General features: G+C 32.2%; 2 protein-coding genes and 1 pseudogene across 3 annotated transcripts in view; all 3 read right to left on the bottom strand.

The window, feature by feature from the left end:
• Window positions 1-29165: 29165 nt before the first annotated feature.
• LOC113855661 lies at window positions 29166-35010 on the bottom strand (annotated as a pseudogene).
• Window positions 35011-45546: 10536 nt separating this feature from the next.
• LOC113854816 lies at window positions 45547-52347 on the bottom strand. The gene is made up of 4 exons (XM_027486059.1): window positions 52251-52347; window positions 47064-47840; window positions 46848-46964; window positions 45547-46761 (listed from the first exon to the last, which is right to left on the bottom strand). The coding sequence occupies exons 2-4, from the start codon at window positions 47826-47828 to the stop codon at window positions 45964-45966; spliced, it is 1680 nt and encodes a 559-aa protein (XP_027341860.1). The 5' UTR covers window positions 47829-47840; window positions 52251-52347; the 3' UTR covers window positions 45547-45963.
• Window positions 52348-61514: 9167 nt separating this feature from the next.
• Window positions 61515-72089, bottom strand: part of LOC113856076 (50S ribosomal protein L18) — a 10898-nt gene continuing 323 nt past the window's right edge. Inside the window, exons 2-5 of one of the 2 annotated variants that reach the window (XM_027487712.1) lie at window positions 70413-70517; window positions 70225-70290; window positions 68982-69196; window positions 61515-62157 (exon numbers count right to left, since the gene is read on the bottom strand). In XM_027487712.1, coding sequence (XP_027343513.1) covers window positions 61705-62157; window positions 68982-69092 — 564 coding nt within the window. In that variant the 5' untranslated portion in view covers window positions 69093-69196; window positions 70225-70290; window positions 70413-70517 and the 3' untranslated portion in view covers window positions 61515-61704. The remainder of the gene's footprint in view (window positions 62158-68981; window positions 69197-70224; window positions 70291-70412; window positions 70518-72089) is intronic. The other variant, XM_027487713.1, reaches the window with a different exon arrangement.

Raw genomic sequence — 72089 nt, 5'->3', positions numbered from 1 at the left:
TAAAATTGTTTGTCTGATGTTACTTGAAGTACTTATTTGATAATATAAAATTTTTAATACATGGCAAATAAATTTTAAATTAATACTTTTCTCTATTATAATCTTTGTCTAATAAAAAATTAGTGGTTAGTCAGATACAATATACCAATATTTAATAGATTAGTAATAAAATTGTTAGTATAATATATTACATTTAATATCTAGATTTATAATATCTATACTTTTAATTTGACTTTGATAAGAAAAATACTTATTCTAACTTGAATCTTTAAATAAAAATTTTGATCTTGAACTCATCTGTGGCCTAATTAATTATTTTATTAGTTATGACTTTGGGAGGCATCTCATTGGCTGAAATGTGAATGAGAAAACTTGTTCACCCACGACAAGTTTAACACCAAATCAAATCCTCATCAATCTCATCAGCCGCTGACTTTTATATAATATTATTTCAAATTATTCATAAATTTAGAAATCATAATGAAAAATGCATAAAATGGAAGTGGCGTACAAATCCCCATCAAGCTTGGTAAACACCTGATTTCGTGTTTGCACAATTTGCGTTTTGACACCCTGTGAGTGCCTTTCAGACTAGGACAATTTTTATTTTTTAAAATTAAGCCCGTGAAGCATTCTATATAATAAAACTTTATTTATATAATTTCTTTGATTTTAAATTATTAAATTCAATACATCAATATTATTAATGTTATAATTTTTTTTATTAAAAGTTATTATTTGTTAATCGTAGATTTAACACAAAGAGAGCTACAGTTGTTGTCTAGAAGAAAACAACGCACAAAAGATGTATATTTGATATAATAAATTATTTTTGCTGAGGAATAATTTCAAGAAATTAACATGAATGAGATGGCACTAAAAATAAATAAATATTATATATGATTGTTTTAAAACTTACAAGTCTATATAGATTAGAAACGTCATATGCTAATAAACAATATTAGTCACTAATTTTACTGTTTTTCTATAATATTTATGTAATGAAATTTTACTGTAATTAATTTAGTAGCTCATTCGGTACATAAATATTTTATTTTATAATAAATATATATAAAATTTAATAATCAAATAATGTTTTATTGTTTTTTGTCATTATTTTAAAAATTATTTTTAGTGCTCTTTACAAGAGCTAGTCATCAAATTTATATACTTAAGGCAAAAATGTATAGATTATTTATCATTTTTTACTGTAGTTTGATGTAATTGTAATCTTTTAGGTGCTTTTTTGTGTGTATTGTTTTATTACTTTGTGATATTTAATTATTTCTAATTTGATTTAATAATTGATTGATAAATATAATGTGCATTTGCTTTGAAACACTGAAGTATTAAGCTCTGTATTTAAGATACTATTCTATTTGCATTGTTTTTTAATAATATATAGTTTATCAGGTATGTTAAAATTTGAAATAATGTCAATTTTAATAAAAATATGACAAAATTTTTCTAAACTTAAGAGAGCGGTTCACAAAAAATCACTTTTACAAGTTGATTTTAGGGAACAATTCATAAATAACTGCTATCAGAAGTAAAACGTTGATGTAGAACTACCCTTAGAAGGATGAGATTGAAGAACGGTTAATGTGGAACTGCTCTCAGATGAGATTGGATAGCAGTTCAAAATAAATATTTCATGTATGATATATAAACTTAAATTATAGTTATAAATGCATTGAAAGACTGTGTTTGAATTGATATTTTAAGTCTGGAGTTAGTTTCTGTAATATCCTTATTTTATTTAATATGATAAGAAAATAATTTCAGAGTTTAGAAAAGAATATTTAGATTAAACTCATTGCAAGTTAAATACAATGTGTGAAAATTTTGAAACATTTAGTAATACTTTAATCAACTCATAAAAATTTAAATGGCATGAAATAAGAATAGATAAATTAAAAAGGAAACGTGAAATAACATTAACACATATATATATATATATATATATATATATATATATATATATATATATATATATATATATATGTAACACTAAAATTTTGATTTAATTTTTTTTTAAATAAAAATAAAAATGAAAAAATAAAAAATAAAAAAATATGAATTTTAATATTACAAAAGAAGAATGGAATCAAAAGGTTTTTTTTTAAAAAAAAAACAAAACAAAAATTTGTCTTAATAAAATAGGAAAATTTCAGAATTAATTTTTAAAAGGAAAATAGAATATGACAAATAATTAAATTCTTGAACAATGTTATTTTATATATAAAAAAGAAAAAATTCAGATTTTGGGCCTTTTGTGAAAATCCTAACAATAAAAGGAAAAGAGGACCATGGAGCAGGGAGACATCAGAGGAGGCTAAAATTTTTTGAGAGGAGGCATTCTAAAACGGGGAGAGAAAAAGAGAAAATAGAGAGAAAGAAAGATTAGTGGAAAGGAGGAAGAACAAGAGGCAAGCAAAAATTTTCAAGAACATCAAGTAAGCTTCATCATACATTTTACACATTTTTCTTCTTCATACATATTTATATTTTGAATAAACATTTCCTATATCAAATCAATCTCAAATGATAAAAAAATATTTTAAACCACCATTTCAAATATCCATGTCTCACCACCTCTCCACCCATTCCTCCATCTATCATCATCCACAAACACAAAACTCATCATAAAAAAAACTCTTTCCCTACCTTGTCTCATTCCTCTTCCTTTTACTCTCAATAACCTTCACCACTCAAAACCATGGCCTCCATTAACCTCACCTCCACCCTTTCATAACCTTTTTTTTGTTTTTCTTGGAGAAAAGCACACCCCTAACCCTAAAGTCCTTCCCTCTCAAATCTGAAAATTTAAAATTTGAGACCATTTTATCCTTTTTTTTATTTTTTTGTCTGAATTTTATTTTATTTTATTTTTGTCATTATTTAGTTCAACATATAATTTATTGTTTTAGTTTTATTTATTTATTCATCATCATTATTATTTGTTATTATGATAATTATTAATTTATTTAATGAATGAGTTTTTATTATTTATTTTAATTTTTTTATGTTAACTTTGTTTAAATTATTTTATTTTATTTTATTTATTTAAAATCTCTTGATACCGTTTACTTTACAATATCATATCTGAGTTGATTTTTTTTAAATTATTTCCTTTTTTATATTTCATTATTTATAGCTTCTTTTTTAGGATCGTTATCTTTTATTTTATTTATTGTATATTTGTATCATATTAATGCGATTTAATTTTATATTTATGATTATTTTATTTTATATTGTGAATACTAAATTACTTATTTTTTTATAATTAATTAATAAATAATAATATAATTGTATCAATTTATAATACTAACGTATAGCTTCTCTATCGTCATGTATTATAAATTGATAAAGTCTATGTGTACCTACGTTACCAAGACTTTATGCAATATTAACTTATCACATATTGTCATTAATTAATTAGTTAATCACTTTAATAATAATGCAAGATGTATTTCTCTTCTAAATACTAATTTACAAATCAATCAACTAATTTAAATCTAAATTATTTTATTAAGAAATAATTTATAATGCTAATGTGTAGCGACTCTACCTTTATGCGTTATAAATTGTCAAAATCTATGTGTACCAACGTTACCTTAGGTTTTATATAATATAAATCTATCAAATAAAATTTTTAATGTTTTTTATTAAATGAGTATCTTCTTTAATCAATTCAAATAAGTTTTTTTTTTATTTTCTTAAGTCATGTTTCAAATTTCGATAAATTAAATTACTATAATTTATTCATTTTATAAATTTTTATAATATCGATGTGTAATTTACATTGCCTTCGATAGTCTAATAAATTATAAGAAGTTTATGTATAGCTTACGCTATCTTAAATTTCTTTCAGTATTAATCATAATCAAAATTAAAATTCAAATACTCCATTTACGAATAAAATATTTCTTAATGATTTGCAGTATAGTTGTGTGATCTTTCTTCACTTCCTGTATTGTTTTCTCGTAGGGTACATGTATAACTGCATTATCTTGTATCCTAAACATTATAATTTTTACGAAAAATGATTTTAATTCTAAAATAAATTTTTCTTTTACTAAACTTAATTATAATCAACTAATTTCATAATTTTTAGATAGAACTACGTGACTTTGAGTTCCCCATTGCATCTGGGGATATGTAGGAGCGGGAACCGTACCCGTCAAGTCAAAATATTTTTTAAAATAACCCGAATAATATTTCAATAAATAATATTTCTTCTTCTAAAATAAAATAATTAATGTTTAGGGGTTAAATAAATATTTTTCAAAATTAGAATAATTTTGTACAATTAATTTTAGGTAACCTTTTTTTAAACGGACGTTGTAAGGTGCTAATACCTTCCCTACACGTAAATGACTCCCGAACTCATTTTTTTGGTTTCAAAGATCGTATTATATTTAAGTTTTTCCAAGGTTTTTCTTAAAAATAAACTTTGGTGGCGACTCCTCTGATATTTTGGAACAAGTTTGTCATCCGTCGTACCGTTGCGATCGCCCGGTTGCGACAATATATATATATATATATATTCTAAAGAGTTTACAAGAGGTTAATGTCAGCAAAATATGCATCAAAATACATTAGAACTCATTTGCAACATTTACAAAATACAAAATATGACAAAATATTATATATAAACTTAAATTATAGTTATAAATGCACTGAAAGACCGTGTTTGAATTGATATTTCAAGTTTGGAGAGCAATTAAAGTTTGAACAGCTCTCTGTGTTAAAGCTTCTAAGAATGGTTCCATATAGAACTTTTCTCTAATATTCACTTTGCAGTGCGGTTAAAGTTGAAATCACTTTCTGTGCTAAACTTTTGAGAGTTATTTCATGTGAAACCGCTCTCTAAATATAACTTTTGAGAGCGGTTTTACATGAAATTGTTTTCTAATATAAACATTTAAGAGCATTTATTTAACCATTTTTTTAAATGCAAAACATTGGATAACAAAGAATTTTAGAATAATTCTAAACGATCTATAAATTAAAAGGAAACCACTCTCACATTTTCATTTTAGCAAAATGTATCTTGTAACATTTTCAATTTTGTTGCCCATGTATTAAAAAATAGAAATTTTAGATGCAGGGTTTCTTGCTGTAGTCAGAATTCTCTCGCTGTAGCGAGAATACCGCAAGCTAAAGGGTATTTAAGGGCTTTCAACCTAGAAAGCTTATATTACAATCCAAAGTTTCAACCACTCCTTTGTTCTCTCCAATTTCTCACCCTCTCTTTTCATAAATCCTCATCTAAACTTCAATCTTCCTTCGAATCCAGGCTTGAAAGTTTAACCATTCAGATACAAGTAAGTTTCTTGGAGCTTGGTTTTCTAACTTCATTCTTGTTTCTTAGTTTTATCTACTCTAAAGTTTTACTTTGTGATACTTAAGGAAACCTCAACTTTCAAGGCAATATCCTCTCTCGGGATGTTGTGCCTCTCCCTTAGATCTCTAGGAAAACTCAATTTGAGAGACCTATTTCCAAGTAAGGGGAGTGGATCTCAAACTCTAACTCCTTTTGGTATTTTGGTTTGAAAATACTAAAATTTTCTATTAGAACCCTAGAATACTAATGTTTTCTTAAATCTCAAGTGTAGGAATAGCAATTTTTAACATGAAAATCCATGATTATTTTCGGAACTAGCTAAATACAAATTGTAGCAAAAGCTCTGAAAAGAACCATTTTGAGAAATATTAGGATTTTATTAGTGAATACTGTTTAGAGATAGTTAAGATTACTATTTGACACTGAGAAATATTAGATGATACCAAAACTTTAGGATAGATGACTATATTGATATTGAGAAAGCATGTGTATGACCTTTGGCACATTATATTGATCTGTGTGGTTTGAAATTGTTTGAGAACCTTCTGTGTTAGATGGATATAATACTATAAATATGAATGTTTGTTGATGACTGATGTATGTTGAAATGAGTGAAATTATGTTATTGAAGAAAGAGTTTTATGTATAAAAGCAAATAATATGACATGATGAATGAATTATGAGAGATGTGATTATAATACGTGAGCCAGATAGATTAATGGATGTTATTATGATATAAGTATTGTGGTACATCAAAATGTTTGTTCATAATATATGTATTGTAATACATTAAGTTATATGATTAAGATTCACGTATTATGACACGTTGATCTATGAGAAGAATATGAAAAAAAATGAGAATGATAAGAGAAATGTTGAGAATAAGTATAGATAGTCATAGAGATACACTGAGTGTGGAAGACAGGGGCAATTGTAAAGATCTAAGAGAATGAGGGTGATGGATGCTTTTCCATGATTGCGCAAAATTAATAAAAATAGAGCAAAAATACACCCTAGACTTAACACTCATTTCCTAACCTAAACTCATGATCATACCTTTTTCAAAAGGGACCGGGTTGATACACGTGTGTATCCGTGTTATTGTTGCTAACTAGCAACTATCTATGCTATAATATTTTTAGCATCACACACACACACACACACACACACACACACACATATATATATATATATATATATATATATATATATATCTCCTTCTGCTATTGATTAAAAGATTCAATGGGGCGGGAGATATTCACCGCTACTATTACTTTCAGAAAGATGAAGTTAAAGAGAATAAAAGAAAGATTAGTCTGTTCTATGATCATAATCCAGTGGTATTAGAAGAAAGACTGCTTTATAGAGACTAGAATAATTTGAGAAATTGTAATATTTTATGTTAATCACATTTTTGTTGACCAAGTTCTATAAATATTTTTAAATGTCAGATTTTAAAACTTATAATACTTTGAAAAATTTTATTATAATGAATATTTCAGAAATATTCTTAATGGTATTCTAAACTTATATGTATGCATACAAGCCAAATAATTTATTAAATATAAATTAAAATTTTATTCATCACTTTAAAAATTTCAAAAGTATTCCGTTGAAAGTTCTAAATATTTTTGAATCTTATAAATTTTTTTTATGAGAAATATAAGTTTTGTTTTTATTCATTTCTCAAACCTATAAATAAAATAAAATTCTGTTTTTTTTTTGTTATAAAAAAAATTATTTACTTTTAAAGGAGAATTTGAGGATGTTATGTATTTTAAGTTTCATATGTGAATACGAGAACATAATACCCTTTTATAATTTCACCCATTGCTAACCTAACTAGATCTGTTCCTACTGCTTCGTACATATAAAGACACGGGAAAAAGCCAAAAATGAATGGTTGTTAAAATATTCTGTGTTTAGATAAGAGAATATGCATTTCATACATTCATAAAATAAAATATATAGTGGAAACAGGGTATTGTAAATATAATCATGCAACTTGCTTTAAATAAATCGGCTTATTGAAAAAGTATTGCTTCACTTGCAACACTATAGACTATATAGTCTATAGTTAGGTGTTGTACGAGGTCATGCTAATATATTATTAATTATTAATTATTAATTAATACGTTGCTGATTTATTAACTTAGTACAAAATTTACTGGAGTTAAAGAAAAAACTACTCATAAGAGTATGTTTAGATGAAATATTTTAAGTGAGTAATTTATTTTTTAAAATTTATAATTTTATGGGTTTAAATTTGTTGTTTGAATAATGAATTTTTATTAAAAAAATTTAAAATTTTATAAATTTTAGTGCAAATTATTAAAAGGCTAACATTAAAGAATTCTAAATCCTAACAAAAGAGTAAGAATTTGGATTGATTTTTTTCATTTATTTTATGTTCCATTCATAATTTTATTTAATTATAATTAATTTAATAATTTAAATTTTATATTTTTAATTATTTTTGTGAAATATAATAACGATTTTTTATAATAACTTGTCTATAAATATTATAAGAAAAATATAAATATGATAAATTGGTCTCTAACATGTCTGTGTTTGCATGTGGATTTGTCAATATTTCAGAATTATTCTTGCACTGGAATGCTAACCTGTTTGATGTTAATTTCTCTCTTTATTTAGAGAGAATTTTCCTAATTCTCTTAAAAGGTTATAGTTACAGTAAGTTTTTATGTATGATTTTATTAAATCTTGAATGTAGATCGAATATACATATTGAGTATACATTGATTATACATGAATATATACACGAACATACATATAGTTTTCTTTGTTTTATTTCACTGGTTTTATAATATTTTAGCTTTCCTTGAAGCTTATATTATGACCAAGAGGTAACTTTAATTTACGCATTATATTCGTTTTCGATATTCAATTGTAGTGTCCAAAGCAAACTGGAGACACAGAATATAAATATTATCTCTTAAGACATATGCTCAATTTTGTCTCCACAATTATTATTGATTCATGAGTGAAAATATTTGATTTTTCAACACTAAGAATACTATGTTTTTCTTGAGTTGATAAGTTAATTACTTTTATATAATTTCAAATTTTAGAAATTAAAAAATTACATTGATTCTACCAACAGAAAATTGAAAATGTTAGAACTCTTCAGATAAAATTTATTTGAGTGAAATGTATTTAAGTTATAAATATAGTCGTATATGTTATATTTAAGTTATGAATTTTATAAATCTCTGAGTTGAGAATAAACAGTTAATAATAATAAAATTTTATTAAAAAGTATTTATTTTATTTGTTAATACTTAAATTTAGTCTTTAAGTTCTAAGAGTCGAAGATAAAACTCTTAAGTTATAAATGTATTTTAAAGATTGATAAGTGAGTTATTTTTCAGCTAAATATTTATTTTATAAATGTATTTTAAATATTTTCAGCTAAAAAGAAAAAAGAATTTTATATTCTTCCTTTACAGAAAGAAGGATTTGAAAAACCTATTATTAATTGCAATTTTTTCTGAACCCGTGAAGTTTACTACGTCTGTATATTCTTTTTCCTCTAATCAGCAACTTGAAACTGTGGCCTAATTATTTTATTAATTATGACATGACTCTCGGAGGCATTTCATTGACACAAATGTGAATGAGAAAACTTGTTCTTCACCCATGACAAGTTCAACCCCAAATCAAATCAAATCAAATCCCTCATCAAACTCATCTGGCGCTGACTCTTTAATAATTTCATTGCAAATTATCCATCAATGAAATTAAAGGGAGCATTCATGATGAAGAAACATAAAACAGAAGCGTCTTATAAATTACTATTAATTTTTATTAGGTCAACTCTAAAGTTAACACCACTACCTTAATGAACACTTGATTTCGTCACTTCGTGTGAGCAGTGAGGAAGTTCTCCCATTTACGTTTGACTCATTGTGAGTGCCTTCAGACTAACATATCAATAAAATAGTTAAATAGAAATGGAGCTGAGATTGGTGTTTAAATTTAAAATTTAAAATTGTGTGCAATTTAAATTTAAAATTTTTAAATTATGCAATGTGGCATTTTTATATCAGTTTTTTTCATTAATAATTTTGTATATTAACATAAATGAATAGTATTTTTAGCAAAAATTAATACTTAGAAGAAGACTATATTAATAGGAGTAAGTCTTATCATTAACATTTCTTTTCCATATAAAACATATATATTTTATTTTTAATAGGGAAAATAATGACACATGCATGAATGTAAGTAAGTCTAACTATAAATATTTTTGTTTAATATGTGAATGAGAACATAATAACCTTCCAAAATTTTACCCATTGCCTACCCCAGATAGATCCTACTGCTACATAAAGACAAACACGAGAAAAGCCAAAAATGAATGGTTGTTAAAACTTTAAGCATCTACATCAATATAATATGCAATTTATGTAATCATAAAGGATATGCACGGTATAAAAAATATAACTATGTGAGTTGCTAAACTTAAATTGGATTATTGAGAAAGTTTCTCATAACTTGCTACACCATAGGTGTTGTACTTCCATGCCAATAGAGTATAAACGATTAATCTTTAATTAAAACATGTTGCTAATTTATTATGCTAGTACACGATTCACTGGTGTGAAAGTGGAAAAAGGAAAATTCAGTATCATTAAAAGTATTTTCACCTTACATTTATCAGTCTTTATCTTATACTACTTTATTGAGTACGTTTAAACCGACGTGATCGAATCAATTCATTTTATCTACTAATAGGCTATTGATATATATAAAAGTATCTTATAAAAAATTTAACACTCAATCTAAAAATAATCTGTTTATCATAAAAAAATTATTGTTTTAAACTTCACTTTAATTGTCCTTTCATTTAAATTACTTCTAACAGTTAATAAAATAATAAATTATAATCTGTTAAGTTAAATAAAAGACTTAAATTGAGTGTAAAATTTTTTAAACTTATACTAGTGTTAGAATTTTACCGGTATATATATAACCCGAAGTGGATCAAGGAAGAATAAAGACTGAAAAGAAAGTAGGCAGTAGCAGGATTACTGAATGAAATGCAAAATGTAGAGATGTAAATTTAAAACATAGAAACTAGAACGGCGGTAGAACCAACACATATCTAGTGAAAAAAGATGAGAAGAAAGTCGGACGATGGTAGTCCAAACAGAACCGGCTAAGAGGGAGAAGAGAGAAAATAAAGTTGAAACAACAAAATTTTATTAAAAGACCTCAAAGAGAAAGGCCTACAAGGGAAAATTTCACTCGGAGCTTCTCTCTCTAAAAACTCTCTTATGTTGCTAAATGAAAGGGTACCTTACATCATGGTCGAGGACTCCTTTTAAAGGAAAAATAAATATTGTTTCTACAGTTCTGGTTGATTACTGGAACTATTTTCTACAGTACAAGTTAAAGCTCTTGGATATCAATACCGAAGCAGTCGTCTTCATTTTGATACATATCTTCTGTATTGGCATCTTGTTTTGTAGATGACTCACCTTCATCTTGACTTTGTAAGAGAAGAGGAACATCTTGTAAATTTTTCTTCATTTTTTCTTTTGAATCACAACTTGATAAAAAAGTTGCAATCTTCGATTTTTGATTCAGAAATTGGAATCTTACAGGGTATGCCAAATTTAATAATTTTGGATTTTTTTCAAAATATTCAGCAACACCTGAAGGACCGGCATGGTCAGCATTGAATTGGTTCCACCATTTCACAAAGGAGTATCTGTGAAGCAGAGGAAGAGTTTCTTCATTCTCTGTTTTACCATATCTATATTGCCACGAGAATACCCATGCTAAGGCAAAATCAGAAAAATACTTGAGACCCGCAGGAATTCTTGATTCTTGTAGATACCCGCCTTTATAGATTCTATATCCCTCTTTAACAGGTGTAAGAAGGATATCTTCAATTGGCCCAAAATAGTCCCACCATTGGAGAAACCAATTTGAAAAATCATAGTTCTAATTCTTCTTAAAATATATTAACTAAGAATGTCGGTTAAGTTTATTTTGGATCCAGAATTTTCTTGTCCATGCATCGATATAATCTCAGTAATTATATCTTACTGGGTCAAATGGTTGAGAAAACTTCTTATAAGCACTTAAGTTTTTACCAAAGGTCTTTGGGGTTAAGACTTTTAAGATCTGGATTGTGGAATGAGTTATGATAGAAGGATCTTTTTGATCCTTATAGTGTTTGATGGAAACAGAGTCTGAATCTACTAAAATGAACTTATAAAACTGCCTGGTTTTATTTGCCGTATATGGTCTAAAATGAAATCCAGGTGGGAAGACTTTAGTAATGGCTTTATAGGGATTTTTATCCCAAAATTCAGGTTCCATTTGTATGACTGAAGAAAATTTTCCTTTTGCCATATAATGGTTAGGATTTGAAGATTTCTGTTTTTCCTTCTAGAGGTTAAGGGTACTTTCTGTTTTATTTAGATTGCTAATTATTTTCTGGGATTGATTAAAAGACTGGATTATAGTGTTTAGGCTTGCTAAATCTATTTCCATGTCTTCTTCAAAGGCGATATCTGCCCAGGATTTCTTTGGTAGGCTACTTAAGCTTCTTTGTTGGACAGCTAAGAGTGTGCTAATTGGCAAGACATAATCTGCTTTGGTTTGTTTGGTGGTTTTGACAAAAGAATCAGTCTTTTTTGGAAGATCCTTTTGGAGTTCCAGATTGCTGGGTTGATGACTTAACAATTTGGATTCTTTTTGAGTCGATGACTCAATGGGGGTAGATGACCCAGAAGATTCAGATTTTGAACCTGTCAAAGCAGATTGTGGTTTTGATTTATTTAGAGTAAGGGCAAGCCTTACTTTTCCTCCTCGAGAAGTCCCACCCCTAGATGGGGTTGTTGCCTTTCTAGGCATCTTTCTTATCCTGTAAATATTCACGGGTAAGATAGTCAGGGAGAGAATTGGAAGTGCCTTTGAGATATTCTATGTCAAAATCAAAAACACTTAAGATTGCTTGCCATCTTGCAAAAATTTATTTTGAGGCAAGATTTTTAACATCTTTTTGTAAAATTTCTTTAGCAGACTTGCAGTCTACTCTAATAAGAAATTTTTGATTTAGTAAATCAGATTGAAATTTTGATACGCATAAAACAATTGCTAAAACTTCTTTTTTGACAGTTGAATAATTCTGCTGAGTATAATTCTAATGTTTTGAAGTATATGCAATAATATGCTCATGCGACTCTACTCTTTGTTTGAGAATGTCACCATAACCTATGTCAGAGGCATCAGTTTCGACAATTTTGAATGCTTGGGGAATAGGGAGATAAAGACAATTTATCTTCCTGACTCTATTTTTGATTTCTTTGACGACATTGGTATGAACATCAGTCCAAGAAGGAGGATTCTTTTTAAGCCTGTCATGTAAAGGTTTAATAATATTGTTGAGGTGTGGAATAAAATCACCTACATAATTAAGACATCCTAAAAATCTTTGTAGCTGGGTTTTATCTAGGATTCTATCAGGAAATTTGTCGGCAAATTCAATAGATCTGCTGATAGGAATGATGGTTCCTTGATGAATATTGTGACCAAGGAATCTAATATTGGTTTGAAAAAGATTAATTTTAGACATGGAAACAACAAGTCCGTTATGTTTGATAACATTGATAAAAACATTTGTGTTTGAAATGTTGATCAATAGAATGGGAAAAAATTAAGACATCATCAATATAGAGAATGAAAAATTTTGAATAAGGATTGAATATGTCATTCATAATTTTTTGAAACTCTGAAGGGGCATTTTTTAAGCCAAAGTGCATAGCATTCCATTCGTAATGCTCAAAGGGGACAGTGAAGGCAGTCTTATACCTGTCACTTTCACAAATTTGGATTTTCCAAAATCCAGATTTTATATCGAATTTTAAAAAGATCTTAGCAGAATTTAATCTGTTAAGAAGATCTTTTTTGTTGGGAATAGGATGCCTAATCCATTGGAGAGCTTGGTTGAGGGGTTTGTAGTTGATAACTAGCCTGGGAGTACCTCTCTTTATTTCTGCAGGTTTATTGACATAAAAAGCAGAACATGACCAAGGGCTCTTACTTTTTCTGATGAGGTTTTTGTCTAAGAGATCTTTGATCTCTTTCTGACAGTATTGAAGGAGCTCTTCATTCATTTGGATAGACCTAACCTTGGTGGGAATTTGGCTATCCTTAAAACTTGACTCATAAGGAAGACTAACAATATGCTTCTTCCTATTCCAGAATGCGCTAGACAAGTCAGAACAAATAGAAGATTGAATATTTTCTAAAAGAAATTAGATTTTCTTCTAGAGTGAAGGATTTTTTAATTGTTTTTCTATGTTGGCAAAAGAAACTTCTTCTTTTAGAAAATTAATTTGATTGATTTTATTTTGAATAGAATTAATGTTTTTAGTAAAGGGTTTACTAGAAAACTTGAAAGTTATTTGTTTACCTAAATGATAAGTGGAAATTCTATCTTTCGAAATCTGTAATGGGAAGAGGGCTTTAATAAAAGGTGTTCCTAAAATAACTTCATTTTTTAGATTTTTTACAAGGAGAAAGTTTATTTCTATCTTAAATCCTTAATTTTCTATCACAGCTTTGGATAACTTATAATTGATTTTGAGCTTCGAACCACTAGTAGTGCTGAGTTTTTCAAATGTTTTTTCAAAATATTTTGTAGGGACTAATCCTTCTAAAATACAATTTGAATAAGCACCTGTATCAAAGAGAGCTAAAGTATCAAGAACAAAATCATCAATAACAATTCTAATGTTGATGTAAAATTTTTGAATTTTGACCTTATTGATCAAACACATAAAGGTTTCTTCCAAATTACCAGAATCGACCTTTTCAGAATCATTATCTTCAGGAAGTTCTACTTTCTCAATATCAGATTCATCATCTAATTAAGAAAGAATAACTTGATGAATTTGTTGTTGCTCTTTAATATATCTAATCTTTTTCTTGAGATTGTTTATCTCAATTTGGAGATCTTGAATAGTGGTTGGTTTGATATTAGAATTCTTTTCTAATCTTTTGAAAATATTCGTTATATCAAATTTATTTGTAGTAAAATACTCTTTGGGTTTAGGTTTTGATTCTAAAACCTCTTTGAATTTGTTTAAAAATTCATTTCTTTCTTGAAGATCAGAAATATAACTTATTGCTTCAAAAAGAAGATCTTGTTCTTTTGTTAAAACATTGATTTCTGGAGTATCATCACTATCAGAAGAAGAGATTTGATCATCATCTTGGATTTGGTTGACATCCTCATCAAATTCTTTGACAGAATCTTCCTCAGAAGATTCAATAAGGAGATTGTTGATTTGATCTTCAATAGAGGGATCAAGGTTAAGGTTGCTAATTTTCTTTTTCAGCCTACATTATTTACTGATATGGCCGAGTTTACCACATGTGTAACAAGTTACTCCTATTCTAGGTATTTTGGGAATATTGTTGGGAATGACATTTTCCCCTTGTTTTTTGGAAGGAGGTTTCCTATTATACTTTCTTTTGTAAGGCTTCTTATAGGTTTCAACAGCCTCTTTTTTGGAAGTTTGTTTTTTCTTTTTGGTGGAGCAAGATGGAAGACCAAATTGCTCGTAGAAAGATCCTAATTCTTTCTTGTTCAGGGCTCTTTCTTTGGCAAGCTGTTTTTGAAGTTTATCTTTTTGACAAACTTTGATGCCATTATGGATAATAATGGCAGTAAGTTGACCATAGTCATAACTGTCATAATTAATTTCTCCATTGGAAGAATGACTTCGGAGTTTGCTTCTAATAAAGTCTCTGAAAGATTTTGGAAACCCATCAAGATATTTCTCCTTTCAATAGGCTTGGTTACAGTCTTCTCTGGTTAAAACCCTAGACATAAAAGTATCTTTATAGCATTTAAAATTTTCTAAGGATTTACATCTAAGGTTGGAAAGAAGCTCACCAGACCGTTCTCTCCATAAAGAAGGGTCTCCAAGGAAATGTTGGGATATAGTATATAATAAAGTATATACAGCATCAGGGAGCTGTTCATTATCACTGACAATGGTTTTACCTTTGTCATTAATTTTTACTGCAGAGAGAATATTTTCTTTATCAGCCTCAGTGAGATAATTATCCCACCATCCTTTGAGTTGACCAATAAATCCTGCAACTAGAATATAAACAATAGTGTTTTCAGGCATATTTTGATTAGTAAAATAGCCCCATAGCAACAACAGACATGTTTTGGAGTTTGGTAATGATATTATATTTAGATAATCCATCAATATTCCAAATATAAATATCATTAGAATCAAAACTTTAGATAAAATCATGTTTATCTTCTAATATAAGATCATAAGCAGTGGCCCTATTATAATAGAGTTTGGAAGAATTTTTTCAGTTATTTACTGGATTGATGGCTAAAACAGAGTCTGTTTTAGAATTTTGTTCTGAATCAGTTTTAGAGATGACATTAACTGTTTTGGCAAAGGATCTAGTCCTAGGTTTGGCGCTAGATTCTTCCGAGGCTTGAGGAGTATTAGGGACAGTAGTGAGCAAACTAGTGATTTTACTAAGTAGCTCATTCTGGTTGTCATCTATGGCTTTAGCCTTTTCTTTTTGTCTAAGCTCAAAATTTTTTTGCTTGGCTTTGGTGCTAATCTTAAAAGGTTGAAATAGAGGTTTTTCTAATTGAGATTGGGAAGAAGAGGAAGCTATTTCTTCAGCTTTAGGCTTAATATGATTAATAGAGATTTTTTCTCCTAAAACCTGAAGGTATTTGTTGGTGTAATTAGCCTGTTCCATGAGGCCTTGAATATCATTGGGGGTAATAGTTTCATCGAGGTTCTTGGTTTTGAAAGGAGTAGCAGTAACATAATTACCGCTTTTATCTTTTAGGTTTGGTAACTGGTATTGAGTTGTGGGTGACAGTTCACTTTGAACAATTTGTCCATCTTTGATCTGCTAAGATATAACATTAGCAGAGGAAGTACTAATAACATCCTCTTGCCAAGGATAATCAATATTATTATGAATGGTATAAGCATGATACCAATCAAAGAATGAGATGTTTTGCTTGACCTTTTCGAGAAATTGATAGAATTCCTCTTGGATATCGGACCTGTTTTTTCTCCTATAATTTTGAAAGAACCACTCTCTTTGAGGTTTCTATTCCTCAGAGTAGAAATCTTTCCTAAGGGTTTCTTTGTCTATAATGAATTTATGAGATAACATCATAAGACTCATTAAGGGAAGAGTAAGTTGGAGATTGGATACTCTGGTTTTCTTCTTCTTTTTTAGAGGTTTGATAGACATTTCTAGGGATTCCAGAAGAGTTATCTAAACCTTGTAGGTTTATGGATGGATCATGGTTAATAGATCTAGGGATTTTAGATCTAGAAGCTTGAGATCTGTAAGAGAATGACCTCCTAGCAGAAGTAAAACTAGAACGACTGCTATAAGCATCTACTCTAAAAGAGAAGGAGTTTCTCCTATCAAAAGTTATTTCAACTTTCCCAGAGTTGTCCTGAGAAATATTTTCAATTTGAAGAGCAGGCCTAGGGACACAAGGCGAAGCTTTATCTAAAACCCATTTTTTAGGAAGGGAAACTTCATCCCACTTGATTATTCTTAGGAGAGAGACATTGGCCTTTTTCATATCAGTGATAAACAAAGTAGTCTCACCTCTTTGTGATTTGAGAAGGACTCTGGAGGCACAAGAGTTCATGGCTTTGTACTGAATCCTATAGATTAATGCAGCGGGAATAGATCCCTCTTTCATGTTTAAACCATGAAAGCATATATTAAGAAACAGAGAGTCAATAATATGGTCATCTAAAAGAATCACTGTTTTATTAGGAAAACAATTAAAATAAATTAGACCTTAGCCAAGACTAGTTTCAACAGTACCTATAAGGGAGTCATTGAAATCATTATGGTGAGCATCTCTAAGACACATAAGGATAGCAGCATCTATACCAATGTCTATGAGAGGTTTAATGGCAACTTGGACACATCCTATGTGGAGGTACTTGTATTTACGCTTGTGTTCATTGATGGAAGATTTGGATAGGAGATGAAATTCTTCTCCTAAATCTTTTCCTAAAGGGATATTGTTTTCAACAGTTTTAATAATATAATCAAAACTAGTTTTCTTGGAGTGTTCTTCAAGAACATATAATGTATCCTGAGGGATTTCTGTAATAGTCCAGTCATCTATACTTTGGTTGATCTCTTCAAAGCGAACTTCTTCGTCAAAGAGATTATGTTTTGGTGTGATTTCAGGAGACTGTTTCTCCTGATCATTGAAAACAGTATTTTTGGTAGGAGAGGAGGAGGAGGAGCTGGAACCTGAACAAAAGATACACGAGAAAAAGAGCGGAGAAGACGAGACATCATATAATAATAATATGGCACATCACCCTCATTTGGTTCCATAATAATACATCTGTTAATTATTTATAACTCTTTCAACTAGATCTGGTTATTTGTGGACTTTTTTTTTTTTTTTTTACAAATTCTGAAATTCTTTTACCATAGCCACCAGCTTCTTATGTTCTTTGTTTCTTTTGAATACAACATCGTCAAATTAGCCTTACTACCCTTTAACCACATGGGACTTATTGCTACAGCCCTATACCAAGAACTGTTGTACTTCCAGTAAAAGCTTTTTCATAAAAATAAAGAACTATACAAAAGCAATATTTCAGAACCATTAGTTCGTGACGTTGTTACAGACAGGGACGACCATAAATGATCTCACCCGAAGGGCCTGTCAACTGTGCAGCCTATAAACCATGGTTGTAGAAATTTAAAAGAAAGGTAAAGTCCAGATCCAGAAGAACATAGTTATAAATAATCAACAGTTATATTCCTACTTTCCCATTAGGCTCTGATACCAGATAACCCGAAGTGGATCAAGGAAGAATAAAGACTGAAAGGAAAGTAGGCAGTAGCAGGACTACTGAATGAAAGATATATATATATATATATATATATATATATGTATATCCTGAAGTAGATCAAGGAAAGAAAAATAAGGTTGAAAGGAAAGTAGGCAGTAGTAAGACTACTAAATAAAATGCAGAATGTAAATTTACAAAATCAAAACATAGAAACTAGAACAGCGGTAGAACTAGCATAGATCTAGTAGAGGAAGAAAGAAAAAAGCTGGACAACGGTAATCCGAACAAAACCAACTAAGAGGGAGAAGAGAGAAAAATATACAGAAAACAAGATTTTATAGAAATTCTCAAAGAGAAAGACTTACAAGGGATGGTCTCACTCTTGAGCTTCTCTCTCTAAAACTCTATATCTTGTGTAAATGAAAGGGTGCCTCACAACATAGTCGATGACTCCTTTTAAAGAAGTAAATTTTACTATTTCTACAGTTTCGGTTTGTTACTGGAACTATTTTGAACAAATTCAGTTACAAATCTTGAATATCTATACCGAAATAGTCATCCTCATTTTGATAAAACTCTTTGGTATCTTTGGAATGAGAATCTTTCTTTGTGGAATTTTTTGCTTCATCTTGATTAAGAAGAAGGAGAACATCTTTAAGATTATCCTTCAATTTTTCTTTTGAATCACACCCTGATAATAAATCTGTTATTCTAGATTTGTGATTCAAAAATTGGAATGTTGTTGGGTCAGTAAGCTTTATTAATTTAAAGTTTTCAGTAAAGAATTGATTTACTTCTGATGGTCTAGCATGGTCTGCATTAAATTGATTCTACCATTTTACAAAGGAATATCTATGAAGAATGGGGAACACTTCTTCATTCTCTGTCTTACTGTATCTATACTACCATGAGAATACCCATACAAGAGCGAAAGTAGAGAAATATTTGAGATCTGCTGGAATCTTTGATCCTTGCAAATATCTTGTTTTGAAAGTTATATATCCTTCTTTTACTAGAGAAGGAAGAATTTCTTCTATAGGACCAAAAATCCCACCATTGTAAGAACCAATTTGGAAATTCATAATTTTGATTCCTCTTGAAGTAAATCAACCAGGAGTGTCTATAAAGTTTATTTTGAATCCAAAAATTCTCGTCCAAGCATCAATTTAATCCAAGTAATTATAACCAACTGGATCAAAAGGCTGAGAAATTTTTTTGTATGAATTTAGATTTTCCCAAATTTTTTTGGAGTTAAAACTTTGAGAATTTGAATTGTCGAATGAGTAATAATGGATGGATCTTTTTTATCCTTATAGTATTTTATAGAAACAGAATCTGAGTCTATTAAGATGAATTCATAGAATTGTCTGGTTTTATTTAGAGCATATGGTCTAAAATGAAAATCAGGAGGAAAGACTTTTGTAATGGCTTTATAAGGATTTTTATTCCCGAATTCAGGTTCCATTTGAATGACTGAGGAATATTTTCCTTTAGCCATATAATGGGTTGATTTTTGTTTTTCTTTTGGGATACTAATAGCTTTGCTAGTTTCTCCAGAATTTGTCTTTTGGGATTGTTTGAGGGATTTGATTATAGTGTTTAGGCTTCCTAAATCTATATCCATCTCATCTTCTGAGGTAATGTTTGCCCATGATTTAGTTGGTAGGCTACTCAAGCTTCCTCATTGAAGAGCTAAAATTGTGCTAACAAGCAAAGCATAATCAACTTTAGCCTATTTGATTGTTTTTGTTTGTGAAGAATAATCAATCTTTTTGGAGGATTCTTTAGGAATTCCAGATTGCTGAGTTAATGACTCAACAATTTGGATAGTTGTTTAGGTTGATGACCCAGTTAGGGTGGATGACCCTGAAGAAGTTGAATTTGAATCTGCTGATGCAGATTTTGATTTTAATTTGTTTAGAGTCAAAGCTAGTCTGACTCTTCCTCTGTTAGTGGCTTCTCCTCTGGAGGAGGTCGTTGCCTTTTTAGGCATTCTATTTATCTTGTAAATATTCACGGGTAAGATAATCAAGAAGGGAATTGGAAGTGTCTTTGAGATATTCAATTTCAAAATAAAAAACACTCAAAATTGCTTGCCATCTAGCAAAAATTTGTTTGGATGCATGATTTTTAACATCCTTTTGTAAAATTTCTTTAGCATATTTTCAATCTACTCGAATAAGAAATTTTGATTTAATAAATCTAATTGAAACTTTGAAACACATAAAACAATTGCTAAAACTTTTTTTTTTAACAGTTGAATAATTCTGTTGTGCAGAATACCAATATTTTGAAGTATATGCAATAATATGCTCATGACACTCAGCACTTTGTTTGAGGATGCCACTATAACCTATGTCAAAGGCATCGGTTTTGACAATTTTGAAAGCTTGAGGAATAGGGAGATAAAGACATTTTATTTCATTAACCTTGGTTTTGATTTTCCTGATTACATCAGTATGTATATCAGTCCAGTAAGGAAGATTCTTTTTAAGCCTATCATGTAAAGGCTTGATAATATTGTTAAGGTGAGGAATAAAATCACCTACATAATTAAGACATCCTAGAAACCTTTGAAGTTGACTTTTGTTGGGGATTTTGTCGGGGATTTTGTCAGGAAATTTATTAGCAAATTCAATGGATCTACTAATAAGAATGATAGTCCCTTGGTGAATGTTATGACCAAGGAACTAGACATTGGTTTGAAACAGATTGATCTTTGATTTGGAGACAACTAAACCATTCTGTTTGACAACATTAATGAAAACATTTATGTGTTTGAAATGCTGATCAATGGAATGAGAAAAAATTAATACATCATCTATATAGACAATGACAAATTTGGAATAAGGATTGAAAATGTCATTCATAATTTTCTGGAATTCAGAAGGAGCATTTTTAAGACCAAAGAGCATGACGTTCCATTCGTATTACCTAAAAGGAACAGTGAAGGTAATCTTATACCTATCCTCTTCACTGATTTGGATTTGTCAAAATCCAGACTTCATATCAAATTTTGAGAATATCTTAGCAGAATTGAGTCTGTTAAGAAGATCTTTTTTTATTAGGAATAGGGTACCTTGATGAATCCACATTTTACTAAATTTTTATACATCATTTATACTTTTTATAGAATAGAATAGACTTAGATAGTGTAAATAAGATGAATATTCCAATTAGGCTAAATAATATAGAATTCTTAGTTTTTAGTTAATTTACATTGATTTAGATAGATTATTTTACATGTTTTGATCATTTGAATAATGTGGCAGGAATCTCCAAGCTTATTTTGAAGAATTATTGGATTTTGAGGAGTTTGAGGTGAAAGTAACTACTTTCAAGATTGATAGTGACAACTACAGCAAGCTACTTTCAGCAAAGGGACCAAAGTGATTACTTTCAAAGTTAAAAGTGACAACTACAGCAGCCCAAAATCCACTAAGTCTGCGCGTGGTTACTATGAAAGTTCATAATAATCATTCCAGAGCATGCAGAATTGAAGGTGCTACGCGTAATTACTATCAAAGTTCATAGTGACAACTCCAGAGAGTCCAAAATCTCCCAGTGCTGCACGTGGTTACTATCAAAGTTGATAGTAGACACTACAGAAAGGTAAAATTCAACTGATGTTGCGCGTGTTTACTATGAAAGAATGAAAGTAATTACTTTGGAGGGCGCCAACTTTAGTATAAATAGATTTTTGCCAAATTAGGGTAGAGACTTCTTACACTTTTTGTACCTTTTCTCTTCTTTAAAAAATTTAGGACATTTTTCCAGAGCTTGGGGCAACCTTGGGTGACAGCCTTGTCTCTTAAATTGAATTAATGGTGAATGAGGGGGATATTGCTTAATTAACCCTAATTCGTTTTAAGGAGATTCTAAACTAGGGATGGCTTAATCCTAGGTTTAATTCTAAGGTTGTGTAACTTTGGGATGAGGGATTAGAGCCTAGCAAATTGCGTAATTTCGTTAGGACCATAAGGTTGATTTTCGCTTGTTAAATTAACCTAATTCATGGGAGAGAGGATGAATGTTAAATCTTAAGTGGAATGAGGATATAATCTTTGTGGATGAACTAAAGATTGTTGTTTTCTGTTGTTTGAATTAATTAAACTTGTTTACTTGTTGCTCTTTATATTAATTTGAAACCACAAAACTCCCCATTTTAATTGCTTGTTCAATTAGTGCATTCAACATGTTTAGTAAAGATTAATAGCCAATGTTCACGAGAGACAATCTAGGGTAACCTTAGTACTACATTAATTTGTTTAAATTTTGATGAGGATTTGTGACAAATCTTTTAAACACAACATGAGAAAGTTCGTTCATCATACCTAATCCACTGAAGAGCTTGATTCAAAGGCTTGTAATTGATTACTAGCCTAGGAGTTCCTCTTTCTAATTCTGTCTGTTTATTGACATAAAATGCAGAACAAGACCAGGAACTTTTACTCTTTCTAATAAGTTCTTTTGTCTAAGAGATCTTTAATCTCCTTTTGACAATATTGAAGAAGCTCATCATTCATCTGAATGGGTCTCGCTTTAGTAGGAATTTGACTTTCTTTAAAATCTGACTCATAAGGAAGGCTAACAATATATTTTTCCCTATTCTAAAAAGCATTCGGAAGGTCAGAATAGATAGAAGATTGGATAAACTCTAAAAGAGATTGAATCTTTTTCTGAAGTGATGAATTCTTCAGCTGCTTGTCAATATTAGCAAAAGAAACTTCTTCTTTCAGAAAATTAATTTGATTAATTTTTTTTTGGATAAAATTGATATTCTTAATAAAAGGTTTTCTAAAAAATTTAAAGGTTATCTGCTAACCTAAATGATAAGTAGAAATTTTTTCTTTTGAAATCTGAAGCGGGAAAACAACTTTAATAAAAGGAGTTCCTAAAATAACTTCATTCTTCAAATTTTTAACAAGAAGAAAATTTGTTTCAATCTTAAAACCTTGATTTTCTATAATCTTAAGCTTCGAACCACTTGTAGTGCTAAGTTTTTCAGAAGTCTTTTCAAAATATTTAATAGGAATTAATCCTTCTCTAAAATATAATTTGAATTGGCATTTATATCAAAGAGGGCCAAAGTATCAAGAACAAAATCATTAATAATGATTCTGATATTAATGTAAAATTTTTGAATTTTGTCCTTGTTGATCAAATTCCTGAAAATTTCTTCTGGATTTTCAGAATCAATTTTCTTAGAATCTTTATTCTCAATAAATTGTTCTTCTGCAACTTCAGATTCATCATCTTCCTCAAGTTGCGAAAGAATAATTTGATGAATTTGTTGTTGTCTTTGATTTCATGAATCTTCTTTTTGAGATTGTTAATCTCAATCTGAAAATCTTGGATAGTGGTTGGTTTTATGCTAGAATTGTTTTCTAATCTTTTGAAAACACTGGTTATATCGAACTTGTTTGTTGTAAAAAGTTCTTTTAGTTTTTGCTTTGTTTCTAAAATATCTTTAAACTTACTAAGAAAGTCTTTTCTTTCTTGATTATTAGGAATAGAATTAATGGCTTCAAAAAGAAGATCTTGTTCATTTGTTAAAACATTGATTTCTGGAGTTTCATCACTTTCAGAAGAAGATATTTGATCATCTTGCTGAATTTGATTGATATCCTCACTTGATTCTTTAACAGAATCATCCTCAGAGGATTCAATGAGAAGGTTATTGATTTGATTTTATGGAAGGATCAAGGTTGAGGTTACTGATTTTCTTTTTGAGTCTACAGTATTTACTAATATGACCAGGTTTACCACAGTTATAACAAGTTACACTTGTTCTAGGTTTTTTGGAAATGTTTTTGGGGATAACATCTTCCCTAGTTTTCTTAGAAGATTTTCTATTATACTTCTTTTTGTAAGGTTTCCTATTAGGCTCTACGACATCCTTCTTAGGAACCTATTTTTTCTTTTTGGTTGAACAAGAAGGTAGGCCAAATTGTTCACAAAAGGATCCTAAATCTCTTTTATTTATGGCTCTTTCCTTGGCTAATTATCTTTGAAGTTTCTCTTCTTGACAAGTTTTCAGAGCTAATTGAGTAATGATAGCATGAAGTTGGCCATAAATAAGACTATTAGAAGGAATTTCTCCATTTGTAGAATGGTTTCGTAGCTTCCTTCTAACTACATCTCTGAAAGATTTGGGAAGACCAGCTAAGAATTTTCTTTCCAAAATGGTTGTTGGCTATCTTCTCTAGTATAGATTCTAGACATAAAGGTGTCCTTAAGGTTGGATAATAATTCGACTGATATATCTCTCCATAAAGATAGATCTCCTAGAAAATGTTGGGCTATGGTGTATAGGAGTGTATACACCGCATCAGGAAGTTGCTCATCATTATTAACGATGACATTTCCTTTATTATCAATTTTAACTACAAAAAGAATATTTTCTTTATCAGTTTCAGTGAGATAGTTATCCCACCAACTTTTGAGCTGACCAGTAAATCCAGCAATAAGAATATGGACAATGGTTTCTTCATCATAATTATGATTAGTGAAGTAACCCATGGCTACAACAGACATGTGCTGTAGTTTAGAGATGACATTATATTCAGAAAGTCCATCTATATTCCAAATATGGATTTCATTAGCATTAAAACTTTGAATAGGATGATCATGGTTTTTTTTTCTAAAACTAGATCAGTAGCAGTAGCCCTATTATAATAAAGTTTGGAAGAAGTTTTCCAATTTTTACTACTATAAGTATTAACTGGATTAACAGCTAAAATAGAATCTATTTCAAAAATTGTTTTGAATCAGCCTTAGAGATGACATTAACAGTCTTGGAAAGAGCCCTAGTTTTAGGTCTAGTGATCTTACTAAGTAACTCATTTTGATTGTCCTCTATGGCTTTGGATTTCTCTTTTTGCCTAAGCTCTAAGATTTTCTGTTTGGCTTTGGCACTAATCTTAAAAGCTTTGAAAAGGGGTTTTTCTAATTGAATTTGAGAAGAAGATGTTTCTTCTACATTTTGCTTAACAGGATTAACAGAGATTTTGTCACCTAAAACCTGTAAATATTTATTGGTGTAATTAGCCTGTTCCATGAGGCCTTGGATATCATTGGGAGTGTTAGACTCATCAGGATTTTTGGTTTTGAATGGTGTGGCCATTATAGGTTTACCACTATTGTTCTTCAATTTTGGTAACTGATACTGAGTTGAAGGAGGCAGTTCACTCTGAACAATTTGTTCATCTTTGATTTGCCAAGAGATGACATTAGCAAAGAGGTACTAATAACATCTTCTTGCCAAGGATAATCTAAATTGTTTTGAATGGTATAAGCATGAAATCAATCAAAGAAAAGAATATTTTGTTTAACTTTTTCAAAAAATTTATAAAACTTCTCTTGGATAATGGATCTATTACTACCCTTATAGTTCTGAAAAAACCATTCTCTCTGAGATTTTCTATCCTCAGAATAAAAATATTTTCTAAGGGTTTCCTTATCAATAACAAACTTATGAGATAATATCATAAAACTCATTTAGGGAGGAGTATGTTGGAGATTGGATACTCTGATTTTCTTCTTCCTTATCGGCGGTCTGATAAACATCTAGTCCCTAAAGGTTTATATTAAAAGGTTCATGAGCAACAGATCTGGATATTTCAAACCTAAAAGTTTGAGATCTGGAAGAGAATGATCTCCTCGCAGATGCAAAATCAGATTGTCTGCTGAAAGCATCAATCCTAGAGGAGAATGATTTTCTCCTATCAAAAGTTATTTTGACTTTCCCAAAATTATCCTGAGAAATGTCTTGGATTTGAGGAGTGGGTCTGGGTACACAAGGTGTAGCGTTGTCCATGACCCATTTTTTTGGGAGAGTAACCTCATCCCATTTAATGATTCTAGGTAATGAAACATTAGCCTTTGTCATATTAGTGATAAACAAAGTAGTTTCACCCTTCTAAAGTTTAAGAAGGACTCTAGACGCACAAGAGTTCATGATTTTGTACTGAATCCTATAGATTAATGCTGCGGGAATAGATCCCTCTTTCATGTCTAAACCATGAAAGCATATATTAAGAAATAGAGTCAAGAATGCTAACATCCATTAAACTCATTGTCTTGGTTGGAAAACAGTTGAAATAGATCGGACCTTGACCAAGACTGGTTTCAACAGTACATATGAGAGAATCTTTGAACTTATTATGACGAATATCTCTAAGACACATTAGGACAGCAGCATCTATGCCTATGTCTATTAATGGTTTGATAGCAACTTGAATACATCCTATATGGAGGTATTTGTATTTTCTTTTGTGGTCATTGATCGAGTGTTTTGACAATAGATGGAATTCTTCTCCTATGTCTTGACCTAGGAGAATATTGTTTTCAACAGTCTTGATAATGTGATCAGAACTGTTTCGTTTGTTTTTTTCTTCAGGAACATATAATGTATCCTGAGGAATTTTTGGAATAGTTTAGTCATTCATATTTTGATTGATCTTTTCGAAGCGAACTTCTTCGTCGAAGAGGATGTGCTTAGGAGTGATTTTAGGAGATTGTTTCTCCTGGTCATTGAAAAGTCAATTTTTTGTAGAGGAGGAGGATGAGGAGCTAGAACCAGAACGGAGAGAAAGAACGAAGGAGTTTAGACATCATAAATAAACTTCTGGTCTCATCACCCTCATTTGGTTTCATATCAATATATCTGTTAGATTATTTATAACTCTTTCAACTAGATCTGGTTATTTGTGGACTTTTTTTTTTAATCATTTACAAAGTCTGAAATATTTTTACTATAGCCACCAGCATCTTAATGTTCTTTGTTTCTTTTGAATATAACATCGTCACATCAACCTTATTGCCCTTCAATCATCCATACGGGTCTTACTGCTGCAGCTCCATTATAAAGAACTAAGAACTGTTGTACTTCCAGTAAAATTATTTCATAAAATTAAAGAATTGTATAGTATTTCTGGACCATTAGTTTGTGATATTGTTATAGACAAGGACGACCAATGATAGTCTCACTCGAAAGGCCTGTCAGCTGTCCAGCCTATAAACCGTGATTACAGAAAGTTCAAATATAAGAAAATTAAAGTCCAGATTCAGAAAAACATAGTTACAAACAATCAACAATTATATTCCTACTTTCCCATCAACAATTCATATATATATATATATATAAACTCCATTAATACTTTATTCTTGTCTATAAAAGATTATTCTGTAAAGAAACGTTAGTAATATATTATTTTAAATATATTCTTAATTATTAGTTAGAAATTATTAAAAATCATGTAAACTTTACTTTTAAATTAATATATTTCACTCTTAGTTTTATAATTTCATAATTGGGGTTGTGCTAAATAGAAAATTATATCAAAGCATACTTAGTGGAACCTTGGCTCATTTACGAGCACTATCTCACAATGGGGTCTTCGAAGTAGATATAGTTATGGAGTTTGAGGAAGTAGATCACGAGTCAATTAATGTTATTATTTTAGAATTTGAGAAAAGAAAGGAGGCTCTTAAGGAACAGGCAGAGAGAATATCTAATTAATGGTCCAAATATTGCAAACAGTTAGAGTACGGTATCTATCTGTGGACTTTCGTGCCTTTTTGGTGCTCTCTTCGTACTTACTTGGTGACAAATGTGAATAAGACATTCAATTTTTATTTTAGTTTTGTCCTTTCTGTTCAGATGGGTTTAGCTAGCATAATTAATGGGACTAGATATTGTGTGATGGCTGTTACTACTCGGCTTTATAATGATTTGAACCTCCTCCAAAAATTGTAGAATATGCAATAAGTTTTTTGAATAAAAACTCCTTTGGCCACATTGCCAAAAGGAGAAAGCAATAAAATCAGAGAAAGTGCCACTCAATGCTATTCCTTTGTAACACTATGATGGATACCCCTATTTCAAAAGGTTATCAGAGAAAGTGCCAATTCAATATTAGATGTTCTAATAAGGCCCAAAAAATTAGGTGGTATTGGTTGCGGGACATGATTAAGTTAAACATGGACTGCTTCATGAAACTTTTTTGGAAGATTAGGTTGAGAGAGGACAATTTGTGCACTAAAGTCCTAATGGCAAAATATGAGAGGGACCTCACTACTAGTAGTAGTATTGCTTGGGTTTGCAACTCGAGAAAAGGATCTATTAAATCTGGCCTAATATAACTATTTTTTAAGCTTGGGTTATTGGGAATGGTAGATCCATTAACGTTTGGAGAGATCAATGGTTACCTAGTGGCATTAAATTGGGGAATATATTGGGTCATATTCTTGATCAATATGAAAATTGCATGGTTGCTGATTTATGAATCAATCAGGGGATCCATTAATATAACAATGTACGTATCGCAAAACTTTTACCCTATGACTTATTCATAGTACATTTTACACTATTGAGTTTGCAATTACATTCAGTATAATTGTACGTATCACATAATTTTAATTTACAATCAAGCGATTCATGAAATATTTAACTTTTTTATTCCAATTGCCCGAATGCGTACACATATGCATAAAATGTGTCCCATTTGAATTGATTATTTTTTCATAAGTAGACAAGAATTCTAACAGATTTTAAATCTATATAAACTTATTACAAAAGACTCCTGATTAATCCCCTGCAAAGCTCCATTGAGTTTTTAACAAGAGTAAAACACAAAAATGAATATTGTTGATGTTGATTCCAGTACTAATGTATTAGATACTTCTGTTTGATATTTGACATTACATAAAATGCAAAATAAAATTATAAAATATTGAGGTCCAAAGGCAAAGCACGTTTCGTCACTTCTACTTCCTTTTTATACATTTTGCTTATACTCTTATTATTGTATGTTGATAATTTTTAAAATATATCATTACATTAGTTTTTATAATAAGCATAGCTGTTAACAGTGGAGTTTTTTATGATAAGCATGGTATATTAGTTCACTCATCTTCGACTTAAAAACCTAGATATTACAGTCTTCATGCCTTAAGCTATTGTTAAATTTTTCTCCAAGTTTTGACCATTCAGCTCTGATATTTCCCTGAACTTTCTTTGCCAATTCCTGCTCAACTCTCAAATGTGGCATTTGTTCCCTCAACCCATCTCTTTGAGCTTTTAGAATCATTGCTTCCGCATAGATTTCTCTCTTTCTATGAGTAGTCAGGTTCCTGGCTGCCTGTGAAGCATTGATGTTAGCTTTAACGGCATTTATTTGTTCTTCTAGCTCCTTCTTTCTTTCCTCCAAATAGGCCAACTCATTGCACAACTCATTTTCCAAGAGCATGATTTCCTTGAAATGTGTCTTGTTAGCTTCAAGACCCTTTTCTAGTTCTTCAGCTTTCAACAACTTGACTGTGGTAGACTCTAATTTCTTGCTTTCATATGTGTAATCCCAACTCCAATGAGTGAACTGTCTTGAAACTTCTATTATCAATGATCTTATTTCCACTGAGATTCCATCTTCGGCTTGTAAATTGGTGAGGTAGTCTAAGGTATCTTTCATGAGACTATACTCAGCAGGGTCCAAAAGAACAGAAAAGTCTTTGGTGAGAAAATCTTGAAGTGTCTTCAAGGCTTTCTTGGTCTCTTCACTTGGCATTCTGTTGGCCAATTCAGAAACCATTCTGGTGTCATTGGAAAGTGACACAAAAGAGGTCTCAGCATCCAGAATAGCATAAAATGCTTCCATGTCTCCGTCATTTATAGTAACTAAATTGGTTTGATTTCTCAAAAAGTAGATGGAAGTTGGCAGCACCATGGTGGAGTTGGTATTTTGAGGTAGCTCCCCTTTGGTAACTTTGACCAGTGATACAGTAGCATTTGGTGGTTGAGCTTTCACTGGATGATCAGCAACTACTATGTTTGATCCAGAATCTACAAGAATGAGAGAAATTAAAAGGAGATGATAAAAAAAAAAAAGCAATGCAGTGAACCTATTGGTAGACCAATGATACGTTGGTGTTTCAAATTGAACTAGTTTTTATAATTTCTCTAACAACTCGCAAATTATGCAGACCCAAAATCAAGTATCTCAAGACATCATGACTTATATACAGTCGAAGTAAGGAATTGGTCCTTACTAAAAAATCATGGATTTTTCACATTGGATATGTAATTGAAGCAATCTGTCTCCTACATACCAACAAGTTGCTGCTATAAATTTGTTTTTGGATTGTTGACAGTGTATTATTTTGCCACTGGCTTGCATAAGTAAAGATATTTATGCATTGCATTCCTTGTCAATTGGTTGGAATATTAAAATGGAGCTGGATCAACAAACTAGCTAAATAGAACAATTATACTATGAAGATAACATGCAATGTGGGCAAGGAAATAATGCATATCCATATAGAACTCTAGCATACCTTTGACACTACCAGTGTCTCCTGGACACAATGAAGCCATCGAATCTTTAGTAACACCATTCAATGTTTTGTGATGCAATAAATTCTTATCTTGGTTCTGATTCATGTCAGTGTCGCATGCAGCTATATTATATTCCATGCGTTTACTTATTTTCCACCACTCCTCTATTTGCCTATTTGGTGTCTCACAACCCTCCACATTATTGAAGTTATAGCAGCTATTATCTACACTGTTGCAATATTGGAAATCTTCAATCGACCTTCTGGATTGTTCACTGTTTGTATCCAAATCAGTATCAATCTTCTCAGAGTGTCTGCTTGAATCTAAATCAAGATCAGGATCTATAAATAATATATCTTTCATGTTAACTTCTTGCTTGCACACATGAACTCCAGACCAGTTCACAGTCACGTTTGGTGCTCCACTTATCTTCTCACATGAAATCTCAACCTGATTCCAGTCATTCACTAGATATAAATCAAGACTATGCCACTGGACGGATGGATGAGTTCTTATGTCATAAAGCCACACATGATCTGTCACCATTCCTGAAAATATTCTTGGGATTTCCAATTCATAAACTTCAGCTCCATTTATATAGAAGCGGATTTCACAATTTAAATTATCCTTCATATCACCCTCTACTGCAAGAGCAAAGCATAAAATAATTGCTGGAAATTTTTGGCGTACCCAAAATGTCATGTATTCTCCTTCGGTGTGGTGATCAAACCATTCTGGAACCATTGTTCCAGGCACCATAACTTGTAACTCACATTCCTCAAAAGTTTCCTACAAAAAAAAAAAACAAGTAAAAATGGGTGGAGACTAAAATAAGTGAAGGAAGATTTAAGAAAGAGGAAAACCTGTCTCAACAATAAGTTTGATGACTCTGCAGTCAATGATGTGCAATTTCTTGCATTAATGTACTGTAAGTTAGGAGGAATTCCTGGAATTTCTTGGAGTTTTTTGCAGTTGTCCAAGTGAAGCAATTCCAAGCCAGGAAATTCTTGTACGCAGCTTGGAAGAGCAACAAAATTATTTCCTGAAAGGACTAATGATGATAACCTTGGGAAACAATTGAAAATTATGGGAATATCTTCATCTACAAGACCACAATTTTCTAGATTCAGTGACTGGATGTTACCAAAGGTAAGAGTAGATTGTCCCATTTCTCTCAACTTAGTCAAAAAGCTTCGAAGCCGTGGACAGCCTTCGATATCAAGGTTTATAAGATTTTGCAACATACCAATGTCGTTAGGAAGTTCCTTGAGGCTTAAGCAAGATGTCATGGTTAATTCTTGAAGTTCAACCAGATTTCCAATGGAAGGAGGCAATTCTTCTATAGCAGTGCCTTCAATAGAAACGGATATGAGGTTATCCATTTTCCCCAAAATATCTGGGAAAATTTGAAGGCTGGAGCAAAAATTAAGAATAAGACTTTTCAATGATGTCAACCTGATGGAATGTGGAAAAACCTTAAGCTTGGTGCAGCCATAAGCCCTCAACTCAACAAGTTTCTCAAGGAATCCAGCAGAGTCATGAACCTCTTCTAAATTAGTACAATAATCAAGATTTAGTTCTGTTAAATTTGGGACTCTAGAAATGTCAGGTAATTTTGTTAACAATTCACAGTAACTCAAATCCATAGATGTCAAAGAATCCAAATACTGCAAAGCAAAAATTAGATTCGCTTAATGACAAGTTATGTGAAGAAAAAACCAAAAAAATACATAATGATAAAATGAAACCTTACCTTGAATGGCTCTTGCATTGCAAAATGACTGCGTGACAAGTTGAGTACAAGAAGTTTTTTTGGTTGAAAACTAGATGGTAAAGATGATGAAGGATATCCCATCCAATCAAGCAATCTTAAATTGTTTGGAAGATGTTGGGGGCTTCCATAAAAGTGTCCATTCCGGACAATAAGAATTTTAAGATTCTTCATCTTTTTGAACGAATCATCTTTCAAGTGCACAATATATTGATCAGGAAGGTCCACCATCATGCCTTGGATTCTGTAAGTCCCCTTTTAAACCAAAGCACACGTAAGACTACATTAAATTATATTATGATTCATGTTCAAAATATAATAATTATGTTGTAAAGGTTAACTAACCACATTGTCAAACAATGTAACAAGAATAACTAACATAAACATGGCTCTTACTGTATTTTCAGAGAGTACTTCATAAACATCTTCATGAAACCATAGTCTACTCCGCTTACTGGGCTCTAATGGTGAAACTTCTCGAACAATTTCCCTACCCATGTCTTGTATCAGATCATGCATTCTCAATCTGTTATATTTATCAATACTAACAAGAGATCTATCAATAAGCACACTAATACCAAATTTAGGATAGAAACCACAAGCTTGCAATGTCTTTTCTACATATTCCACCGTCTCCCCTTTGAAGAAACACGCTACATCAAGGAAAATTTCCTTCTCATTCTCTTCTAGATTATCATAGGTTACTCTTAGTACATTCTGAACCTCTTTACTGGGAATCTTTTCATATTTTCCCAGTGCAGATCTCCATTCTTCTACTGTTTTACCAAATAAATTAGAACCCATTACCTTCAAAGCCAATGGAAGCCCCTCAGCATAGAGCACCACAGAGTTAGAAATCTCCATATAGCCAGCATCAGGTGTCTTCCTTTTGAAGGCACTCCAAGTGAATAGTTCAAAAGCTTCATCATGATTTAATTTCTTTACTTCATATGTCCTATCAACTTGATGAGCAGCTAGTAAATGCTTATCTCTTGTTGTAATAATTATTACACTTCCAAAACCAAACCAATCATGTCCTCCTGCTAATGCTTAAAGCTGCTCCAAATTGTCAACATCATCAAGAATCAAAAGTACTTTTTTGCAACATAACCTTTTCTTGATAATAGGAATTCCTTTATAAATACTTCCCAGCTTGATGTTCTTGTCCCCAACTGTATCAAAAAGAAGTGCCTCTTGAAGTTGCACTAAACCTTGACGTTGATTTGAACTTTCTCTTATATCAGCAAGGAAACTTGTAGCTTCAAACTCACTAGCAATCAAGTTGTATAGAGCCCTTGCAATTGTTGTTTTACCTATGCCTCCAAGTCCATAGATTCCAATGATACGAATACCTTCACCAGGTTCAATATGCAAAAGTGACTTCACTTCTGATATGCGAGTCTCTAGTCCAATTGGGTATTCAGCAATATGCAAAAGGGTGTGATTTAGTTTTCTAGATGCCTCCTCAATGATCTTTTGGATAAGCTCAAATTCATACCTGCCATGTAACAAGTTCCTCCATAATACAAAGTATGTGTAAATTGAAAGCTATGCAGCTGACAATTTGGTTGGGGCAATTCACTTCCTTCAGTCATATCATACTAGTATATTATTGATATATAAAATGCAGATGACTGCTCTTAGAACACAACTGATAGAAACAAAAGTAAAAGTTTTTCTTGAAAAAGAAAAGTATTTAGTATATTGAACCCATAATTTTTGAAAGCTAGTTTTTTTAAATAATTGGAAGCATTTAACATGTACTTAATGCTCACACTTATCAGTAAGACCCTATTAATACATTCCTTTCTCTTGGCACATTTGTATATTATTAGACCATCCATGATATAACTAATAACAAATGGAAGAATAAAAGGAAAAATTGGTAAACATAGTAGATGCATCACATTTATCTAACCAGAGAGAGAAGAATTTTGTTGCTATTTAACTATTCATGCTAATACCCTTTACTCAAACGAAAACTAGAAGTACAATAAACAAAACATTCATACTAGTTGAGAGTCTAAAGGCTAAAAAATAGACCATAAATAAAAGGAAAAGTAGGAAGTTTGGCTAATAATTCTAATAAAATAATTGGATTCCTTGCTGAATAAAATTTCTTTAAACAAATAATTAGTAAAGGAGGTAGTATTAGTTGCATACCCATTTTCTAAGCTCCAACCTGACAAATTGGCTGTCTCAAACAAGGCCCTCTTCCACTTTTGCAACTTCTCCACATCACCCTTGAATCTGACTTCATGTTCAAACATTGCACTCCCAAAACTTCCTTTCTGATGGCGCACCACAGAAGGGTCCACATGGTAGAAAACTGGCCAAACCAGTTGCCCCTTTGTTTTGTAACACTCAAGGATCTTTGCAAGCTCATCAAGACACCACGTGGAAGATGCATAGTTGTGAGAGAACACAATGATAGCAATTCTAGACTCTTCAATGGCTCTAAGAAGAGTTGTGATATTTCTTCCCCTCTCCTAAGCTTCTCATCATCTATGAAAACATTGATACCCCTTTGGTGCAAACCATGATACAAAGAACCTGTGAAGCTTCTCCTAGTATCTTCACCTCTAAAACTCAGGAACACATCATAAGACCATGACCATTCACGCGCACAAGATGATGATGATGAAGGTCCTCCAAACAGCATCACATTCATTAGAACCAAACTTGCTGATCATGTAAAACATGCACCATAATGCTATTTTAAGGAGGGGCTTACAAATGCCATATTACAAAGATTTGAGGATCCAAAACAGTGTGGCTTTTTATCAGTTAGCTGGTAAAAGACGCAAGTGTTGGATGGATGAATCGATGGGTACTCCCATGAGGAATCAAACCTATATTTTTCCCTTTGAAAAAGAACAAGTTGTTTTAGGGAGTGGTCCTACATTTTTTTTTATTGGTTGACTAAAGATGTGTAACATGTCAGCCATGCCACCTTGTTCAATGTCTGACTTGAACAACGAGTGAGCAAAGCAACCTCTAATTAAATTTTTAACTTAAAAGGAAGAAATTTTAACCGTTGAAAATTGTTTAGATGAGAGATTTCTTGCATTTTTCCAAAATATCAATTTTTAAACTTACCCTTGTTATTCTTCCTTCCTCCCTCCACTCGATCACTCGTATAATATCCATTGGATACTCACAAAAAATACTTGCAATAGATTCAAAAATTTTGGATAAATATTCACAAAATTTGGATCAACTTACTTCCCAGTAAATTTTGTTAACTTACTCTATTTAATAACTTTTTATACACAATAAATTTTATTAATATAAGTGTTAAATTATATAATATATATTCCCTTCGTCATCGTGTCAAAGTTTAAAAAGTTTGAAAGTTAATAGTAAAAAAAGTTTGAAAATTTAAAACATATATATATATATAAGATTGTAATTTTATAATCGACATTTACTTATATTTTAGAAATTATATTGTAACTTAAATTAAGTTGTTCGAAGACGTTTGAAATATTTTAAAAATTTTATAGATCAACTTAATATACTTATGAACATTCTTAAACTAATAATTGAATTAATAAAATTTGTTATGTATAAAAAGTTATTAACTACATTAATCAAAATTTACTCTAAAACTAAGAGGATATTTCCATTATAATTAAACTCAACTATTGCAATAAAATGAATGACTACAATTAAAACAACTAATTAAAAATCAACCTGTCCCCTTTTTTTCAGTTCTTCCACAGAGATATAAATATAATATAAATTATAACAACTATGTATAATATTAAATTTAGATTTATCATAAATTAATTTTTTTTTATTTTTTCACCCTAATAGGTAAAAAGTTAAGTACAATATAAATAGGAATCAAAGTTGTTATATAGTAATTACATAAATGATCACAGATACATTTTTTAATAGTTTTTTTAATCTCAAACTTTAGGAACAAAACTTTTGTAGTAGAGAAAAGTACCGAAACAAAGGAAAGAAACAAAATTACACTCTCAAATATAGACTCCCTTAGCATTAGCATGAAGAATTAATCTCAAATTTGTAGGAGGTGAAACTCAATATTTGAAACTACAATATGAAGAAGCTCCCAACTTAGCTAAAAATTTTGCATGTGTTGCCTTCATGCATGGTGTCTCTGATGCTGATTTGTCAATCTTTTTTCAATTACTCATTTATATCCCAAATGAGATTAGAATACCTGTAGAAAGGTAAAACAATTTTTATCACAAGGTTTATGACATCCATTGCATTAGAGTAACACAAAAAGATTTTTTATATTTAGATTCTAAGCCATTTTCAACCCCTAAAACATGGCTATGAACTCAATAGGGTATTGTTAGAAATGTCAATGATCTAGAAGCTCCTCTCAGTCAATTTTCATCCTTATTTCTACTATGGGCCTAAAACCAGCTTTTTTCTAACTCCCCAAACACTCCCATCAACATTAAGGATGAATTCAAAATTCTTATAAGCCTCCCAATGAACATAGAGCTTTAGGCAGACCTAAGATTGCTACACCTGTTCACATAAATGAAGTTTGTTTGATAAAGTTCATTAAATTGAACATAATTTTATAAATTAAGATTTTTTATCTAACAATGCAATCAACATTTATGACCCTCCATATTCACCATAGTGTAGCTAAAAATAAGAGAAGATTACTTTTATGTTGAGTCATAATCCAATTGTTGCCATCAAATGAAGTTACAAATCCTTTATTCCATAGACTTCACAAACCTATATTTTTTTAGGTATTGGACAGTCTCTACTATAGTGGAAAGTGTTCTCAGTGTAAGTATGACATCTTAGCAAATGGGTGAAGGCGTCAAATTCCTAGAATGCCTTAAATAATTTGTGGGAAGGACATTACAACAAATAAGCTAAACTAAGAATTTAATCTTTCCTGCATAAGGAAGATGTCAAGTTCACCTCCAACTAATGTACTGGTACAATATTCTACCAATGAGTTAGTTAAAACCATGTATAACTTCCCTTCAAACTGCTTGACCAAATAAACTTGTTCTCAACATAACTATTAATTGACAAGTTAGATTAATGAATGACTAAAGTAATTGGTATTAATATCAAAGTAGAAATTTGAGAAAAATTACACCCATGTTGGGTTCAAATGTCCTTAATCTGCAACTCTATATCATGAATTTTGACATACAAAGTGCATCACATAATGTGTCTAGTTTCAACCAGTCATAATATCATCAGGAAACTTATCTGTTACTATGTCAAAAAGTAAACTCATCCCTTATGATATTTTTAACATTTTTGATTGCTTACAAAAAAATGAGATCCTCTATCTTTATTATAATTTAAAAAATTATTAATTTTTTCACATATTTTTCAACAAGTAATTTAACTTAGAGTTTGTCTTTTTTTATTCATCATATTAGAATTGGTAATGTAATACTATTCTTAGACCTTATATGTAGTCATTTTTACTCCTTACTTTGAAAGACTAAAATACAATCAATATTCAGTAGGGATCTAGATTCTCTCCCATGACATCATCACTAAAGAAGATCTTGACTATTAATACTAGTAAATTGCTCATTTTAAAAGTAATAAATGTAAATTTTAATTCAATGGATGGTTAAAATTTCATTGGACTTAGTGCAATGAAATTCTTCACTATTGTAGTTTTGAATCTGTTCAATAACTAGAAAAAAAAAGACTTAATTAAGTGTTTAATTCCTTCAAAATTATTTAATTTGAACTTATTCTCACTTAAATATTTTATTAGAATATAACACTTACTTTTTTATTAAATATTATTTTTAGTCCATTTAACTTACATGGTTTAAGTAAAAGTTAAAACATAGCAATATATCAATAGACCGGTAAGAAAGATTAAAAATAATAATTTATGAAACAATATGGACTAAAAATGTATAAAAATTAAATTCAAATTGTATAATCTTAACAAAGATGAAACACTCAATTAAACCTCACAAAATATTATATTACGATGTATGAGAGCAAGTCACCCTTTCTAAAAAGGAAGCAAAGTGAGAGTAGAAAAAAGTGATACAAATTTATGGTACAAAAAAGTTTTTCATTTTTCAAATTATCCAAATAAATTCTTTATTGATAACTTATAACTATTTATTTATTCTTACTTATATACTTTCTTCAATTTTTTTAAAAATAATATTTATATTTTAATCATAAAAAAACATTTTTGAATGAATTGTTAAAATTTATTTTATATCCTTATTTTATTGTGAAATGTGTTAACAAGACACTCACTCATTTAATAATTTAATCATATACTTATTTTTTAAATAAAATATAAATTTAGAACATATAATTATCTTCATTAGTCTTGATAAATTAGTAATTAATTTTTCTAAAAAATAATAAAATTTGAAGTGTTTATTAAAATTAAATAGTATTTATTTACTTGACAGGTCATGTACAAACACTACATTAATTTAGCTATACACATATGGTTTGGCTATATTGTAAATAGGAGTTTACCCAATGCCCTATGTCCTAAACTCTACGCTGCAAAAATAAACTGAGAACATGCTTGTTTTATTTTTTAAAAATACATTTTTTTATTTTTAAAAGTAAAAAATAATAAAAACTTATTTGTCAACTTCAATTTTTAAAAATTATTTTAAAAAAATTATTTTCAGTTTTTAAAACTAAAAACAATAGCATCTTTTAAAATAACTAAAAATATTATTAATATACATATTCACCTTTTATAGAATTAAATCCAACTATTTGTTTGAATGTTCTTATCAAATAAGTTAGAATTTTCTTTAATCCATTATGTAATTTTTATTATGCAATGACTATTATGAAATTACATTTTCCCTATTAAGATCTTGAATTATGTTGCTCTCACAACACAATATATGGTTCTCATACAATTAGGGGTTTAGAAAGTACTAACTTGAATCCATTGTTCATTGATGGCTCTTTGATGTCGTTGATCGTTTGGTATTTTTCCCAACTCTTCCTTCCTCTTTCAGCTCCTCTCAGATGGTTGAGAGGAAGTTCCTTTCTTGCGTTTACCGTGAGCTCACTCAGAGACCGTAAAAGTGAACAAATAGAGAATGTCGTAACCTCCATTTGGTAACCGCTTTTTAATTTATATGAAGGGAAAGGGGAGAGTTTCCTTATAATTGTATTTACAATTATACCCTCAATGACTCTATATTTTACATTTAACCACCATCACATTAAACCCTTAATTAGAGTCATGCTATAAGTTACATAGGCCACTAATAAGATTATTAAAATAATCTAATAATCTTCCACTTGACTTATGTTACGACTTGAAGATTCAATGAACTGTAAGTGCACATATCATTGATAATATCAAGTCATCATCTTTTAATGATTTAAGTTGATCGGATCATGACGATCACAAGTCATTTGATGAAATGTACATTAAACTCTTATGTGTTTTTAACACTCAACATGTATTAAACTCAAACCATACATGTACATTAACACAATTCAGATAACAAGTAAACAAGCAGAAACAATACTTTTATTGAATTCTTAAAATGTCTACAATAATATGAACAAAATAATCTATACACATATATATGTGAATCACACAATCATGCTAACAAGAACTTGTCTATAATGCTCATTCTACCAACATGTCCAGAAAACGTTTTAGGAGATGATCCCTTAGTTAGCGGATCCACAATCATTAAATCAGTACCAATATGCTCAATAGACACTTTCTGTTTTCGCATTTCTTCTTTCACTGATAAGTATTTTAAGTTCATATGCGTTGCTCCTTTTGAATACTTATCATTCTTAAAGAAGAAGACGGCTGCGAAATTATCACAGTGCATTCTTAGCGGCTTTTCTATATTATCAACAATACCAAGCCCTAAGACAAAGTTCTGCAGCCACAAAGCATGAATAGTGGCCTCAAAGCACACCACAAATTCCGCTTCCATGGTAGATGTAGCAATAATGAACTCCTTTCTACTCTTCCATGAAATCGCACCTCTAGTTAACAAGAAGATGTAGCCAAAGGTCGATTTCCTTGAGTCTACACATCCAGCATAGTCTGAATCCGAGTAGCCAACCACTTCCAATTGACTAGATCTCCTATAAGTAAGCATGTAGTCCTTGGTGCCTTGTAAATACCTAAGGACTTTCTTTGCAGTCTTCTAGTGGTCCATTCCGGGATTACTTTGATATCGGCCTAACATTCCAACAACAAAATTTATATCAGGCTGAGTGCATGTTTGAGCATACATTAAACTCCCGACCACTGATGCATAGGGAATAGATTCCATTGCTTTCCGCTCTAACTCATTCTTGGAACATTGCATTTCACTAAACTTGTCTCCCTTTTGAATTGGAACTACCCCTGATGAGTACTTTTCCATTTTGAGTCTCTCTAATACTTTGTTGATGTAACCTTTCTGAGACAATCCCAGTAATCCTTGTGATCTATTACGGAATATTTCTATTCCAATCACATAGGAAGCCTCACCCATATCTTTCATCTCAAAGTTCTTAGAGAGAAATTCCTTTACATCATACAATGGCCCAACATCATTAGTAGCAAGAAGAATGTCATCAACATACAAGACTAAAATGATGAATTTGCTCTCATTAACTTTCATATAGATACACCGGTCAACAGTGTTCTCTACAAAACCATATGACATGATGGTATTATTGAACTTAAGATACCTTTGTCTGGAAGCTTGTTTCAACCCATATATTGATTTCTTTAACTTACACACCATACTTTCTTTACTTGCGGTCAAGAAGCCATCTAGCTGATCCATATAAACTTCCTCTTCCAAGTCATCATTCAGAAAGGCGGTCTTTACATCCATTTGGTGGAGCTCTAAGTCATAATGAGCCACCAAAGTCATAACAATTCTTAAAGAGTCATTCTCTGAAACTGGAGAAAATGTCTCTTTATAGTCTATGCTATCATTTTGAGTGTATCCTTTAGCAACAAGTCTAGCCTTGTATCTCTCAATGTTTCCTTTTGAGTCACGTTTGGTCTTAAAGACCCACTTGCAATCGACTCATTTTGAACCTTCAGGCAACTCGACTAGATCCCATACCTTATTGTCACTCATTGATTTTAACTCTTCTTTCATGGCATTCAACCACTTTTCAGAATTGTAACATTCCATGGCTTGCTTAATTGAGACTGAATCCTCATCAATACTCAAGTCACATTCATGCTCAAGTGAGTAAACCATATAGTCATTCGAAATAGCAGGTCTGTTTTGCCTTACAGATCTCTTTAATGCTATATCTTGTGGTTCACCTTCCTCTTGCTCACTTGTGACTTGTGCATTTTCAGTTGGTTTATCCTCTATATGTTGTTCTTGTGGGTTTGTAACATTAACTTGTTGTCTCCTTATGTTGTGTGACCGTGATACAACAAGAGAAACAACAACTGGAGAAGAGACACTAACTACAGGAGTTTTCACATGTGTCTCTTTAATTTCCACCTTTTGTGTTTTACCACTCCCACTAAACTGACAATTTTCAATGAACCTTGCATTTCCAGACTCAACTATTCTCATACTATGGTTAGGATAGTAGAATCTATACCCCTTTGATTTTTTTAGGATAGCCGATGAAATAATAACTTATGGTTCTAGCATCAAGCTTCTTTTCATGTAGATTATACACTCTTACTTCTGCTGGACAATCCCAGACATGAAGATGTCTTAAACTGAGATTTTTTCCTGTCCATAGTTCATAAAGAGTCTTTAGAACTGCCTTACTAGGAACTCTATTAAGCAGATACGCAGCAGTCTTTAATGCGTATATCCACAAAGACATAGGTACATAATTATAACTCAACATACTCCTAACCATTTCCATGATAGTACGATTCCGCCTTTCAGCCACACCATTTTGTTGTGGTGTACCAGGCATAGTATATTGTGCACATATGCCTCGACTTTTTAGAAGTTTTGCAAATAAACCTAGACATTGTCTATTTTTATCAGATTTTTCATAATTTTCACCACCTCTATCTGACCTCACAACCTTTACTTTTCTATCTAGTTGCCTTTCCACCTCATCAATGAATACATGTAAGACATCCACTGATTGAGATTTTTCATGCAACACATACAGATAGCAATAACGTAAGTAGTCATCAATAAAAGTAATGAAATATTTTTCACCACCCCAAGATGGGATGTCAAACGGACTACAAATATCAGTGTGTATCAACTCTAAGAGTTGACTGCTTCTTGTGGCTGGATTCTTTGATATGTGTTTAGTTTGTTTTCCTTTAATACAATCCACACATACATCCCAGTCAACAAAATTCAATTGAGGTAAAATTTCACTTTTCATTAACCTCATCATCATTTCTTTGGATATGTGACCTAACCTTTGATGCCACAAGAAAGCAGCGCATTCATTACAAACATTCAAATTACTATTAATAGCATTCTCAATATGATACAGAGATTCAGCAAATTTAACATTAAGATTGAAATAATATAAACCATCAATTAATGTACCAGATCCAAAATAGTACGAGTGTTTATACAAAGAAAAGGTATCGTTTCCAATCTTAAAATTAAAACTAAATTCGTCCAACTTTGCAATAGAAACCAAATTTTTAGCACATTCAGGAACATAAAGACACTTTTCTAGATCTATTGCAGCAACTAGTATGCAAGATCAATCTGTAAGTCCCTATTCCTTCTATCCGTGTCTTCATTCTGTTTTCCATGTACAAGAACTTTTCAGTTCCGCTTATAAGCTGGATCGAAAGAAATCCCTGCATTACATGTGACATATGAGTAGTTGCACCAGAATCTAACCACTAGGTATTTTTAGGTACCTCAATAAGATTTGATTCAAAGTATACTGTAATAATATATACCTTTCCTTTCAAATCAAACCTTTCTCTTCGGACAATCCTTTTTTAAGTGACCAGTCTTCTGCATGAAGAAGCACCTCTGGCCCTTCTGGATTCGGCCTTCACAAACCTTTAATAAGGCCTTATCTTTCTTGTCCTTATTGTCCTTCTTACCTAGCTTAACCTTGCTACTACTAGCCCCTTCCTAAAATGTGAGATGGACAGAGTGTTCTTTCACCTTCTTCAGCCTCCCTTCCTCCTGAACCAGCATGGCCTCCTGTATATTCCATTTATCCTTAATGGTGTTGTAATTTACCTGGAACTGACCAAACTCAGGAGGGAGTGAGTTCAAAATGAATTGTACTAGAAAGAATTTATTTACCTCCATGCCCATTGATTTCAACTTTGCCTATTGATTGATCATGTCAGTCACATGGTCATGAATGGGCCGTGACCAATCAAACTTCTTAGTAGTCAACTCAGTCAATAGGATACTTGTAATGGACTTGTCAATAATATCTGATTGTGCATACTCTTTTACCTTTACCATAAATTCCCTAGCATATTCAGTCTTTGGCATTGGTGGCTTCACATTTTCAGTCATAGTCATCTTCAGCAAGCTCAAGCTCAAGGTCAGCCTATTCGACCTTTTCCAAGCCTCATGAAGAGTCCTTTCCTCTTCAGTACCGATCTCTGTGATGTCTATAGGCTCTTGTTCCATAATGATTGCTAGGTCTAAGTCCATAACACCTAGCTGGAATCGAACTTGTTCAGTCCAATCATCATAATTAAGCCCATTCAACTTGACTACGCCATTGCTCATGCCATACATATTCATAGAGACTGATTACAATTTTTCTAGCTTCCAAAACCTTAGGATTTTCAATTATTGAATCCAAAACAATTATTCAACATCAAAATAATGTCAATCCATCATATAAAATACCTAGGGTTCATGTAATTTGGGAAAAACTGTTAGAATTTTATTTAATCCATTATGTAATTTCTATTATGCAATGACTATTATGAAATTACCTTTTCCTTATTAAGATCTTGAATTACGTTGCTCTCACAACACAATATATGGTTCTCATACAATTAAGGTTTAAAGAGCACTAACCTGAATCCATTGTTCCTTGATGTTACCTTTCTCTTTGATGTTGTTGATCCCTTGGTATTTTCTCTAACTCTTCCTTCTTCTTTTAACTCCTCTCGAATGGTTGAGAGAAAGTTTCTTTCTTGCGTTTACCGTGAGCTCACTCAGAGATCGTGAAAGTGAACAAATAGAGAATGTCGTAACTCTCATTTGGTAAGCGCTCTTTAATTTATATGAAAGGAGAGGGGAAGGTTTCCTTATAATTGTATTTACAATTATACCCTCAATGACGCTATATTTTATATTTAGCCACCATCACATTAAATCCTTAATTAGAGTCATGTTATAAGTTACATAGGGCACTATAATAAGATTATTAAAATAATCTAACAAAATAAATTAATTTTATAAAAATAATTGATATTTTGTCGTATTATTTTTTTTAACGTGTAAAATATTTTTAAAATTTAAATAAATATCAATTTTTAGATAATATATTTATAAATATTTAAATTATGTAAAATTGATATATATTATTATATTAACTTTATATAAAATAGTCAACGGTTGAATTGATGAATCTTATATTTTATAAAATATTATTAAAAATATAAATGCTCAAATTTGACATCTAAGTGCGTTGAAAAAAAAAATTGGTGTTATTAGATTGTTGAAAAATAATAACAGGCTAAGGGAAAATTATCCATACTTCAAGGTATATGTCCTCGATCCAATTTAAGAGAAGTCTTCAATTTTAATTTTATGAATGGAAAAATAAGTAAGAAATTAGTATTAACACCACTCTTTCTTTCCTTTTCATATCATTTTTTTATTGTTTCTTCTAAAATTTAATTTTTAAATTGAATGTTTAATGGATTTCAAAAGTCAAAATTTGAAAATAATTTACAAAAACTTTCAAAATTTATATTGCTGAAGGTATAAAACCACTTTCAGAAATTAAATTCAAAATTTGATTTGAAAATATCTTCCGAAACCTAATTTTTGAAGGGCATTAAAGACAATTCCAAAAAACTTAAATTCTGCAAATGATTATAAACTAATGGTAAAAAGAAAATGATGAAAGAAATAATCTTCAAATAGTATCAAAAGTGCTTTCTCTCAAATTTACCTTCTAAAAAATTATTCAGGATCCATTGACCTTCAAGTACCAATGTCTTAAATTTAGAAATAAAGAAGTTATCAGTTTTCAGAGCCAGTAACAGATCTGTTTAACTTCTAAAAAAGATTTGGTCAAAACTCAAACTTAAAATCATATCTTAACTCATTCACCATTCCGGTTTGAAAACATTAAAAACAGAATAATGTCATAGCAGCACCGAAAAATCATACAGGGTATCTACTTATTTAAGATAAAATGGGCTAAATCTTAACCGTGTCCAAACAGATCCTATGGAATCATCAGCCTGCAAAACTGTATAACCATAAAGAAATCAATTGAAACTATCTTCCAATCTTGGAAAAGCTAGCAGTGTCTATAAAGTAAATAGTCATCATCAATGGCATTTTGCACAACAAATCTCAGACACAATAGAAATGCTTTCGCAGTCCAGAGGTGCCTAAGAAAAAACATATACATTTTTTTTATAGCTAGTCAGTTAGTCACCAGCATTGGAAGATAATCTTAAGGAGCACACGAAAATGGAGATTCAAACTGAATGTTTAGTTTAGCGAAGTGAATATGAAGGACCCGCGAAAGAGTATCGAGACGAAACTGGCACAGCTGTAGCCTCCAAACTCTCTCCACCGTAGTGCTGCATTCGACTATATTCTGACAAAGCATCAGCAGCAGAATATGTTGAGTAAAGCCTATCGTGAACAGCCTCTCTCCTCTGTAAGTTATCACTTCCTATCAAGGTTCTTCCCCCAACCAAATAAGAGCTTGAAGATATTTCCTCTCTACTTAATGGTGGCAAATATGGATCCCTTGGCGAAGCACCATAGCGATATGGGCGATAAGGATCATCAACTTGCTCAGAAATTCCACCACGCAAATAGGCCTGATGCTCGCTCTCTTTCAAATGAAGAGGATCAGCACGAAGACTTTCTACATGTGCAGGGACATTATTCCTGTAGAGAGGATCCAGGGGATGAAGGCGCTCTCTTTCATAATCCCTCTCATAAGGATCCAGTATTTGATTGACTTGAGAAGCTGAAGCCACATTACTTCTATCCCCTTGAAGACCATAAGCTCGGTAACTCTTTTCAGTAAGAAATAAATCACGAGGAATATCATCTTGCCATTCATTTCTAGGATCCCTTTCATGAGACAGCATATTATATCTTTCCAGATTAGTATTGGTATATGAATCCCCAACTGGTCTTTCTCTGTGCAAATTGGACCATGATCCCCTAACACCATCAGGAACTTCCCTATCTCGGATTATTGCTTTTGGAGGGGAGTGCACAGGCTGCAAGGAAGAATGAATATCTACTGGTCGGAAAAGTTCAGTGAGCTTCCTAACCTGAAAGAGGACATTTAAATAACATCTATTGTACATAATAGAAGAAAATGACAACTAGCCCACTAGAGATAACATTTGATTCTCACTTGTTGAACAGTAAGTTCTGTTTTGAATTTGTGCTTCTCATTGTAATTTTCCTTGATCGCCTTTCTGAAAATGCTCTCAGGCAGTGGGAAACAATCAGACGCAACGTTGAAGCGCACCTGAAGGTTGCACCATAAGAGCAGATTCAGCACATAAGTCATAATAAAAAAGACATCAGCCCAAATTACATAGGAAAATAAAATGAGGAAGTAACTAACCTGGGCAGGAAAGTTACCACCAAATGCTCGCGGTTCAAGTTTCATACCACCAGGAGATGAAGCTCTATAAATACCATACAACAGCTTCAGATCAAAATCATAAAGAAAAAGCTTAGTCCCAGGCTTGACACTCGAAACAATGTCTTTTTTACTAGCTGAAACACCCATGACACGATAGCGGAAACAGTCAGGTTTTGTCTTTGCACTGCACATGAAGATGAAACCACCAAGTTTTTCTCTCTTTTTCTCACTTGAGTCAGTATTTTCAGGGGCACTATGCTTAGATTTGTTTATTCTACTCCTGGCACCCTTGTCCAACTCTCTATGCTTCTCTTTATTCTTCTGCTTTTGTTCACTCTTATCCACCTCAATGATCTTATTCTTTTCAGCCTGATGGCTCTTATGGATAGGACTTTTGTCATTAGTGTTCCTATTTTGACTTTTATTCTCTTTGGCCTTCTCACTCTTCTCGTTAGGCTGTTCATCACTGTTTCCTACTACTTTTTTGTCCTTGAAATTTTTTCCCTTTGCCCTGATCTGTTGAGAACCTTTACCTGTAATGTTCTTAAACTTACCAGCTATGGATTTCTTAGCAATTTTAGATTTGGCCTTTAATGATTGTTGAGTATTCTTTTTACTTGACTCTGGTTTACCAGGTCCTTCAGTGGGATTTGTATCCTTATTGCTATTATCTTTTTCTAATGATTGAGGATTAGAAGACTCTTCAGGAAGAATCTCAGAGTCATTTCTGTCTTCTTGTTCCATATTATATAGGTGCTGAAGCAGACAAAATTCCGAAGGTAAATGTTAGTGCAACCAATAAACAAAAGCAACAGCAATACAATGAAGGTGGCTGAGATTGAAAAAGAAAGAAAAATGGGAGGGGGAAAAAGAACTGGCAAAGGACCTCTTAACCTAAGAACTGTAATTAAATAAGGAATTTAAGCATGGTAAAAAAATAAATTTACAATTGCTTAAATCGTGTTCTTACACAGAACACTTCATCATATCAGAACTTCAATTACAAAAGACTAAGCAAATAAGATAATTCAGCTCAATTGGTCAACCAGCTATAATAATATTTCAAGTCACTTTACTTAAAAACTAAACCCAATGCTGAAAAGAAGTCCAAGGAAAGACAATTTCAAAACCAATGAATCTCATACTTAATCCCCACTATGCTGAGTGGGATAGACTCATAGAGGGATGGTTGCTACACTGAATTAATATTTTATACTATACAAATATAAATGCTCAAAAATAATCTAAGTTACAGACATATTCATTATTAACAATTCAAGCTAACGGCTAACCACACAGGTCAATAACAAATTAACATCAAAATTCAAGAAACATAAAGGAAACTAGACTGCTAAGAGCATGAGAAAGTAGGAATGAAGAAAAGAAAAAAATAGATATGTGAACAGAGAAAAGGAGTTTGAATTTTTATTTAGAGAGAGAGAGAGAGAAAATAGGGGATGTGAAGTGTGAATAAAACAGAGATCTGTATTAATGAACAGAACAGAGATCAAAGAGGCTGAAATCATCCTGTGTTATGCATGAATTCACCAGGAGCAAGGAAGAAAGCAGTGAATTTGGCTGAAATGATGCCAGAGAGCTGCAGGTTCACCATAAATGAGATATAGGTTTTCGTGCTCTTGGGTTGCAAAACAGCGTAGTGAGTCACTACACTGTTTTGCAACTAGTGAGTAATCGAGTGTCTGCTCTCCAATCAGAAACCCCATGCTGTTCATTCAAAATGGAAAACACAAAAATACCCAAAAAAAAACAAGTTCAGCCAATGTAGTTGCAGCACAATCACATGCAACTGGTAACAATGATGAATATTAAGTTCAGTTTTTTAAGAATTTCAAAATAAGATTAGAGGATTTACAAGCGGTAATAATCAATAACCAATGAAGGATGGCCAGTTTCTTATAAAGCAAAAGAGGATGTATTCCATTAATCAGCAAAGCAAACAGTCATATCCCAAGGCTAGACGAGAACAGTAAAGGAAAAAACTACATGTTTTTAAACCATCACAGTTGCTAGCAATGAAACTCAATGAAGCAGAGTATCAATGCTTAAGAGTTAAGAACACGTCCACAATACATTCGTTCATCCACCCAAACACCCACAGGTTAACTTAAGCAGAAAAAGATAGATTAGGGTTGTGATGAATTCATCAAATAATTCAGAGCTGCATCTGTAAGCAAGTCCAATGTTATCAACAGCGGATGGCACGTCATGGTGGACAGCCAAAAATCTGCTATAAAATTATGGCGGACACCATGGTGGCTTATGGCGGTCACATATATATATATATATATATATATATATAACCTGCAGAATGTGATATAAAACCAAGAAGGGAAAAATAGTTTGAGAAAAAAAAAAAGAATTTGAAGGAAAGCTGAAATAAAGAGGTTAAGACAATAAATATAAGCATATAACAATAAAAGTCAAGGAAATAAACAAGTTTAAGGCTCTGACTCAATGCCTTTAAAAGTAACAAAACATTGAAAGTCAAATAAAATTAGAACTGAATGAAGAGAGATTTAGACAAAATACATAAATAAAAGAACAAAGTAGCTGAAAACTGGAACCTATAGCAAAACAGAGCACTTGGCAGTTCAGAACGAAAAAAGAAACAGACAATGAGAGGAGAACAAATTGCAGAAAAACAGAGCACGCAGAAAATGTAGAACAAGGGTCAAAGAATAGAGATTTGCCAAAAATACCAGAAACTAGCCAGAAAACACCAGCAGTTCACCAGAAAGTCACCGGAGAGTAGTAGGTTGATGGGTCGCACAATACTAAAGTGTGAGAGAGAGAAAAGAGGGTGCAAATATGCAGAGGCACAATCAGTTCTTTTAAACCCATTTAAAGCCTTTTATTATTTTTGACCCAAAACCCCCAAAATACTCCCCAATACATGTTTCTGCAACATCAAAATTTAGGACATTTTTGGGTCTCAAAAATCTCACAATAGCAGCCAAGACGTGTGCAAAAGGCCATGATTTCCACTGCTACAGCGTCTGCAAGGAATAACAGAGAAGCTGAGGACAATGAAGAGAGAGACGTTGGAACAAAAGGAGAGATGGGAGTCACATGAAAGGAAGAAATAAATTTTTGGGGTTGAGTTTGCAGGTCACTCTGGACTGGGTCAGGTCAGAGGCCCAACTCACTTTTTTCCCTAAAAAAACACCATTTCCGCCATGGCTGCCGGGCACATAACAGCTGCCACAGTGCTTCCATCTTAATCCTGCCATTTTCCGCCATGGTTGTGGCAGTTTGGGTAGAGAGCCAGTGACATCTGCCATGGCTCCGCCATGGCTGTTTTTTAACAACACTGAGCATGTCAGGGTAGACATTCAAACAAATAAAGCAATTATACATAGCTTTTGTGGTTGTCATTTTACATGGAACCTGAAAAGGAAACAATTCAATTAAGAAGGATACAATTTACCCCAAAAAAGGAAGGGAAAAAGAATGTGTCAATGAAATGCTTGAGGTAATAACTGTTGTTACCCAAGGGCAAACATGGCGTTTATAATTTCTAGTAATGTGTAAGACATTGGAATTGAAGCAAAGAAAAAGAACAAAATTACTACTACTTGTACTAACATTTCATTACATGGAAACTTTAATTACAAGAAAGGGAGGTAGAAGGTTACTTCATGTTCAATCAGCTCTAATAATACTTCAAATTTCAAAATATCACTTCATTCAAAAGCATAAGCTAATGTATGAAAAAATTCACAGCATCAAACTTCAAGATCAAACAATATTAACTTTAACTTTTCAAGGAAATTCTCAAACTAAAATGAGCAGAATTCCAAGAAGTAATAACCAATGGAGGTCATATATCCCAACAGTAAAGAAGAGAATACACTCCATTAATCAGTTCTGCAAATTGTGAGCCCATCAACAACCCTGAAGACAATATATTCATATTCATACACTCCACTAAAGCAAGGTTGACCACATCGAGCTTCAACATTGACACAGAAGGGGGTATAGGATCATTAGATTGTAACATGAAAAGTAAGTGTCAATGTTGCGTTTTAACACTAAGCATACACACATAGAGAACCCACAAAACATATTCTGTCAGGACAGCAACACAAAAACAGAAAACAAAATAGAATCAACAATAACATGCATGTTTGGGCACTCCTTTTTTCAGGGAGAAAATAACTTTTTTTCCAAGTCTTTTAGGAAGCATGCAAAAAACAGTTATTATTTCTCCAAAAAAAGATGAACCAAATATTTTAGGTCTAACCTCAGAAATCCAGAGCAAAATGATTAGTAATAGTAATTACTAAAATCTAATTGTTTTTGACACTAAAGTAAAATGCCATAATACGATGTTATTGAGAAGATATTGTCTAATATCTGTATCTAGATTTTCCAAAAGCAAACCAACAGGACTATACTTGGAGTGATAAAGTGCATGTTAGAGCCAACACGCTTTGGACAGGCACATGGCACGCTGCACTTCTCTAAAGTAGTGCTTATTCTTAGGTTAAATAGAAATGAAAATTATAAACATAGAACATTAAAATAAGGTTTAACAATTATCAAAAGAATGTGCCCAGCACCAAATTCTCTTTGCATTACGGAGTCTCTCCTATCTACACAAACCAACATATACTTTCAGCTACTCTGCTTAAAAAAAAACAGAGAACACAAAAAAAAATAAAAAAAATAGGGTTCTCGGAAAGGGGTACATAAGGGAGGAAGGGAAGAAGCATAATCGAATATAGCCCTAAATTCACACAAATTCATCCTCATAAAAAGAAATCGAAGAATTAGCACAAGACAAAGTTCTTAAGTAGGTAGCAGCTTATTCTGCACCCTTTCTAACATCAACAGTAAAACGTGGACTAAAAAACTCCCAAGCCAAACCCTTTCCCTCGTCTTATTTAAAAAAAAAAAAAAACCTTAATTTGTAGAGGACTGAGGATTACATTCAAAATGGGGAATCAGGGCTACCCACATGATAAAATTGAAACACAAACATTTATCGACCAAATTGGTCGCCCAGAAACTAATCAAATTTATCAAACTTAAGAGTCCCATGTTCCTCGAACAAACAACCGATTAATCAAAACCAAACCCCGACAGACACAAAATAAATAAATAAAATCTGCAATCGGAAGCAACCAGCAGAGAAGAGAGTACCTTCAGAGAGAGAGAGAGATCAAATGGATAGAGAAAAAGAGAAAAGCGATGAAAAAGCTGGCACGAAGAGAGTACCTATGTGGTTTTCTTTATCCCCATTCCATACCTAATAAAATAATTATTTAAACTTTTGACCCCGCTATTTAACGTTTATTTTAATTTGATCCCTGAAAAACAAGATGAATTTAATTTTAGCGTACAATTATTTTCAATTCCATTCTTACGGTCACATACGTGTAAAGTAAAATTTATGATCACGCAATGATTAAAATTGAAGTCATATATTGAAAATATGTATATATTATTTTAAAAAACTTTTTTTTTTTAAAGAAAACGTTATATACGTGAAGAAAAGCTTAATTAAACTCCAAAATAATAAAAGGATAAAATTTGTCATTCGTTATGTCATATTTTCAATACATGCTGAAGTTCTTATAAAAAAACACATGTTAAAATTGTCTAAAATACTTAAAAATACATTATAATTAAATATATGTTCTATTTGTTTTCTTAATAGAATTAAATAAATAGTGATTGTAAAATAAAATAATAAAAGTGGAACATATAATGTTAAGCTATTTATATAATCAATTATTAACTCAAGAATTAATTACTTTTTTAAGGAGAATACTTAAAAATTAACAAAAATTAAGTTCTTGCTTGATGTCACTTAAATATATTTTTGAGATTAAAAAGTAATTTAAATTACAAGAAAACTAAATAATAATAAAGTAATTCACACGAGGACATGGTTTTAAATTATATAACATACTAGATGAAATATCTTGAGTTGGCAAAAAAAATTAATGGAAAACATTAATGTTCATGTGACATTTTATATTTCAAATCAAATTATTGTTTTAAAATAATTGTGGTCATGATATATTTAAAAAAATTCTATGTTCTTCTAAATATTTTTCAATTACATATTTCTTTTGTTTTTTTCATTCTCGTATCTGTTTCTTAAACTTTATCACAACCAAAGACAACAAACAATTTTTTTCCTTTTATTAGTCATATTCATGCTGAAAATTCTAATAAAAACTCTAAATTAACATATGATATAAGAAGTTTCATGCTAAAAATATATTAAAAAAAAAAGTAAAAAAGATTTAGAGAATGTTTGTTTCCAATTTCTAAAAAAAAAATTCTTTTTTTTTAAAACTAAAAATACATTGAAAACAAACATACCCTTAATAAGTTAAAAGATATATAAGCTTTCATGACCTTCATGATTTTGAATTGAGACATAAAATTTCATGTCCATTATTGTTGCTAAGTCCATTGAAGCAACTTGATCTTTTATTCCAACACAAACACTACACACTTTCTTTCTCCTCTCACATGATGAATGAATCGCTTGAAAAGGAGCTAAATGCCTAAACAGAAGAGATCTACATTATGGGACGTAAAAAAGTAACAGTATTTTGCTTATGTTCAAATATCCTTCTACAAATGAAGTCATCATTTAGTCCATCCATTTGTCACCAATATATCCCATTGAAATATGTATTTAAATCATCAATAATTACTTATATTTTATCGGTCCATAAAACTTGAGATCAGGAAAAGATTAGTCTCCCAATAATATTCAAAAGCATTACTAACCTCATCAAGAATTTTTAAGGATATTACATAATGCTTACCAACCAATTGTTCAAGAATAGAACCTAATCTTGATTTGGCATGACTAGAAGGGCAATCATGCAAGCCAACCTTCCTTAACTCGACGATTGCTTCGTAAAGATTTTAATACCATTTTTATACCAAAATAATTATTAAAAACAAGTTACCTTCTTTGATTCATTTTAGTTTCTAAGATAGTAAATGTTGAACATTTTAATCTTTGAAATTTAAAAAATATCATATTAATCTCTAACTTTTATATTTATTGTACATTTTATTCTCTAAACCTAAACAATAGATAATAATAGAATGCTAAAAAGTCACATTTAGTGATGTGTGAAAGATGACTTAAGGTAGCGTTTAGATACCGTCTTTGGACACTGGAGACACAGACACTAAGACAATGAAGGAAAGAGACAATAATGTTTGTGTCTGTGTATTGTGTTTAGAAGTGAGAACAGAAGGTAGTGTATTGCGTTTTGTATTGTGTTTGGATATAAGACAAGACAAAAAAAATTTTAAAATAACTACTCTACCCCTGACCCGTCACCTTGCTTCGTCCAGCCGTCGCCTCCAAATCTTCGTCATCGTGGTCGTGATTCTTTATTGCCTTCCTCACCTCCCCACCATTGTGCAACTTGTTATGGGGTCAAGGTAAACTATCTCTCTACTCTTCAACTCAAAATATTTCAACAAATCCATACTGTATTTGTAAATATTCAATGTTTAACCTACCACCAAAAAAAGCAATCTTTTAAATACCATCAATATTCATCAATCCAGACATAGTATAAATGACACAATTTGTTTCACTAGTTCATGTTAAAATAAAGGCTTCACAATGCATATAATAGACGCAGTTTGAGTTAAAGTAGGTTACAATATTATGTGAAGGCTTGAGCCATGATGGAACGATTATAGACAGCTGCTATTCATAAAGGCGACGAAAGATCTTATATTTAGGTTGGTGGTATTTTTTAACCTTAGAAGACATTTGAATTTTTTTTTTCAAAAACTTCTTTGTTAATTTGAACGTGTAATCCATTTAACAGAATAGGAATGTTGCCTTTTGATTTTTGATTTTTGTGTTTAGATATGTTGTTGTCTTTTTATGTATTTGGATTGGATTCCGTTAAAGGAGGTCTTAGAAAATGTTGAAATTGATATTACCCAGCCCCCATATGTTTTTTAAGTGCCAGTTGTATGATTTAATATATATAGCATGAGTAATGTCATTGGCACATACAATATGTTGGTCATCGTGGTGGTATAGTGTGTATGCAACATTGTACAAAATTGAATTTAATTAAAGTTCTATGTAGGTCTGGATGTTTTATAGTGAGACAATGTTTGGTTAATCCCTTATGTGGGTGTGGAGATAGGAAGAATTTAATGGTATCTAAGAAGGCAACCAATCATAGAAGAGAGTTTTGGAGGTGTCTCCATTGGATGGTAAGTTGTGAAAAATTGAAATGTTTTTGGTTTGTTTGATTTCGTTTAGTTGTATTGAATTAAAATTCTTATTGTGATTATGCATATGCTTTTCACATATACATATTGTGTAAATTGCTTTAAATTGAACATGAGGAGTAAGTTGAGCATCTTAATTGACTTCAAAGTTGTAAAGTAGCATATGAGGCTAGCAATTGAAATAACCAAAATATTACCTTGTTAGGTGTCCTCTGAGTTTGATGTATGCATTATAACTAATAATGCATTCCAATAATGGAATAAAGTTGGTTAAGTTTCATTTTCTATAATTTATATGTGTCATTTTAATTTATGTATGTAATATTATCTCCCCATATCTAAATCATAGTTTTTGAGATGAACTTACTACAAAGCAGCTTTATATTTTTACAAAAATATACAACATTCTTTATATATTCTTATCATGTTCATTGAGATTGAAAAGATATGCTTCATATTATTTGTACCTTATTTTGTTATCTTATTGAATGTATGTATTTTGATAAAATTAAGTAAACTTGTGATTACATATGTAATGTAGAACAAAGATAAGATATGCGGTTATTTTATTTGGGATGATGATGAAGAAACATATGATGTTCCAAGTATAAGAGAGGGGACTTCACAACCCTCTGTTTAGACCTAAGTGTTGCTTGTAGAAGCAAATAGAAAGATTGAGAAGCTTAAAAGAAAGTTGCATCTTGAGAGGATGAAGACAAATTTCCTTGTTTTGACTCTTGTAATTTCTTGGGTTGTGCCTAGTTTTATTTATTATGTTGTACGTTAGGTTGACTATCAATTGATGTACACCCTTTTAATATGTTGTAACAGTCAGAATTGGGCAGTTGTATATAAACCTAGCTTGTAATTGCCTGACTTAATAGACGGAATAGAGGCTTGAATATGGCCAACTTTTGTTTTGCCTTTTTATGTTTCAACACTATAATGCTTCTTCCTTATCTTGTTATGTTTTATTATTGTAAAAATTGAATTGCGACATATTTTATTTACCATTTTTTTTAATCTATTTCCAGATATATATATATATATATATCAAGAAATGTCTATAAGCTTATTTTCACTTTAATAATTTTCACATTGTTGAACGAATGGTAATTATACAATTTAATATATATATATATATATATATATATATATATATATTGGAATAGCCTTTCTAATTTAGTATGCCCTTCAATTAACAATAAAAATTTTGTAAAAAAATTATAATTGTGACATCAAGGCGCTAGGCTAGGGCGGGGAGTGATCGCCGGTACATTGTAGCACGGACAATGAGTGGCTTCTGGTAGGCTTCCAGGCGAGGGCTGGAGTAATCGCCGATGCAATATGGCACGGACAAGGAGTGGTGGCTACTTGGCAGGTTTCTGGCAGTAAGAGGCACATGAATAAATCGAACTTGCATCGGAATGAGAGGGATCTAGAGACTGTGTAGGTATGGGACTATACAATTGAGGATAGCTTAAAGGAATTGATTATGACTAACTATACTAACAAAATGCATATACTTTTCGGTGGCCTATCTAAAGTTAAGCGTGCTTAACTTGAAAAAATTATGGGATGGATGACCTTCTAAGAAGTTTTCGGGAAGTGTGTAAGTAAGGACAAAGCACACTGAAAAGTTTTGTGTTTGTGTTAGTTTGTGGGGACAATTGTTAGTCCCGAGTAAGGTGTTGAGCTATTACAATAATAGTATCAAAGCAGGTCTCTCTCCCAGTATGGTGTGGTTCGATGACGAACCAAGTGAAAGTTGGTGGGCATGTGACATCCAAGCGCTAAGCGAGGGCGAGGAGTGATCGCCAATGCATTGTACCACAGACAATGAGCGGCTCCTGGCAAGCTTCTAGGCGAGGGCAGGCAGTGATCGTCAGTGTAATGTGGCACAGACAAGGAGCGGCTACTTGGTAGGCTTCTGGCGGTAAAGGACACATAATTGAATCGAACTTACACTAGAATGAAAGGGATCCAGAGGCTTGTAGGTATGGGACTATACAATTGAGAATAACTTAAAGGAATTGATTAGAACTACCTATACCAACAAAATGCATGTACTTTTTGGTGGCCTATCACTTAGGAACTCCAAAGTTAAGTGTGCTTAACTTGGGGAAATTATGAGATAGATGACCTTCTGGGAAGTTTCCAGAAAGTGTGTGAGTGAGAACAAAGTATACTGAAAAGACTTGTGTTAGTTTGTGGGAATAGTCACCAGTCATGAATAAGTTACTAGGCTATTACAATAATTAATCATTTAAAATCAAGATAAACATGTGATTAATTAAATAAAAACTAAACACGTCATTGGTATATCTTTCATTTCACGTTAATCAATCAGTTATGTCAATAAAAAATTACTTTTAAGAACAATTGTTAACACATGTAATTTTAGGTTATTTTACAATACAGGTTGGTTTTTATTAATGTCCAAGAGCTATTTACATATAATAATGTTCATAGGTTGTATAGTATATAAAATTAAATAATGTAACAACTTAAATGACCACTTATACATTGTCCAAATGTATATAAAAGTGACTGAAATTGTCAATTCTAGCTTATAGAAATTAAAATAATGTATGACATAAATAAAGATAAAATTGTCAATTTACATCATATAAAAAATTGTGGAGTCATTCCATGTCTTGTTATAATACATTACCTTTAGAATGCTTGCCACTAAATAAAAGAAAATCCAAAATCCTTTATTAAACCTCATCCAAATTGTAGATGCGCCTTGAGCTGCAGATACACAGGTTATACAGTGCGTGCAGAATGTTCATAGGATGTACAGTAACATAATATTGTGTTTATGAGCTGCAAATATAGTTTGTGGAAAATGTTGCAATGGTAAGACACACATCATTATTTACATTACATGTTAAAAAATTCAAACTTTCTAAAAAGTTGGACAAAATGAACGACATTCCTATAATACAAAACATCATGAGAAGATAATTTTCATTAAGTGTTCAGGCACATATAATAACATCATATACGCGGGATCATAGCTCTCAATGACAGACATCCCAGTGCTGCCTTTGAAGTTTAAGTCATAAAATCCAAAATAGTTTCCACGAAAAAACTGAACATAGCACCATTCTTACAAACTCGTACTTGCCAAACAACTGAATATAGCACCATTCTTACAAACCCATGCCTGCCAAAAAACTGAACATAGCACCATTCTTACAAACCCATACTTGCCAAATAATTGAACATAGCACCATTCTTGTATGATATCTAGTTTCTGCCAAAAAAGTAAACTACCAACACAACATAATACAATTGAAAACCTAATCAAACCTAGCTATCTAATATAGCTTTTGCGAATCCCGCCTTATGGCCGGCCATGCTCCAAAATGTATTAATCAAAGATGGATTATGTGCAAACTTCATTCCAAGTTGAATGACCTCTTCCGGTGTGAAACTGAGGCTATCCAAGGTTCCCCCCAGGTTGAATTATGAATTAACCCCAGTAATTGCATTGGCTAGAATTTGCACGTCCTCTTGCAGCCTTAATTGTTTTAACAACACAGTCAACTAACCTCTTCAGAGCTGCATCATCTGTTGATTGGCGACGCTTTCGACTATGCCCAACTGATGATGTTGTTGGTTGCGGTGGTCTAGTGGTAGATTGAGTCTCTATTGGAGTTGATTCAAACCCTATTTGGTCCTCTGCTTAACTTTCACTTTCTCGCTCAGCTAGTACCTCTTGCTCTATGATGACATAAATGTATGTATGTGTACAAATATAAGTATATGTGAGTATGTAAGTGTGTGATGATCTGAAATGTGAATATTGATTTGTGAATTGGACAGGATTGTTTGGAAAAATAGGCTAAGTGTATGCTGTAAGGGCATTCTTACTATGGCAATAAGGCCTTGGGCAAATAGTATGGCTCTATTGCGTTCTCGCCGTAGCGAGAGGGCAACAGAGGAGGGTGCATTTCTAGGTGTAGTCTCACTGTAGCGAGATTCTGCAAAAATCAGAGTGCAAATTTCTCTGATATTTTTGCTGTAACGAGAAGGAGTCTCACTGCAGCGAAAATATCGCGACTATAAGGATATTTGAGGGGTTAGGGTTTGAGGAAATGTATTTTTTATATTTTTCTTTCCTTTCCCGTGATTCTTTTGAAATTATTATGTATTAATTAAGTCGTGTAACAATGACTTGATTCAAATTTGTAATCTATCTTTATTTTGAAATACTTAGTGAAAACATATATTGGAAACCATTTGAAAGAAATTTTTATTATTCTCATTATTGTGAAATTAATTTATTTGGAATATATTAGAAATTAAATTAAGGTGTTACATTGTCAAGTAAATAATATGATCAGTTCTAATTTAAAATTATATTTAACTTAATTTCTTATAATTGTGTATTTTACTTATTATGATACACTTGCACAAATTATGTCATCTCACAGAATTTGCTTTCAAAATTGTATGAACTTTGTTTATGCACTTGTTGGGTTAACTTTAATTCAAATGAAATAAATCGTTTTTTTTTTTGTTCAATTCAATCACTGCTATAGTTTTAAAATTACTAAAAAAATGTGGAAAAAGAGTAAACTTGGTGATGGGGATACCAAATGAAAAAAGCAATCACATTCTTATCTTACTCCTTCATTCTTCTCAGTTTATTTGATTTTTTGTTTGTTTTGATTTTTCATAATTTTATTAACAATCCTATTGAAAGAAATTTAGCTTAAATAAGTAAATAATCTTAGAAATATATCTCTTTTAAAATTAATATTTATAAAAAAAAATTATTTGATTTAGTCTATATATATATATATATATATTTTTAAATAATATTTATCGTTAATTGAGAATCGTTAAGTGCTAATTAAGTAAATGGTATTCTACGTCACATCTGCCATCTAAAATGTTAACTTTAGATGTGGCGAAGCTTGAAAAAAAGTAATTAGTCTTTAAAAATACACTTTTTTTTTTAATTTAGTTCCTATTAAATTTCTATTTTTTTAGTTTGATAAAATTTAATTTTTTGAAAATAAATCATATTGTTATTTTTTTAATTAACATTTTTTATTTACTTTATGTAATATCTTACACTTCATTTTTCTCTTAAATAATAATATTTTGACATCAGATATATCATTAACTCGTCAAATATTATATGAAGTGCAAGATACTACACAATTTAAGAATGTTGATTCAAGACATAATAGAGTTTATTTTCAAAAAATAAAATTTTACAAGACTAAAATCAAAACCAAAATTGAATAGGATTAATTTCAAAAAAGTTATATTTTTTTAAAGAATAATTACTTTTAAAGTTTTGTCACGTCTAAAGCTAGCATCCCATGTGCCAGTATAACGTCAAATATTGTTTGCCTAATCATTACTTGATGACTTTTAGTTAAGGGTAAAGACTATTTTCAAAAAAAAAATCTTTTGCAGAACTAATTATAACCAAAAAAAAATTATAAAGATTAATTTCAAAAGAGAGTATATTTTTAAAAACTATTACTTATTTAAGCAAAAAATAAAAATAAAAAAATCTCAACTGTACCAACTTTATTATACGGAAGATTTTGATTTCCTCCCATCATTATATTTAAATTTCATTAATTTTTTTTCTACTTTGTGTTGTTAAAGAAGTTTAAAGTTCATCAGTCTAACAAGTAATTAAAACCCTCGGTAATTGCTAATATTTGTGCTGATATTGTCTACCCTTGAATTATATGCAAATTGATTTATTTTTAAGAGAATGGCTTCTTTTAGGATCTCTTCTTTTAGGATCTTTCCAATTCTGTGCTTTACAAATACTGATTAAAAAAAAATATTAAATACACTATTAAATGTTTTTAACTACTTACAAAATAAGTTTTAAATAACGTTTGCATTATCAATATAACAAAGTTCACAATAAAAAAATTGTGTTTAATGTATTAACCTGTGTCTTTAAACTCTCGGCACTGACCTTATTTTTTTAGGTGCATTTGTCTATGCTTATTTCTTCAGTGTATTCGTCCATGCTTGTCACTTCATTTACGTAAAGATTGGAAATTCCACTTATTTTAGCAATTCTAACCCGTCGTGCAATATTGCAATCAACGATTTGTTCATGTAACTAAAAAAAAAAACTGTGATTTTAGATTAAAATATACAGTAACATGTGATTGTATTGTCTTAACAGGTTTATTAGGACGACATAACTCATTCATAAAATTCAATTACCAAATCTATAATTCGAATAACGATATTCCTGTTATTATATGAAAAAAACTAGCTAAATGGGCATGATCAAACGGACAAGGATCCTAGATTGCTTCAAGGACTTAACTAGAAGTATCCCAAAAAATTTGAATATGACTCAATCAAGATAAACCTTGATATCAATCCCATTATCAATAAGTGATTGAACTACAGCTCTAATTTTTCCTTCAAACTTATCCCTATCCCTTGGAGTATAAGCAGCAGTGTAAACATCAGCTTCTCTTGCTCTTTCAGATAAAATCCGACCAATGGCTATGCATGCTGGTATGTCTGAACGAGACTTAAGAGCAGCTTTTATGTCCTTAGAGTTGGTACCAGCAACTGCAACCTGTTTGCTTGTCACCCTATGAGTCAGTGATGCTGATACAAAGCGTTTTGAGATAAACACATCAAGAGTAAAAGGTTCCATGTAGGCAATTGTTCTTTGTTTGAATGATAAATGCTTATTTGGATTCTTTGATTTCTTCCCTTTTTGGTATGTGTAAGGTCGGCTATTGTCGTCATCAAGGAAATCCTCTACCCCAAAAAAGCTTCTAGGTGCCCTATGGACCTGTATAAGGAATTGTACAAAAATAAGTACTGAAACTTCATATTATGATTCACCTCCACTGACATATATCTTCATCAGACTCCATTGTAATTTTTCAATCTGATGAAATCTACATTAACAGTGGTATGGTAACTTTTTCAGAGACAATAGATGAGGATATACAGAGTGCCACTAGTCCTGTTGAAATACAGAGTTTTATGAGAACTGAAAAAAAGATTAGATAGAAATAATAGTATATGGGGGATCACTGAGTTCATAAACAAGTGCTTAACGTACACACAGTAAGTTTACAAATGATACCAATAGTCAGGAAAACTGATCTCAATCTGAACTAAGTTTAGGTAGGAATAAAGAGCTCCCATTCGCATATTTAATCATACAAACTTGTGGGAAATAGATTAGAAATTCTCTTCCATCAGACTGTAGATGTAAGAATCTAGATGGACCTACTGCAAATAAATTTAAAATCATTTTAAGTTGAGAGTCCACATTACAGATAGGAGGACAAGAAACACCTTATCTTGCACTGGATTTAGCCAGGCTGTGAAATCAACAAAAAATGATTTTTAGTTTAAAAATAAGTACTTAATTTATTGATATGTTTGGCAACAACATAGAAGAGTTTTATGTAACAACAGGTGTTAAAATATCAGCTATTACAAAGAAACAAGAGCTTCTCATTAGCAAAAAGCATAATCAGGATGAGAGGAAGAAAAACAATTCTCTAGACATCAATTCTTGAAAAAGCAAATATTTTACAGCAAGGATAGACAAGCATCAACTCATTTCTTGTGTTATAAAAAGTACATGATAAAAAAAAATACATCTATTTCCTGCACTGGCCTTTTGGTCCAATAGCATAATTTTATAACTCAAATATAATGCGTAACTCACCAATAGTAAGCAACTCTTTCAGAAATCATTTTACAAACAACAATATATGTGCACATCATTAAACTGTGACCATCCTAAAATAATTAAACTTTTCAAATTTGTAGGCCAGAATCACAGTATAAAATATAGACAACACAGGGTTTCCACCCAACTAGGAGTTTCCTCCTCCTGCATTAAGCAAATAGGTAAACTACCCAATATTGGTAAATTATCCATAATTTTTTTTAATTATCAGTATTGAACATGTCAACATGCCAACTTAACTCTATCCAGCTTTATAAGCTTCATGTTTTCATACTTTGTTTAGATTCTTAGCATGTGATTCCCTTAATTATCCATGAAAGGAATTAATTCAATTAGAAGCATTCTGTTAGGGTCAAAGCTTTTAAAATCAGAAAAAGATGAACAAAAGACTGAATAATTCTGACAATCTTTATTAATGCCTTGAAAAGAATAGGGATACAAGGATCCCCCAGAGCTAACAGCTCCCTAAACACTGAACAGTATTTCCTCTCAGTATTTCTCTACAAAACCAAAACATAACCCCCTCCTATCCCTTCTAACTTTATTTAAAAGGTATTAACAAATAACAACTAACTAACTAACCGTTGACTCCTTCCTTCCTTTCCTCCTAACATATACTTTCCATACTTTAGATTTCCTATTAGTGTCAATCATTTGTTCTTCTTCCCTGGTCCTAACACTACCTCCTCCCAAAGTACCAGCCTTGTCCTCAAGGCTCAAATGAGGAAATTGATGTTGTAGTGCAAATTCATCCTCCCAAGTGGCTTCATCAACAGGGAGACCTTCGAATGAACTAAAAACTGTTTAACTGTCTTTCCCTCTGCTGAAATTATGCGACTAGATAACACTGCTGCAGGTTCTGCCAATTCGTCGGATGTTAAGTCGTTAGGAAGCTCAGTAGAAGAATCATATTGCCCAATAGCCCCTTTTAAGTTGAGAAACATGAAAAGTAGGATGGATCTTAAAAGTTATGGGCAACTGTAATTTATAAGCGACACTTCCAACCTTTTGCAAAACCTGATAAGGACCAAAAAACCGAGGGGCTAGCTTTTGATGAATACGATCTGCGAGAGACTGTTGTTTGTGGGGTCGAAACTTGAGAAACACTCAATCTCCCTCAGCGAATTCTAGTGGCCGCCGATGTCGATTTGCATACTTTTTCATCTGCTCCTGAGCCCTTTGTAAGTGACCCTTAAGCTGTTTAAGGGCCTCGTCCCTATCTTTTAGTTCCCTTCCAACTGCTTCAACTCGGATTTCTCCTTCAACGACTTTAGGAACTGAGGGAGGACTGCGACCATAAACTGCCTCGAAGGGGGTTGTTCCAAGAGATGAATGATAAGTTGTGTTGTACCATAATTCCGCCCATGGAACCCATAAGGACCAATTCTTAGGTTGATCCGAAGCGAAACAACGCAGATAAGTTTCCACACAGCGGTTACCAACTTCTGTTTGTCCATCGGACTGAGGGTGATAAGTCGTGCTTAACTGTAGCTTAGTACCTTGGAGAGCAAATAATTCTTGCCAAAAGTGACTTACAAATATTGGATCTCTGTCACTAAGGATAGAAGAAGGGAGGCCATGTAAACGAACAATCTCCCGAGCAAAAATTTCTGCTATCCTCTTAGCTGTATAGGGATGTTTCAACGGAATAAAATGTGCGTATTTGGTTAGTCTATCCACCACCACCATTAGAGCATCGAACCCCTGGACTTTGGCAGTGCCACAATAAAATCCATGGATATTTCATCCCAAATTAAAGAAGGTATGGGCAGGGGTTGCAGAATTCCAGCAGGAGACATTGCTTCATACTTGTGTCTTTGGCAAATATCACAAGCCTGAACAAACTCTTTGACCCTCTTTTTCCTTCCAATCCAATACACATTCCCTGCTAAGCGTTTATAAGTTCTAAGCAAACCTGAATGCCCACTTGCAAGGGAAGAATGAAACTCATGTAATAACTGAGGGACCATAGAAGAGGTAGCAGAAAGCACCAATCTGTCATAGTAAAACAGGATGCCACCCCTGAGGACATAACCAGGTTTGGAGCTTGGGTCTTGAATCAAATGTTGGATGATTTCGTGTAAAATGGAATCCTGCATAACTTGTTGTATTACAGAAGACTATTGCCACTGAGGGTAATAGATTGCGGTTGATAAAGTTGCTAAATTTTCTGCATCCCCTTTTCGAGATAAGGCATCAGCTGCCTTATTAGTTGAACCAGGTTTGTAAATTACCTCAAATTGAAATCCCAATAGTTTGGACACCCAAAACTGTTGATCTGCTGAAATTACTCTCTGCTGCAACAAGTGTTTTAAACTATGTTGGTCTGTATAAACAAAGAACTTTTTCCCCAATAGGTAATGCCTCCAATGTAGGATGGCAAGAACCATAGCCATCAACTCCTTTTCATAAATTGATTTAGCCAAATGTCCTTCAGACAAGGCCTTGCTGAAATAAGCAATTGGCTTACCCTGTTGCATAAGAACTGCACCGACTCCGCTGCCAGAGGCATCACTTTCAATTTCAAAACTTTCCTCAAAATTAGGAAGAGATAAAACTGGGGCTGTCACCAAAGCTTCTTTTAACAAATTAAATGCCTTTTCTGCATCAGGCCCCCACTTAAACCCATCTTTCTTGGTCAACTCAGTTAGAGGTTTAGCAATCTTCCCATACCCAACTATGAATCTTCGGTAATACCCAGTCAAGCCTAAAAATCCTCGTACTCCTTTTACATTTTTAGGAATGAGCTACTCTAGAACACTCTCCACCTTGCTTCGATCCACATGTACCCCATCAGAAGAAATAATATGTCCTAAGTATTCAATCTGCCTTCTTCTGAAACTACACTTTCCTTGGTTGGCCACGAATTGATGCTCTTCTAACACTTGCAGGACACGGTCCAGATGCCATATATGTGAAGCCCAATCCTTACTATATATTAGGATGTCGTCAAAGAATACAAGCACAAATTTTTGCAAATATGGGCAAAAAATCATGTTCATTGTAGACTGAAAAGTAGGAGCGTTCATTAATCCAAAAGACATAACCCGGTATTCATAGTGCCCCTCATGAGTTCTGAACGCAGTCTTCAATATGTCCTCTTCTTTCATACGAATTTGGTGATAACCAGATTGTAAATCTAATTTAGAGAAGAAATTAGATCCGAATAATTCATCTAACAGTTCTTCAACTATAGGAATAGGGAACTTGTCGGGAATGGTGATGGAATTTAAAGCTCTGTAATCCATACACATTCTCCACGTGTTATCTTTCTTTTTAACCAGAATGAAAAAGGGCTGGAACTGTAACGAATCACCCCTTGCTTCAACAATTCCTGGACTTGCCTTTCGATCTCGTTTTTGTGATGGTGAGGATATTTGTAAGGCTTGACATTGACTGGTTCTGCTCCCTCCTTCAAGGTGATTATATGCTCTGTTGATCTCCTTGGGGGAAGACCATTCAACTTTTTGAAAACGTTCTTATGATCCTCTAAAATTTGCTGTAGATCATGTTGTTGTTCAGCTAACAAGTCTGCAGCAACTCCCCTTTCTTCTTGATCTAATTTGGACCACGACATCCCATCCATCAACAGCGTCGTACTACCAATCAAACTATAGAGAGGAGCCTGACCATCCTTCATTTTTCTCTGTTTTCCACTTTCCCCGGAGCCCACTCCTTTAAGTTCAACCATTTTTTCCTTCCACAAAAACTGCATCAACATATCTCTCCAATCCATTGTCACGGTTCCCAAGGTCTTAAGCCATGTCATCCCTAAGATAACATCTAATCCCCCAAGATCCAATACGTGCGCATCTAAAGTCATTTCATTGCCATCCAGCTGTAAAGGAATCTGTGAACAGAATCCTCTAGAATGTATTAAGTGTCCATCTCCCAGCCTCACCTTGAATTTGGGCTCCTCATTCACTTTTAAGCCCAAAGAAAGGACCACTTAAGGAGCCAAAAAATTTTCACTTGCTCCGCTGTCCACCAAGAGCACTATAGGGACTCCCATTAACAGCCCATTTAATTTCATTGTTTTTGCTCCATTTGGACTTCCACCCGCGAGGCCCAGGCAAGCCCATTCCTTGACACTCTATCTCCCTTGCTTCTTCCTCAGATCCATCTCCCCTTACCTGGCGTGCCTCTAGGCCAGCTGATCCAGACCCATCATCTTCCTCATCTTCTGCCAAAATTGTCAAGCACAGAGACCGATCTTTACACTGATGCCTTGGTCCGTATCTTTCTCCACACTTAAAGCATAAACCCAGCCTTCGTCGCTCCATCATCAACTCATGGGGAAGATGCTTCACGCCCCTGCTATGATTGCTGTCGTCACCTCTTACCACCCCAGAGTGCGCCATTGCTGAAGGACCCGAATAGGGACCTATGGTAGGATTCTTAAATCCTTGGACACCTGAGTGACCCCCTGAACGCCCAGGATCTTGCTGAACAGAGACAGAAAAGCTTCTTCTTGGATATCCGGAAGTCAGCATTCCCCCTGTGTAATTTTTGTTCCATATAAAAGATGACTCACCGTCTTTGGCCATCTCAGCTTCAATACCTCTCGCCAAACGCATAGCATGTTGCCTAGTTGGTGGATCCAGTGTACATACCTGCAATCTGATTTCGTCTTTCAACCCTCCAACAAAATACCCAAGATATTAAGTCTCAGGCAGCCTTGGAACCTGAGAGGCTAGAGCTTCAAACGCTTCAATAAACTCTTCCACAGAACCTTCTTGCTTTAGTAATTTCAATTTCTCAAAAGGATTATCCAAATGATCACTCCCAAATCTAACGATCAAGGCCTGTTTTAGATTGTACCAAGTTGGTTCCTCCTCCTCACGCCATAAATTGAACCAATGAATCGTGGTCCCCTCCATACAAATCTTGGCCAACTTTACTTTCACGGCCTCACTAGTACCATGCACTTCAAAGTAAGTCTCTGCTCTACATATCCATCCAACAGGGTCAACTCCATTGAAGGCAGGTAGTTCCACCTTCTTAGCAGAAGATCGAAACTCTGCGTCAATGTTTCCTTCCTTGGCATTATCGTCATTCAAACTTACATCCCTTTCGCCCCGCGACTCCATATACGATTGATCTTTCGTCCCCTTAGCAGTACTTATCTTGTGAATTTCTTTCAACAATTCTTGCTGCGTGACGTTCATCTCCTTTATTAATTCAGACAACATTTTCTGCGATACCTCGATGTTTTGAATCCTAGATTCAAGAACATCCACCCTCTCGTTCATTCTTGTTGGCATGGGAGTAATCGAATCCGGCAGGTCGGACCAATTGTTAGGGTCAAAGCTTTTAAAATCAGAAAAAGATGAACAAAAGACTGAATAATTCTGACAATCTTTATTAATGCCTTGAAAAGAATAGGGATTCAAGGATCCCCCAGAGCTAACAGCTCCCTAAACACTGAACAGTATTTCCTCTCAGTATTTCTCTACAAAACCAAAACATAACCCCCTCCTATCCCTTCTAACTTTATTTAAAAGGTATTAACAAATAACAACTAACTAACTAACCGTTGACTCCTTCCTTCCTTTCCTCCTAACATATACTTTCCATACTTTAGATTTCCTATTAGTGTCAATCATTTGTTCTTCTTCCCTGGTCCTAACACATTCATACGCATCACACCATATGAATTGTGACATGAAATGGAAACATGTTCATCTTCAATCAGTTCAACGTATATTGAACCATCTACCTTCCACCATATGTTGCACTCAGTCTTAATTATAAGAGAATACTGCTGAACTCAAAGTCAGTCATGTAAATCTATATTCAGCCAAAGTCTACTGATCTAGTAAACAGATAAATAGAAAATTCAAGACAGTAAAACATTGAAAAATAAAATAAAATTGAGCTTTGAAAGACAGGACTGGAGATTTTACTTTTCCACTGTGGAGGGAGCATGAGGGCACATAAATCCAAGGCAAAACTCTGTTTCCTTCACAAGTATAAACATTGGTTCTGCAAATTCTGCCAATTGTTTGTTTCAACATGTTTCTCAGGTACCCAACAATAACTCCTGCTAATTAGCAGAAGCTTACTTCAGCCTATGGAATACAGGATTAACTGGAAAGTGGAAACAAAATGCTCCCTGTGGCTGTAAGAAGATTTATTGAATAATTAGGAGCCTAATAACAATTATAAGAATGATAATGTATGATTAAATTGTCATTTCAGCTTCTAATGGCACCTCAATAACTTCAAATTCAGCACCTTTGTATGTTGTACCACTATCATAATTCATAATTTTATGTAAGCCCTTGCTAATGCAAAAACTGTAACCTTCAAATAAAATCCCAAAAGACAAGTGGTTTGGCTAATTTGTTTTTCTTTACAGAACTATAAAAAGCAACAGCAGAGTACACAGATAAAACACTCAAGACTCAACTACCCAATACAGGGGGGGAAAAGCCCCATAAATTCTATGGTAGTACTGGACAACTAGAGATTGGCCTGGTTCAGTTCAGGCTGGAAAATGGAACCATTCATATGGTTCTATTTTAAAAACCAAACTGTTTTTTTTTTTTTAATGGTTCCTGTTTCCCTTCTTCCTTCTCTCAGTTTTCTTTCCTTCTTCGAAGTTCTGACCCTCCATTCCCGCTTGTCTTATTTTTGTGCAGAAATATTTTCTATGAAAATCACCCAAAAATGACTTGGCAAAAAAAATAAGAAAAGAAAAGAAAGAGTTGGCACAAAAGTGAGCCCAAACTGCATTAATCTACCTGAGAAAACCAAGAACCACCCAGCCCAAAACATGCATTAAATGATCAGCACAACGTCAGCATCAGCCTAGTTGTTGCCTATGTCAATTAGCATCGGTTCTAAGTTTTAAGACCCAAACCTAAACGAAACCCACCCCTACAATAAGATGAAAAAATGTTCAGACTTAGCATTATAAAATGCTTAGACCCATTGACAATTCTTGAACAGGCCACACTGGTTTTAAGATTGGACACTAACAAAAATGCACCTACAGAGAAACCATTTAGTGTACAAATTTAATTTTCTAATTGGTTTATCATATCACACCAGCACAAAATGGAGAAAAAATGTAAATCCAATATATAAAATGGAAAAATAAACTAATTGCTATTGCTAACTGTAGGCTCAATGGGGGAAGCTTACTGACACAATGATAATGGCTTGAAATTTTGCTTAAGCTTCAAGTGGGGAATACTAAGAGTCTTTAATCTGCATGAATGAACAACCATGTGTAAAACATTGTATCCAGGAAAGAATCAAATACAACTGAAATAATTAAAATGAACATTTACTAGAAATTTGAGTGCATAGCATAAATATAAAAAATAAACCTTAACAACAATGAAGGGCTCAGTAGAGTTTTAGGAGTTGGACATAGAAGGATATAGAAGCAAAATTCAACAAGAAGTTTGTTTCCTGCCCTGCTCAATGTAAACCTGCAACATTTAACAAACAAACAAGTAAATTTTCATGAGCCAAACAGATAATATCCATCCTGAAGTGGAAGAAGGACTTGTGTATCATCAAAAGTTAGAGCCATATTACCACAATGCACATAGAATACCACTATCTTATTTTAGTTCATTCAATATCATATCAAGAGTAAACAAATAATTGAAGTGCTGAGTCTGAACATTTTTTCATCTTATAGTAGGGGTGGGCTTCATTCAGAATTGGTCAGGTAAACACAGAACCGATGCTAACCAACATAGGCCCCGACTAGACCAATGCTGACCATGGGTTGCACGGTGAATGCAGATTTCAGAATGGATGATTCTTGATTCGCTTGGGTACATGTAAACTTCAATTACAAGGCAGGAAGGTACTAAGGTTACTTTATGTTCAGCCAGCTCTAACAATACTTCAATAAATCACATCATTCAAAAGCTCAAGCTAATGTATGAAAAAATTCACAGCACAAAACTTCAAGAATAAACAAAATTAACTTTAGCTTTTCAAGAAATTTCTCAAACTAAAATGAGCAGAATTCCAAGCAGTCATTATTACCAATGGAGGTCATACATCCCAAAAGTAAAGAGAATACACTCCACTAATCAGTTCTACAAATTGGAAAGCAAAATAAGTTTGGCAAATTAGGAGATCTTCAACAATCCTGAATAACTATTGCAGAATCCACGAGAGAAAATTTAGAGGCTATCTAAGGACAGTCATTTGCAACAGTTTAATACAATATACAAATGAAAGTCATTGCTTTACAAAGTTAATTAGAAAAAAAAAAAAAGCCATACACCAAAAAATCAGAAATATTGTAGAGGAAGAAATTATATGCTTATATACCTTGAAAAGGCACTACCAATGACACAATAGAATATAAACAAAGATAAATAAACATGTAAACTCAACAAAATTAAGGACAAATGCTTAAGACAATATACTCATACATCAACTGAAACACTAACAGCAAGGTTGTCAAACAAGTTTCAACATTGACACAGAAGGCGGGTGTAGGACCGTTGGATTTAACACGAATCGTAAGTGTCAATACTGTATTTTAACACTAAGAAGTGTACACACAGAGAACCCACATAACATAATTTGACAGGACAGCAACACAGCAAAACAGAAAACAGAATAGAACCAGCAATAGCATGCATGTTTAGTGGTACTGCCTTTTTTAGGGAGAAAAATCACTTTTTCCCAGGAAGCATCCAGAAAAGGCGATTATTTCTCCAAAATAAGATGAACCAAATATGTTAGGTTTCACTACGAAAATCCAAAACGGTTAGCAATTAGTAAAACTTAATTGTGTTTTCGACACAAGAGTAAAAGTGCCATATAAGATGTTATTAAGACATTGTCACATAAAAGCAAATCAAGAGTTCCAAACTCGAGCGTCAAAGTATGTGTCAACGTCCAACATGCATTGGATGTGAACAATCACACTTCACTTCTCTACAGTAGAGCTCTTCTTAGGTTCAATAGAAATGAAAATTATCAACATAGAACAGACCATAAACATGTGTAGAGGACTGAGGATTCCATTACAA

The sequence above is a fragment of the Abrus precatorius genome, unplaced genomic scaffold (assembly GCF_003935025.1).
Source record: "Abrus precatorius isolate BTA unplaced genomic scaffold, Abrus_2018 Scaffold11, whole genome shotgun sequence".
NCBI classification, from domain to species: domain Eukaryota; kingdom Viridiplantae; phylum Streptophyta; class Magnoliopsida; order Fabales; family Fabaceae; genus Abrus; species Abrus precatorius.
This window is presented reverse-complemented; position numbering and strand designations above follow the sequence as displayed.

Coding starts and splice junctions, on each gene's coding strand:
- LOC113854816 (XM_027486059.1), bottom strand. CDS start 47,828: ATGGAACAAGAAGACAGAAATGACTCTGAGATTCTTCCTGAAGAGTCT. Junction 46,965..47,063: donor GTGGTAACTTTCCTGCCCAG/GTTAGTTACTTC, acceptor TGCAACCTTCAG/GTGCGCTTCAACGTTGCGTC. Junction 46,762..46,847: donor CAGAACTTACTGTTCAACAA/GTGAGAATCAAA, acceptor GTCCTCTTTCAG/GTTAGGAAGCTCACTGAACT.